This window comes from Tauraco erythrolophus, chromosome 6 (genome assembly GCF_009769465.1).
Source record: "Tauraco erythrolophus isolate bTauEry1 chromosome 6, bTauEry1.pri, whole genome shotgun sequence".
In the NCBI taxonomy this organism is placed as follows: domain Eukaryota; kingdom Metazoa; phylum Chordata; class Aves; order Musophagiformes; family Musophagidae; genus Tauraco; species Tauraco erythrolophus.
In genome coordinates this window covers 27,395,902-27,466,070 of record NC_141470.1, presented here as the reverse complement: position 1 = coordinate 27,466,070, position 70,169 = coordinate 27,395,902, and the positions used below count along the sequence as shown (strand labels likewise).

Genomic DNA, 70,169 nt, shown 5'->3' with positions numbered 1-70,169 from the left:
TCCTGCATTTGCTAGGAACTGCTTTAACAACAGGCTGCAGCTCAGTGCAGTGGAAAAAAAAACAAACACAGATGTCTCTGCCCTGAACATCTTCCCTACTTTAAATGGCACGGTAAGAATGGATTCAGAAATAGTTTAGTCTGGAGCATTCATTCAGATGAGGTTGCTAACCCTGCTCCACAAGCACTGCGGCTGTGTGGAACAGAGCTATGTTTACATTCTCATCCAGCAGACCTGTGCAGTCTTTTTTTTCTGCCACCCCCCTACAAAAAGAGAGCTGAACTGCTGAGTCAGTAAAACGGCAGCAGGGTGGACTCATGCATCTCATTGTCCAACTTGTAATTAACTCTGTGGCCATGGAGCAGTGAAGCAGTCTTGAAGACACTACACAAAATCCTATCTCTTGTTCAGGAGAGAAAAACTTGCACTCAGGAGCCCATCAGGGAGAGAATGAATATTAGTTTCACACTCAAATCAGAAATTAAATCCTTTTCCCACCTTTCTTGACAAATCCCCTTATAGTTGAGAATTCAAGCCCTTGCTTCTCCTATCTGTTCCCATAGGAACATAAGAGCCACAACCGTTTCCAACCTCATCTCCTTTTCCAATAGCAGAAATACCTAATGAAGTCTCGGTAGCCTTGCTCCTCTGCAGCAGGAATATTGCATAATTCAAGAAAAATAAAGATAACCCTGTTCTCATCTCTTCTACTCCTGCACCCTACAAAAGGGAGCAGCAGCTACACAGCCCCGAGGGCCACCAAGTCTTGGATAATGACATCTTCCTCCCTTTTCCTCTGCTTTAATTGGCATCCGTCACTTTCTCTTCAAAAATCTAAAGTTTAAACAAAAACTCCATTATGAAATGCAAACTCCTGGAAAACACTCGCACAGAGGCAGCAATCAGGTGCATGGCAGTTGAGCAAACACCAGCATATTCATCTAAAGTACAAGGAAACAAATGGTCACATTAGCTGGAAACAGGATCTCCCACTTCTCTAGGCTTGGACAACCAGGAGTTCCAGTATCCCACCCTTCGGCCCTGCAACTTCTCCGCAATGAGAGGCTTGCAACTCCAGATGCAAAGGTAGAAGACCAATCTGCAGTTCATACTGTCAACACAAAAGCTTCAATCCCAGACACACTGGAATTATGAAAGTAGTCCAGAACAGAACAGGAAAAGGGATTCACTCACACTCCCCACCCAAAAGACTTCCTCAAATATTACCATAAATGAATCATATTACTAAAACGGTGCCTGCTGGAAGAACTGAAAGTTTAACTTACTCTTTCTTCAGGAGCATTCAGCCCCCGTGGTCTGGACCAGAGGCTCAAGAGCTGTATTTTCACATGCTAGTCAAGAGGGAGTGTTTTGGCATAACACCAGGTAACTTACAGTCCAATGGTTTGCAAAACAAATCTATGTTAACATTGAGATTTTCATGTCATAAATCAGCTAATTTAAAGTGAAAAGGTTCCTGATTGCTTTAACCACACCCTTTCACGCTTTTGCACTCGAAAGGATTTTGTTTCACAGCCACAATATACAGAGCAGTGACAAAAAATGCAAAAGATTCGCAGCTACGGCAACAGGAACCAGTGCGATTTCTTCCCTTTCAGTTTAACTGTGTTATTTTCCAAAAAGCGTGCCTCCTTGTCTAGCGCTGCGATCATACGAATAAAAGGCCTTATTCTTATGAACACATTTAAGTGGGAAGCAAGACTAGAGCTTTGTCTCTTACTGTCCTCTGTTCAATAAAAAGACTTGGAAGTAGTATAATGGATGGATTTTTATTGTTTATAACAAATTAAAAGAATTACCTAGAAAAGAAAGATGAGCAGAGCAACTGGAAAACCAGTCTTCCATGGAATAAATACAACAGCAGCTGGGGACATAAAGGACATTGACTTGTCCGTTACACAACATTGCAATGCTTTAAGAGAATAATTAACTCAGGTAGCTCAGGACAGTCCAGGATACTTAGTGTTGCAGACGTTCATATTCCCTTGGGCAACTCCATCCTCTTCCTCAGCCTACCCAGGCAACTTACCTCAGAGGAGCTAACAAAAGCACTCTGCACATCCAGTAGTAGCTGTAACGTAATTTTAAAAAGTAATCTAACACTTCATATTAGCATGCATGCTCAGAGAATAAACATGGTGAATTTCCTTCCACACTCTCAACTCAAGAAATATTTTTGAGGCTTTGAAGTCATTATCAGCAGCCTTAGATCTACTGCTTCACCTCCTCAGCTTCTACAGCATAACTTCAAAATGCAGAACAGGAGCAAGCCTCTATCCAGCTTTCAGTTAATTCTGTGCCAAAAATTCTAGTCTCACAAAGGCTCGTTTCCTTTTCTTGTCCCTGATGCTGAAGACTTCCTTCATCAATTTGTTCCTCTGCTAATGCCTACTGTCTTGAAACATCCATTTAACCTCACTCAGCCACTCCCAGCTCCTCCATCAACAAAGCCAGATATACACAACAGTGCAGAAGAACAAGGATGTGACAATCTGTCGGACACGACACAGCCGAACACCTCTGCTCTTACTGCTCCCAGCAGAAGAAAAAAATAAAATTTAAAAAACCCCACAATGTTTCTAGGGTGATATCATCCCCTCGAAGACCTGGTCAGGGTAACTCATCCCAAATAGGTGTTGCATGTCCCAAAGAATAAAGGTCAGATACAGTATACCTTAGCATTCCTGACCAGAGGCTTTCAAGCCGTTCCAAGGAACGAACACATGGGGAGCCAGTAGAACAAGGGACACAAAATACAGGTTCCTTACACTAAAGGGCATGGGTAGAGTTGTTCATTTCCTCAATGCATGTTTAACCACTCAGAAGCACATGGGCCTGCACATGCACAAACAATGTCCTGCCAACTCACACACTAGACTGTGGAGAAAATGCCACAGTATGCATATTCACATCTTTTCTCCCCACATACCTGCTACCTACATCAAAGTGAATTTTCAGGCTTTCTGTCCATCCCTCCCCTGAACAAGCTTACACACACGTCACCCTTCACCGGGGCAAATTAAACATACTTGATACTTCTGGGCTTGTGTGCAAGCTCATACACCACATACTCCAAATTTATAAACTCTGTAAATCTTACCAGCAGGCTCCCATGAGGCACTTCAGATGCCTGCACCACACTTACTCAGCCACTCGCTCACAGAAGAACGAGCATTTTCTGCAGCATCCTACGTGGTTCCCACCTCCAAAACCGCCTGTACTAATTCCTCTCCACCCTCATCCAAGAGAAAGACAAAGCCTCAGAGGACTGACAAATTCACTTTCCCACCAGCAGAGAACTGGGGTCCTATAAAACAAGGCAAACTAATAGTTACATGCAATCAAAGTTCATCTCAGACTCTTCCAAGCGATTGACATTTGGAAGCACCGAGGACAACAGTGCATTTGTGGATGTCCCTGTTTCCTATTGAGTTAAATTCAATTATGGCCCCTGAGGTACTCAAAAGGGCTTTCTCTCAGATCTGGAAGAAAGCATGTTCCTTTAGGAAAAAAAAAAAAAAAAAAAAAAAAATCAATGAGTAGAAAAGTCTGTTTTTCAAAAGCAAAGTATTGAACCAGGAATAGGAATGAAATTTAGAGGGGAAAGCGCTTCTGGAGAAAGAAGCCCACGGCTTCCTACAGAATGAAGTTTTAACACCACAATTATGCAAAGGTATTTTGCCCTGTGCTCTCTCAAGTCACTGAAGTTCGAGGAAAGCTCTATTCTTTCCAGTTTTAGAACATGCACATAACATCTCAGGAAAGGCATCTTTTGCATCCTCTGCACTTCATTATTCATGTGCCAAATAGTTTTAGCCCCATATTAACCTCGGAAGGAAGACTTGAAAAGAAACAGCAGCCTCTTTCTCTGCTAGAAAATAAATGAAAATGACAAAGGTGAGGGGAAGAGCAATCCCATAGCACAAGAGAATCTCTCAAAGAAATCTGTCATTATTCTCCATTCTATTCAGGGAAGAAAAAGGGCATCCACTACAACAGGAACTTAAGAGAGAAGTCACAAATTTCTGCTTCTTCATTTTATTTTAAGGATGTAACTTATCCACTGTTTGACAAGCAAATGGGAACTTTTTTTTACTTCCCCTGACAGGGGATCATGGGCACATGTTTCCCCTCCAAGCAAAAATACAGAGGTTCATCTCTGAATACTCCCATTTAGCGAAGCAGTTGTCACTAGCAGACGCTTTGGATACCATGGAGATGGTGACAAACAACTGAATCAGACAGAACACAGCCACAAAAAGGGTACTGTAGTTTAAAAGGTTAAATCTGGCTGAGAGGTAATGTAGTCACACAGGACCTTTGAAATGGAAGGACATATTGTCTTTGGAGGGGATGTCTGGGAAAAAGAGACGGACCACTGGGCTAGAAAAACTCTGCCATTTCCAGAGGGTGTGAGGCTGAAGTTCTTGAAGACTGGCTGGTGCACTTTTAGAAGAGGTCTTGTTCTGAGTTCAACAGCAGACAAGCAACAAAGTGGTCCACTTACTGTTCCAGAACCACTTAGTGATGGAGAGATGCACCGAGTTACCTTTACATGACTTCTCACATGTAAATTTTCAAACACCAAAATCTGTGTCGTGTTTCAAAAAGCAAAGAATATACATTTTGGGCATTAACAAAGACAAGCATAAAGGGAAGTTGTTAGACAGCATTAGGTTGAATTTCGATGAACACCACTTTTAAGGGGTCCTGACACAACCAAGAAATACAGTACGCAAGACAACACAAGAAGGTAGGATTCGCTTTATTCAAGACAGTCACAGGCTGGCTGAGATGCTGCAAACTCACAAGAAGTATCTGATGTGCTTTAATTTTATGGGAGGTGAAATCGTTAATTTTCCATGAGAGAAAACAGCACAATTTTGCAAGATCATTTGGCAGATCACATGGGGAAAAGACAAACCTCCAGAAGCTCAGACTTTTGAGCTGGAATCTATATTCCAAAAATACATCAAGGCTGTATCTATGGCTGTAAACACTAGCAAGCACATTACACAGATCTGTGCCGAAAAAACAAGCCATGACATAATACTAAATTTAATTCTTCTTTCTAAAAGATGCAGAGCTGTGTAAATGCCAACTTCTAACAGACATGAAGTAGCATAACAGATCTGAATGGAAACCTTCCAGGGTAGAAATGCACTGGAGCTTTTTTTTTTCCCACACCAGCCTCACCATTTCTATTGTACTTACTGCACTGAAACTGTAATAGCAAGGTCCTAAATTCCTCTGTTTCTTCCTATTACCCAGTTCAATTTTCTTTAAGGTGGCCTAAGGCATTCACCATTTTATTTGCACATTTGTTGTTCTTCAGAAAAGAATAAGAACTCAGCCTAGAAGCCTGCCTGGGTGTAAACTGAGGATCAATCAGGTCTGTGATGATAATCATACCTCTAGACCAACAAATTACAAAGATGAAACAGATGTTACAGAGGAAGAAAGACATGGCAAATGCTTAGAGCACCTATTCATTTAAGGTAGTCTTCTCATATTTATCAATTAGCTAATTACCCCCTGTAACCATAAACACTGTTTAAAATTATCTTACCGTGTCTTCACAAGAGGGGAATCTCAAACAGTTTCAGTATCAGCAAGTCCCTGCTCTCATTCAGCAAAGAGTTATGGGCTCTTCATAGAATGGCATAGGCTGGAAGGGACCTCAGAGATCATCTAATCCAACCTCCTTGTCATGGGCAGGGACGCCTCTCCACTAGATCAGGCTACTCAAGGCTCTGTCCAACTTGGCCTTGAACACCTCCAGGGAGGGGGCATCCGCAACTTCTCTGGGCAATTTATTCCAAAGTCTTATCACCCTCGTACTGAAGAATTTCTTCCTAAAATCTAATCTAAATCTGTTCTCTTCAATAATACGACACTCATTGTTTAGATACTCCAAGCAAATCTTCCCATCTCACATATCACAGAGCATCAAACTGTATGAAATAAGCTATTCCACCAGCAACAGTGGGAGAACAAACTCCTGGAAAGGATCATCAATGCTTACTCACCCCTAAAGATGCCAATGCCCAGACAGAAACCAGCATGCTGAGGAAGAGGGACTGGCATAGACACCTTTCAGGACCATGCCTGACAGCTTTCTCAGCTCATACCCCCTCAGGGCACAAGGACATTCTCAGTCTGAGGAAGACTCAGAGGAAAATGGAAGTGCCTGCAGCAGCACAGTCTTATATCTCCAGGAAGGAGCTCACAAAATTTCTTATGAAACAGCACGTGTATAGAAAATGAACGTAAGACATGCTAGGCACAAACTCCACCCCAACAGACTTAGCTGGGATCTTCACAATAACCCTACCAGCAGTGCTCGGCAGGTACGTGCTAGGAGAGGGCTCTTCAACACCAGATTACTGCCGATGCAGCAATACAGATCTGTGCATAAGGTTATGGAAATGAGATCAGTTTAAACAACTCAGAGACAATTTATCATATTATTAGCTTACTAGGAGTTAGTTGCACTGGGGTTTTTTTATCATTGCTTGCTGAATAGCAGCTTTGCCTGATGAAACGGCAAGAACACAAGGAAAACTACAGTTTTTAAGACTCTAGATTGCATCTTGTATCCCGTTTTAAGGGAGAAATTCTTATTAAGGTCAAAGACATCACTGAAGAAGCCACTTGTAGTTTTAATGCCACACAAAGGGAACATGCAAGAACCAAAAGCAGGCTGGCTACTGACTTAAGAGCTTGAACAGAACTAAAAGTCATGAACTCTCAGACAATTCCATAGACATTTCTAGTCAGCCTGAAGGGGACCAGAAGGCCAAGCCTACTCCAAAAGGGACAGAAACTCCAATGGAAGGGGAATAAGGAGAACTTCCACGGGTCTGCAAGAGTCTGAAGGAGCATGAGTCCAGGTAAAGCAGCATTCATGTAAAAGCAAACGGACTGGAAGCTTGGGGGTTAAGGTCCATGACAAAACTCCTTGTTAGTCAAGCAGTCTCTGCTTGCCATGCAGATTTTCTACTCTTGTTGCAAGGAAGAGAAAAAATAATCAGCAACCTTTTTTATTTAATCTTTTAGCTTGACATCTTTTCAAACAAATCCAGTGTATGAGGTAAGGGACCCGCACTGCTTTCACTGGAAGAAGGAATAAAAGGATAAAAAGGAGGAAGGAAAAGAACAGAAAAGAAGAAACCATAGAATCATAGAATGGTTAGGGTTGGAAGGGACCTCAGAGATCATCTAGTTCCAACCCCCCTGCCATGGGCAGGGAAACTCTCCACTACACCACGTTGCCCAAAGCCTCATCCAACCTGGCCTTGAACATTTCCAGGGACGGGGCATCTACGACTTCCCTGGGCAACCTGTTCCAGTGCCTCACCACCCTCAGAGTGAAAAATTTCTTCCTTATATCCTTATATCTAAATCTACCCTCTTTCAGTTTAAATCCATTGCCCCTTGTCCTATCACTACACGCCCTTGGTAAAAAATCTCTCTCCAGCTTTCCTGTAGGCCTCCTTTAAGTACTGGAAGGCTGCTACAAGATCACCCTGGAGCCTTCTCTTCTCCAGGCTGAACAGCCCCAACTCTCTCAGCCTGTCTTCATAGCAGAGGTGTTCCAGCCCTCTGATCATCTTCGTGGCCCTCCTCTGGACCCGCTTCAGTAGCTCCATGTCCTTCTTGTGTTGGGGACTCCAGAGCTGAACACAGTATTCCAGGTGGCGTCTCACACGAGCTGAGTAGAGGGGGAGAATCACCTCCCTCGACCTGCTGGCCACGCTCCTTTTGAAGCGGCCCAGGATACGGTTGCCTTTCTGGGCTGCCAGTGCACACTGCCCTCTCATGTTGAGTTTCTCATCCACCAGCACTCCCAAGTCCTTCTCCTCAGGGCTGCTCTCAATCCATTCTCCACCCAGCCTGTACTTGCGCTTGGGATTGCCCCAACCCACATGCAGGACCTTGCACTTGGCCTTGTTGAACTTCATGAGGTTCTCACAGGCCCACCTCTCCAGCCTGTCAAGGTCCCTCTGGATGGCATCCCTTCCCTCCAGCGTGTCCACAACACCACACAACTTGGTGTCATCTGCAAACTTGCTGAGGGTGCACTCGATCCCACTGTCCATGTCACCAACAAAGATGTTAAATAGCCCTGGCCCCAGTACTGACCCCTGAGGATTGCACCTCATCAGGTCCCATGGACTTGTCCACCTTCAGGTTCTTTAGATAGTCTCGAACCTGACTGAAGATAGAGGGTACATTTTTTCTAAAGCTCAGAGGAATTCTACCTTTTATTCTAAATCATCAACAAGGTACTGCAGTGTTATGCTTTGCATTTAAACTCAATTTTTGCATGTATTTTATAGGAGGATATTCCACTTTACTATACATTGCTTCTAAAATATAAACCCATAAACTTTCACATGCATCATTATCATTCGTTAAAGCTTCTAATGATGCTTCAAATAGTTAATTAAATGGTCTACAGCATTTTAGCTTTTTAAAAAAAAAAAAAAAACACAGATCTGTTATGGGTACATTGCTACATACACTTAGTCTTATAATGAACTTAGGATTAAGATGCCAGGTACCATGACAAACTCATGCACCCAAACAAGCAAGCAGAGTAAGGGTGCTTAGCATCCTGCACTACAGAATTACACATGTAGAGCAATTGCTGCTGAAGAAGACAAAAAACTATATTGTATCGTTGCAAAGCAGAGAGATCTAGTAAGCAGGATGCACAAAGGGAACAAATTCTAGAGTATTTCTGGGCCCTGTTAGTAGACTATCAACTCCCAGCTCTACCTGTGCTCTTAAAATACATAGCAATTTGATTTTAGTTTTTCAGTGGATGAACTTTACCACTTCTTACCAAAATCAGAAAAATAATATCAGCTTCTTGTCTTAAAAGTTCAAAGCTGGACAGATAACTGCACCTGGCAAATTTTCAAGATTTTTCTTCTGATTTCTCTTTAGAAATACACAAAACGGAGTTCTAACTAGAAGCATCACAACAATTCTAACCACTGTGAAACACATGCCATGTATGTTTGTTCTGGCAGACACACACTTAAATTGACAGTATCATGTATGTGCAGCACAGAATAAAGAAAATATCGGTGCAAACTAGCTTCAAGTTAAAAGCCTGTTTTACTCAAAGAATCTATTCCAGCAAGAATAAACATCCCAAAGCTATCCACAATCCCCAAAGAGTCCATTTGTCACACTCCTGATAGCACAAAGGGCACTTTCATGAACTCCTTTCCCCCAGCTCTTTAAAAATTCCAGCCCTGCAGCTCTCTAAAAGCAGATGAAAATAGTTCAACTCTTCCAAGCATCTGAATTGCTGTCTCTTTAAATGCAACTTCCTCAAAATGCGATGCTGAATCCAGCTCAGGATGTACGTATTCATCTGCTGGATCATTGTCAGAATCAGAGATTGCTAGATTTAACCAAGTATTATTTACTGCTACCTAGGTGGTAAGCTGAAAAGGGGAGTATGCAGTTTTCTCAGGAAAAGCAGGGTGCAGGCAGACTCCTCAAAGTAAAAGCTGCTTGTTCTAGGATAGATATAAAACTTTGCTACCCAAGGAAGTCTCAAACATCCTTCCTGTGTCTGAAGACAGAACAGAACCACTGCTGGCATAATGCAAGAAAGTTTAATAAATTGTAAACAGGCTATAAATGACTCAAAGCCACACAGGCTGTTATCTGCCCAAAGCTCAGCAACATACCAAGCACACTGGGGTTTACACTCGCAAGTGTTAGCACTCCTGTATTTCCTACAGGTCTCCAGCTTGCTGGTCCTTGCCTGGAAGAGATCCACAAAAACAGTAAGATTGCCATTTATGTTGCTTTAAGTAGAGTTTTCTAAGTCACAAAGGCTTGGAAGAAGTGTATAAATCTTGTTTGCAAATCTGTACAATTTCCTTGCAACTCAGAAACCAAAGTGACCTAGTTTTGATATGCTAACTCAAAATTAACTCACTTCTAAGATGAGGCTGCATAGGAAACACCCCTCCACCCGTTTTTACACTTGGTACTCCAAAACACCATTAAACATCTGTACCTTCAGCACCCTAGGATTAAAGGTCGCATCACAAACAGACACAACCTGAACTTCACATGGATTACATGGCAATCCACAGCTGGTGCACTCAGATCCCACAGGGAATGCCAAACTGTATTACAGAGGGAAGCAAAGACAGGTGGGACTGATAAAAACATGCAAGACAACTGAGGCTATCAAAGGGCAGCTGGAGGGCTTGCAAGTTTATGTCTCCGGATTCTGGTTCGATGTATGGCAGTATTTAAGGGATACACAAAAAATCTCTTCCGTCTTCAAACTGAGGCAGACACAGCAAAAGGAATGTGACACTTATATTCCCACCCAAAGTCCAAAAGCACATCCATGCGCTCACATACAAAGCACTCTTTTTTTGTCGTAACTATTTGTTCACAGGAATTTTGACAAAGTTTCATAAAAAGTAAAAACTCTGCCAAAATTTAGTACAACGCAAACACACTGAGTAGCTGCTGAAGATGAGTCTTCTCGACACTTTTAAACAGTCTGATATCTACACTCATTGGATGCAGATTCACTGGAGCAGCATGTTTCTCAGTTTTAACCACTTAGATCATATTGTTGCACAACTGTTCCTTCCTAGCACTGTAGAAGAGGAACGGGTGGACACAGCACAGTTTGCCTTTCTCATTGCCCATTTCCCAGCAATGATTGAACTATCAGGGACTTACAGCAATCCCTGTTTCAGTGACTTCTGATTTATTTGGTGTGGGGTTTTTTTTGCAGATAGCAGTCAAAAGGATCTAGCCTAGTGCCTTAAGTTAAAATGGAATCCTTATCAAATTTGGTTTTTACAAGTCAGCGCTATAGAAATCAGTACCAGCAATACCTATGTAGCTCATATCCTCAAGTCTCATTCTGACTCTTTAGCACGTTATAGAACAATTTTTGTAAAACAGCAGAGATGATAACTCCCAAATCTCTTCTTTTATTTAAATATGGATTTAAAGGAGAACATTTGTCCTACTCCTTTCTAAAGAGATCTGGTTACAGAAGTTGCAGGCTATATGCATCACTTACCACATAGCAGGTGCTGTTCAAGTTTCTTGCCCCCATTAGCCACTACTGGCCTGCCTGTCCACTACAAACCGACACCCCTTCACTGCAGCAATCTAATCTGCAGCCTTAAGAACCCAATGTAACTTTTATGACACAGAAGGCTAACACCTAGGATAACGAATAACTTCACTCAGATAATGTTTTCTACTTCGAAAGCTTTCCGCCAGTGCCCAATAGATATTCTCTCCTCCTCAAACACAAGCTAACCTGCTTAACAGTGTGGGCACTTCCCCACTACGTACACATTTCACCAAAGCCAATGTCATAAAATCGAGATATTAAAGACCGTCTTTACAAAAGCCACTTCCTACAATTTCATTATCTCCCAACCACGACTATTTTGAAAACACTCAGTCTGACCACAGAAGCTTAGACACTTCTCCCTGTTCAACCAGAAAACGTCGGTCAGTGGGATGTAGCAACTCATCACCAGGTAACACAAGGTTTTATCCTGGCAGACGAGTAATCTCCTTCTCACCTTGGCAGAGGTTATACTTTCCCTCAAAACCACTTCTTTTAACACAGTGGCTAATCCATCAAACAGATTTGCTGCTTTCAGCACACAAAATTTACAAACACTCCAGCATCCCAGGAGCTGTATATATTATCTTTGGCAACCACTATGCTATTTCCCACCTGGAGCTGGCGGCTCTAACTACCATTCTGCATATCAGGATGTGCAGACTCAGCAATCACCATTTCTATATTCCAAGTGGCAACCGAAGCCTGTACCAGACGCACAGGCAGGTACTAATTCCCAGAATGGGCACAGCATGATTCTGGCTGAGCAGTCTGGCAACTTCCCAGCTATAAGATCTCAGAATGATGTATCCTTCACTTTTACAAGCATGCAGGTCTCTGTGACCCTAACCGGGGATTTCCATGGTCAGGGCTCATCACCCACTGCGGCAGATCCATGTTGCTAAAGTACCTTTAGTGCCAGCTAACTGTTTCAGGTAACAGTCCCTGCAAAGAAGTAATAAAGGCTGAGAGAAAGAATCCATGTGTCACACCCACCCTCCACACACCACCAGCTTTTCCCTGTACAATCAGACAGCATCTATCCAGTCTCCCACACTGGGCTGGTGTTGACAGCCAAGGCCAGCTTGAACTGGGGTCTTGGGTCCTAATTCCGACCCTGCCATCAGCCTGATGAGCTTCCTCACATCTGTCTGGGGGAAGGGACTGCCTCGTTCTGTAGGGTGCAAGCCACACTGTGAGGGGCCCTTTCAGCTGGAAGGGAAAGACGCGGCTCCTGCAGGAGACAGCCACCCGCGCCGGCCCTGCTTAGCCGGCCCGGCGTCTCCCCGCAGCCCGGGAGGCAAACGCTCCCTCCGGGCACAGCTCTGCCAACCCCGCCCGCACCCGCCAGCCGCCTCCCGAGCGGGACAGTGCAGAACAAAGCACCGCCGGGGCGGGGGACGGCACCGGGAGCACCCCCAGCCCGCACCAACGCCCGCTTCATCCCTCAGCGCCCCGCCAAGACCCCTCACCTGCCGCAGCGGCCTCCTCCTCCCCTCACGGCCGCGGGGACCTGCCCTCTCGCCGCAGGGAAGGGCCCGCCCGTGTGGGGGGCACTGCCAGCCCGCCGCCGGAGCCGCCCCAGGGCGCGGGGGTCGCCACCGCCCTCCCGCCTCCCCTCACCTCTCTGCCGCCGCCGCCAGCCACCCAGGCCCAGGGCCGCCGCCGCCACCTCCATGCCGGGGGCCTCGCGGCCCCCCGATTCTCTAACACCGCCTCCGCCCGTGCAGGGGCCGTCCCCGCCCGTGCCGGGCCGCCCACTGCGTCAGCTTCGTAAGGGCCGCTACGCACCCAGCGGCCACCATGGCGACGGCTGGACCGGGGGGGAGCGCGCTAAGTACGGGAGGCGGCGGCGCCCCCTGGCGGGCCCGAGGCGGCGGCGCGGGCCGGCCGGCAGTTCCCGCCGCGGGCTGAGGGGCGCGGCCCCGCCGGCAGGTAAGGCGGGGCCGCCCGCGTCCCCACCTCGGGGGCACCCCGACCGGCCAGGGCCCCCTCACGACCATCCTCCGCCTTCCCTGCTCGGAGCCGGGACCACAGCTTCCAGAGGGAGCCCAGTCCCTCCCACTGCCAGCCCCCAGCCAGGGATACATCCCCAGCCCGGCAGCTGGAATCCCCTTCCTAATCCCGCTCCAGGCATCGAAGCGGCTTTATTCCCCCAGCACATCCACTGCTCTCAGGACAGCCCTGGAGCCTCTTTTCAGAGGGAAGCCAGGCATAGCTCGCTCTCTGAACATCCCTTCCCTGAGAAGGGCCCCCCAGCACAAAATGGAAGCCACCCTGCTTCGTGGACCATCCGCCACCCCAGGCCAGGACCCCACTTCTGCTGCAGCCTGCCAGGGCAGCTACCGACGGCATGCATGCTTGGTGACACCTCTTTCAATCCCCAGCATGGACAGCGACGGTTTGCTGTCGCTGGGCTTAAAATTTAATCACTTTTTATTAAAAAGGCTTCAAACTCTTAACGTGACTGAAATGGAAATAAGGTTTTGTTGCTTGTAACCACTCACAGCTCCGCGGGGCCCAGACGGCCAGTGTTCTCAGGCAATCCGAGTGCGATTGCCTCCTGCTCACGCATGCGCTTGCCAGCAAAATCCTCGTAAGGATGGACTCACCAGAACAGCCTTCCCCTGGTTATGACATTTGGGTGGGAGGAAGGACAGTGGTGGCCCAGGTCAGACACAGCAGTGACCTTGATGTAGCAAGTATTGAAGTATCAGCCAAGGGCGTAATTTAGAGAATCTTATTGCAAAAGACTAGAAAATTAGGGGAAAAAAAAAGTCTCCTGCGGGTAGGAACACATGTCCCAGAAAACAGTTAAGCTCATCCAAGCAGGTGATAGCAGCATATACCTGTCTGTCCATTCCTCCTTAAAGCAAGTAGAACAGCCTTCAAATGGTCTGCTCAGTGATATCACGGTACATGGAAAATAAAATAGCCTGACAGTGCTATAGGTGGTAGAAAAACATTCAGCAAAAGCTTTGAAGCTCTGGTATTCATTTATACTGAGGTCTTTGTATACTGCTCAGGCATAAAAATCACACTCACGCTCATTTTAAGTGCTTTTATCTTGCCAGACAGGTGTAAAGTGGCCCTGGTTTAGATGAAAAGCTGGTGCCAAATATAGTATTTAGACAAATCATTATATCCCACATGTGGCACTTCCAAGGGCTTCCTTCAGCACAAACCGTTCTCAGCAGAGTGGTGCTAACGTGGTGGGCAGACACTCCTGGAAGCACCGACACCTAGAGCAGACAGAAGCAAGAATCTCAGGAAAACTGTGTCCGTTTTATTAATGAAAATACAAATCAGTGGCTGTTCAAGACTTTCAATTCGAGTGGTGGTATATAGTACATACCAGCCCAGATCCTGCTAATTAACGTACACAAGTCATCACAGGCAATTAGTCTCGTACAGCTCAGGCTTTCTGCTTGCGAGCAGCTTCAGCTGTCTGTAACTCAGCTCCACAAAAGAACTGCTGGTTAGCAAGGGCCAGACTGTATTTATAGCCCAGCTCCAGCAACAGAGTACATCACAGCCATCGGCAGTTCTTTCATTCCAGACTTCTATATGGCAGTGACACAATTTACAAGCAAATTTGGACTTTGTTTTGTGTAAGCCTGTTTCCTTAACACTCCCTCGAGTGTTAAGAGAAGGACTTAACACCCCTAAGAAATCCCCCGTCTCTGCCCTCATGTGAAGGGCATTGCCCTCTATCACTGCATGCGAGGGTGGGTGGCAGAGCACTCAGGGTAATAACTACTTGCCAGGAAAAAAAAAAGCTGCTTGATTAAGACATTAATGGGAGTGCATCACAAGAGAGATGCGATGTTTGCTAAGCCCCAGAGAACCATTTTAGCCCTGCTGAACCTGGTCTCTACCTACATCCTGTGTAGCAAGAACATTAGCTTACAAGTTTCCCAACCTGGGGGAAATGAAAGAGTTCGAGTGCCCAGAGCAACAGTGCAGAGATGTACATGCATCAGTGACAAGTCCTACATCTTAGGAGGGATGCAGGAAAGGAGAGTTACAGCATCTGCGATAACTACACATATATCAGCTGGCTTATCACAGCAGATAGCTCAGATACATGCCTATTAGGGGGCACTTACACAGCCTGCTTTATTGCCTCTCCATCAGGACATCACCTCCACTGACACACTGCCATCAGTTTCACAATAAAACCTTCAGCAGCAACACTGGCTTTATAAATTGTCAGCCCTCACCATCCCAACTCACCCTTGGACTATTCTGCACTGTTTGTGCAGCCAAGCTCAGCTGAAGAATAACCCAGGAACACAAGGACAGGGGACGTAGTGTTGTCCTGTAAGCTGAAGCATGTTGTACCTCAGCCACACAGACAGGTACAGCACAGAGCTGGTCTGTCACCATGACCTTGGAGTCACTGATATCAGCTCTCCAGGACAAGTAAAAAGCCCAGATCGCTGTTGGCAGTCTTGCCAGAGCTCCAGAGATCTCTGTAAAGTGCCAGCAGCGCACATGAAGGACGTGATCAACAAAGAACCCATCCAGCTCTGCTCATCTTGGTGTCCTGAAGCAAGCCAGTGGGATTCCGGGGTCAATGATCACATTTCCCCTAATCCTAAAAGGAAAACAAACCCCTCTCCGGGATATTTAGAAAAGTAACAAGGCTCTGAAATGTACAAACCCAGGAGCCAGCTACCAAAAATAGCTGTGTACATGGGAAGATTATTATTATTATTATTCAGTTTGTTTTAGTTACCACCACCCCCAAGCACAGCACATCCAGTCTCTCTGCTCTTAAATTCTGCTCCTGCTTGCCTCCCAGTCAGAGCCAGACAGTTTGTTACTCCTGTGGTAACAAGCCTCTCTCCTCCTCAATTCCAACCCTGTCAGTTCCCCTGAACAGTTCCATGAGGATTACAGTAAAATCATAGAAAAAAACAATATTAACAAGCCTACATGAGATCTTCTGAGAGTGCAGCAGTCTCCTTGACACAGTGGTTCAAACATCCAGGCTACCCCAGCCACCTTCTGTCTCCTGTCCAAGACCTGCAGAACACCAAACCCCAGGGTGAACTCCATCACCCCTGCAGCAGCTTCAGGCATTGTGCCACATACATCTCTATTTTCTTGCAGGCTAAAACCACCTTGAGATCGCTTTTTGCATTAGCACAAACTCTTACCACCAAATGATTATCCCACAGCTTCTTCCATCGCGTGCATCAGGAAATAGAGCCATCTCTCTGCTGCTGTGACACCTTCTTTACAGAAGAAGGTACAGGATGCCTGAGCAGTGGGCAGAGAGAAACCAGCCTCCAACCTTTTCAGAGGACCCTCTGGATCATGGTCACTATTTCACATGGCCAAATTCGAAGAGGCAACTGCAACAAGTGCTTTGACAAGATGTTTCTGCAATTCTCAAAGGGAAGGTCACTGGGGATAGACCATCACCAAAAGATGAGCAATGACATTAACCCAATATTCCCCTCAGAGGCAAACACCCCACTACCTCACACACCATCTCTCACTCTCTCAGGAATATCAGTCAACCATATTTCCACAGAAAAGTACCACCAAATTAGAGGAACACCACTCTGAGTTTCTTTCAGGTGATGCCAATGCCAGATACAACCAGAGTTTGGAAAGTGCTTTTAAAAACCAAAGCCAGAGAGATCCCTGTCCCCCATTTCCATTGCATCAAGCATGAAGTACCTGTGTTTGCTTTCAGCACCCACAGTAGTTGTGCCTCCCCAGTCTGCCTGTCAGCTCTCGTTCACTACCCAGCATGATTCCTGCCTGCAGTTAGCCAGAGCCATCAGCCTCCATCACCTCCTACCAAAACGTTTCTAAACTAGTTGCCTTCAGGCTGATCCTGCTTGGCTTCAAAGCTCCCCACGCATCAGCTACGCAGGTCCTTCATTATTCACCATCAGATCTCCCCAGAAACCCGCACTGCCTTGACGCCCACAGAAGCAGCTGTAATCCCAACACACAAAGCCACCACCTCCCAGACTGGCCCTCTGTCCTCTCTTGTTCCCTGCACTGGAACCGTAAAGCTCTCAAGGCAGGGACTAGCAAGTGCTAATGCCCCCCGCAGCAGGACCAGCTGCTGCAGCACTGCAGCTAAACAGCAGCACTCAAGTCTTAACTAAAAATCAGTGTCCTAATGAAGGTGCTTCTCCTGTGCCCAGCACATTTGCAAAAATCGCTCCCAAGCTGGGTCAGGACCTTCTGTGGTTCCTCTAGGCACCAGGACATGCCTTGGAGGGGCACCACGCTGCTGTGCCAAGCACGATCACTCCCCAGCTCCTGTCTTCCCACACCGTGTTCAGGACTCTGCACCAGCCTCCCCTCCTGTTTAATTGACAGCTCATTTGTATTTTACAAGCATATTTACACATTTACAGCTAAGCTAGCCAGCAGCAGTGCCAATGGAAAGGCCCAGGGAGTTGCACAAGTGAAAGCACAGATACTATGGTTCAAATACTTCAGGGATACTGCTGTCAGGGCACCCCAGGAGAGGAGCTTGGCTCCCACTGGGGACAGACACAAACTCCTCCTCAATGCCAGCTGGGTGCCTTGCTCTCATTCATGCCTTTTGAAAGGCAAGAGGCTGGTCTGACACAGAGCAGCCCAAGTGGTTGGATTCACTCCTGTCCCACTCTGTGTGCCTGAACCTCTAAAAAAAGTTAATTCCTACTGTAAGTACAGCTCATTTCGGAGATGAGCCAGTCTAACCCAGGGACAGATGCTCTAGAGACAAGCTGAAAACACAAGTTTGGACTCTCAGACGGACACATCGGGATTTGCAGGCTGTTCTGGGAGCTGAAATGCCACTCAAAGACAGGGCAGGGACTCTTTACTCACAGGGGTGGCAAACCTCTGCCTTGCACGTGAAGAGATAGACCAATACTGAGGTATGGGGCAGCACCCAGTTCCCGTTGCAGACAAGCAGGGCAGAGCACTGCTGGCACCTTCCCAGCCAGCTCAGCAGCTCCTTCTCTTGGGCACAGCTCTTTCCTTCCGCACCAGCCCAGCTGCAAGGTTTTCAAGCTCTGGTTCAGCAGGTGAGACCATCTTTCCAGTCACAAAGCTGCTTTCTCACGCACTGCTTTGCAGGATCCTTCCCTTCTGCAAGGCATCTCCTAACACAGGGAGCCAGGGTACTACATGCCTTTACAATGCTGTAGGTTCACTTTTGGCATGTAGTAAATACCTACATGTGCATACCTATTTATTTTACTGGCCTTGACAGAAAGCCTAGAAACGATTTCTCTCCCAGGCTGCGTTTGGTAATTCAGCACAGCCCTTGCTGCTAATGATTCCAAGCACAAACTCATCCTCCAGCTGCTTTTCTAAATTTGTGCCAGATCTAACTATGGAAGCCAAGCCTCAAAGACTTGCTATAAATCCCGCCAGTGCTTCCCCCCCTCCAAAGGACATTATCCAGCATTACCCAAGCTGTGACTCTTCAGCCCAGAAATTTCTCACTGGTAAATAGCCATCACTACTGAAGAGGAACATTAAATAACATTTTCACTGGAGTTCTCTCACTGCTGCTGAGGCTGCTTAGCAAAGCTCAGGGCCTTTTCCTGCCCAGCAGCTGCAGGTGGCCTCTCCATCAAAGATGAGCGGGTGAGTGGTTAAAGCAGAGCTCTGGGCTAGTACATTTGCCATCATCCTCCAGCACCAGAGGACGAACCCCTCATTCTCAGCAAGCCATGCATTGCCCTCTGCTGAAGTTTGCTTTTTCACCTTGGGTTGTGAAATCTTGTGGTTTTGCAGAAAGGGAAAAAAAAAGTGTAGAAATGAACCCTGAAGGCTCAGAGGGGAGGAAAATACAAACCCACAAGCTCCTTGTTCTGGGGACCTGACTCATGATGTTGTGCTTGCAGTGCTGGCAGCCCAGCGCAGGCCCCGGCTTCATCACAGCACTGCCTAATTCAGGTGCCATAACATGCTATTTTCTTTACCTGCTCGACTCCCCCCCCCCCCCCCCCCCCCCCCCAACCGAATTCCTACCTGCTTTCTTATTTCTCCTCACCGCCCACCTTTCAAATGCCCTTGGCTCCATCCTCCTTGCTAAAACCTCATTTGGAAGGAGAGCTCTAGCCCAGAAATGAATCAGGATTTTTAACAGGATCTTTAGGGATGTGGGATGCATTCACCCCCACAAGCAGGAGAGCTGGCCTTTTCCCAGGGCTCCAGGGGACTCAGTCAGGTGGCATTAACACTGCTTCCCTGCAGAGGAATGCTGACCAAGATATCGAACCATGAGAATTTACCCCACAGGCTGACCAAGACTGAGCTGCTTACCGATCGCCAGTAGCTTGCTAACCTCCTGTGACAGGAATCACTGCAGCAGGATAGGAAAGTTTATGGTTCAGCTGTGTTGTGCCTGTCAGTGCTAGAGAGAAGCAGTCATAAAAGCACCGAGTCTGCCTCTTCCCCACCAAGCAGCACCTGCAGCCTTCCCAGGCTCTCTAGGAAGTAAGAGGGGCCATGAATATTGCTGTCAGATGCAGGCACTGCACAGAGGATGCAGATGCTGCAGAGAGGATGCCACCCCTCCCTGTTTGCCATGTCTCTGGACATCAGTCAGATGCACTGAAAAAGCAGCAGCTGGAGCCAGGGCACTTGGATAATTTCATTAGGCCAAATGCCTTCCCTTCTCTGTTTGCTCAGGAACCTGCGCTCACTTCTGGCAGTGATTCTTAGCAGGGCTGAGGCAGTTGTACTGAACCAGAAAGTTTCACATTAAAGATTTCCCTCTGGCTCTGCCCCTGGCTCCTTTCCCACTCCTCGCACCAGGCTGCAGAGCCATCCCTCAGTTCTCTAGCACCTCAAAGACCTTTCTAACCCACTTGGCTTTAGCCCAGCTCTGAACTGCCAGAGGGCTAGTCTCTGCTCTTGCCTGGAAACTGAGCTTCCCATCAAGATCCCCATCCTTCCCACAGCACTGGTCAGAGCACAGCTCCTCCACAAAGCAGCACACAGAGGTGTTGGGATCACAGCCCATCAGGCAGATGGGAAGGTGCCTAGGAGAAATGCAGACATTGCTATGAAAACAAATATCCTGGAATAATTGTCTCACAGAGAAGTTTCCAGTTGTCCCTTGCAGAAAGCAGCTCCCTTTTGTACAAGCCCATGAAACACAGCAGAGCATCATATCCTCCCTCCCTCAAATACAGGTTGTTCAGTACTTACAGCAGCAACTGAGATGTCACCACTGTGCATTGAGTCCCCAAGAGGGTCTTGGTCTTACAAAGGGCAGTCTCTCTCTGGCAGAGTCCTGCTGTGCCACAGTGAGTGATGCATGGTGGTTTTTGGTTTTACGGTGCACCAACACCCTTATCCTTGCCCAACCGAGGTCTTGCATCCAGGTGGTCTCTAAGAGCTGCCCTCACCACCCAGAACCCATTTCTGATGGGAGAAGAGCACCAAAACCCAGGCTGATCCTTCCTTGTGCACCTTTGTGTCAAACTACAGCACAAGCAAAGAGAGAAACTGTAAGCAGCAAGGGTGAAGCAGCAGGGCTGTTAAGCAGACGTGCTGCATCTCCAGGAATGCTGGATTCCTCTGCAGGCTCATGCCTCGGAGCAGAGGCAATGCTAGGAAGCGTGAGTCTGAACAGGCAATGCTGGAAATGCAACTGCTCAGAAATGTTGGCCATGCCCAGAGCAGAGATGAGTGTGCAAGTGTTGAGAGATGGGGTGCTGGGACCATCCTGAGCCCCAGCTGTGCGCATTCCCCTCGGCTGCTGTAATTTAAGCTGTTTTGTTCTGTAAGCCACTAGTTCAGTACCCACATCATCAGCCAAAAGAGCAACTATCAAATTATCACATGCCACAGCTCCAGATCTAAACTGCCAAAGTCTCTTCCTCAAGAATGACTATTTAATCTTTACACTGCAGCAGGCAGGTCGGAGCCCAGATGCGCTGCAGATATAAATAGTACCAATTCCTCCTCCCCACACAGCCCCAAAACCACGAGGCAGGTTGAGGAGGCAGCACATGGATCAGGATGAGGGCAAAAAAGAAAGAACTGGAAAAGATCAGGCTGGAAAGAAATAGCCAGCAGGCAGGTGCAGAAACCAGCGCCCGCCCAGAACGTGAGCAAACACAGAGCCTGTCAAAACACAGACGCAGACGGGTCCCCTGCGTGGGAGGGCATCATGTTCCTAGGTAAGGAGTCTGTGCAGTGACAAGCAAGAGGGATGATCCAGAAAGCCGAAGGCAGGCGAAAAGGGAAACGAGAGAGGGTCTGACAGTCAGGATATGCCTCAGATACTTAATGAAGGAGAAAAGGACGAATGGTTGCTAAGGGAAATGGGACAGATGGCTGGTACAGAGAACTTGCTGACTCTTGGAGACTTAAAACTCTTCTTTGGGGAGGCAGGGGGAGAGGAGAGCAGGCAAATACACAGGAACAAAAGCAAGAAGATGACCACTTCCCCCTTTCCCTCCACCTATGAGTGTCAGTGTAGATCATCTCATAATGAAAAAGGTCACATAAGCAGCAGGAGACAAGATGCACTTGCACTTCAGCTCATCGAGATCTCTCCCCCCCGCCAGCCCTTCATCCTGCTCCTCTCCACCAGTGGCCACAAACACCAGCACCATCTCCACAGTCTCAGGCTGGGTATGCCACAGGCAAGTCACAGCATGGCCACACAACAGCAGGCCCTGGGACATCAACCGGGCAGAGTCACAGCTCCAAGAGAGGGAAAAACCAAGGGGATGCTGGCTCTGGAGATCAGGCTGTCTGTAAAATACCACAGCTCCTGGACATGCTGTCTCTGAGATACGTTTACACCTCTCCCTGACGTTTAGAACCATCTGAGCCTTTTGGCTTCTGATGCTGTCATCCCTGTGCCAGGTCTTTTCTGGCTCTAAAAGTCTCCAACTTGATTTCCCTGCAAAGACAGCTCTCCCAACAGGTCTCAAACCACAGTGGCAGGGCAAGGGAAAGCAGGGAGAGGGCGGGAGTTTCTGCTACCATATTATTTGCTGGAGGTAGGAGGGGTGCCAAGAGTCTGTCAAATCCTGACAGCCATAAACAAGTCTCTGAAGAGCTGAAAAGAAAGAAAGAAAAAAAAAAACCTTGGCAGCAAAGGCAGCAGAGCTCCCAAACTGAGACACACACCACTGTGTAATGCCAAACACAGCAGCTCTGTGCAGGGATTTAAGGGGTGCGAGGTCTAACAGCCAGAGCTGTGAGTTTGGGAAACCTCTATTGCCCTCGGGCTGGACCAGGCTGCCTCCCATCATCACCTCTCCAGCAGCTCTCACACCCACAGGGACAGTGAAGCAAAGAAGGGCTTTGGGGGCAGCGACTGTGACTCCTCTGTCCAAACTACTGCCACAGGCACTTCTTGAACTTGAAGTCGCCCCAGAAGGTCCACAAGGAGCTGCAGATCTCAACAGTTCAGTAAGCGAGTGCCCACATGGGACCCTTATCAGACACTCGTTCCCAGCAAGCCCATGTCCATGCACAAGCCCACATGCCGCCCTCAGGGGAGTCCCAAGCGGCAGGGACAAGATCAGCTGCTTCACAGAGTCGCTCCTGTGCTGCCAAGCAGAGAAGGAAGAATTTGCTCCAGCTGCCTCAGCACCACACAGCTCCAACCATGGAGCACCTCTGCATCCTCACCACGTGGACCTGTGGCCGCACCAGGAGGCATGCAGGCATGCCTGCACTATGGAAATCGTCCTCGGATATTTCGAGGCAGCTCAGGAAAGGGAAGATGCACCACTGGCAGGACAGAACACGCCACAGAGAGAGTGATCTCTCTGGATTTGCTGCGAGATAACTCCATGCCACGATGGCTTAGTAGGGGCTAGTAGCAGGGAGGGAGAAAGATAAAGGTAGGTGTGAGTGCCAGCTCAGAGCTGCTCGCCCAGGCCGTTCAGCTGGCTGTGTAGGCAGCTACATCTTGGAGCTACATTCAAAGAAGCTGCACATATCAGCAGCTACTATATTGCGTGCCAAACTGCCACGGCTGCTGTTGAGATAAACCCACACAAACAAACAGATGCTTAGACAAGCCAAGAAGATATATTATATCAGCATCACTCATGTGCCACGGGCTGTCCTGAGGCTGGCCGCTCTCCAGCTTGTTGTCTCCTGGTGGTCTTGTCATGGAGGAGAAGCCATCAGCACATCTTGCCCCCATACATCAGAGCAACAGGGGGGTTGCCAGGAGCACACACAGCCCCCACTCCTTGCCAGCCCCTTTTGTGCCTGTGTGACAGCAGCTCAAATTCAAGTTCAGGCATGCAGCAGAGAGCAGGAACGCCCAGATTTTGGTGGTACAGGTTGGAGAGGAGCATCTGCAACCAGGCCAGGGGGATTACAGATCTCCTTCAGCCCTGGAGCCAGGGCAACATGTCCCACATACCCAACCTTGCCCCTTTGCCACCTCATCAGTGTGACTTGCATGAGACGTGCTGACTGCAGTGAGGCCAGATTGATTTACATCACCCAGGCACTGGCCACTTCCAAGCAGGACACAAAGTTTACAGTGACCAAAACAGCCTGCTAGTTCATGGGACACACTGTCACTGAAGGCCATAGCTGTGCTTGACCCTCCACGTTGGCAGTCAAAACCACCCTCACCCTGGGACACTGACACAGCACATCTCACTGGCAGAAAACAGCCTTAAAAGCAGGTGAGTGTTGCAGAGGACCCTGGGAGAGCCCATGCATAGGTGGCTGGTTATTCAGGCACATCTGAAGCTCACTCAAGCACTGAAAGGCACAAATATTTTTTTCTGAATCTTCTCTCCTCACCCTACAACCACCAAGACCATGAACAAAAGTAAATGCAGAGACTGAAAATAAAAAAGGATGCTGTCCCAAACCTTTTCCTTTCCTCTGCCCATGCATTCCCAGAGCCCCACCCTGCATCCAGAGGGACTTCAATGTCCTCTGTCCCCTCTGCCTCAGGCTCAGCCCTACCAGCTGCCTGAGTGCTAACAGGGGCACACCTTCCCTTTCCGCACAGGGCACCACAGTGGGCAGTGAACCCCTCCCCCTCTTTCAGGGCAGAGGGACAGGCACTTGTGCTCTGTCCACTTCTGGCAGCCACAGGGCCGAGGATGCAGAGGCACAATGACTGCCAGCTGCCTGGATATCAGCACAGCAGCTCCAACTGTGACGGGGCTGTCCTGGCAAATGAGCTTGGCAAGACATTAAGGGCCTGATTTTCAAAATCAGGCTGATGTAATTACTCATCCTAAAAGCACCAGCCTCAGCTGCTTGCAGTGACACCAATTACACACCCAGCACCACGCAGTCACTGCCTGCTGTTGCTGACCAGTCACCGGAATACACCGGTACTACCGGCACAGAGCACAGCACAGGCACCTCTGGCCTCCAGCAGTACAGCCTGGTGCTAATGCTTCCCGAGGTCCTTTCAGCAGAGGCTTAATGGCACCAGCCTGGGGCAGGAAGTGACACTGCATGGAGCTGAGAGGGCTCCTGCTGTCACTGCTGCTGGGGTGTGGACACACTCCAGACCTGAGCCCCGCCAAAGTCTGCGTCCCGGAGCAGTCATGCAGCTGCCAAGGATCACGCCACCTACACAGACCTGTGTGCAAAGCAGAGTCTCTCCTTGAAACATGTTTTTTTTTTTTTCACTTGGTCACCAGCCTGGTTATCAGTGACACTGACTCATCCTCAGGAGTGCTCTTGCTGCCGGTTACACTCCAGATCGTATCAGCCAGCGTTATCTCCTTGCCTCCTCCCTACCGTACCCTCCCAGCCCATGGATGAGCATCACTGGCTCTGCCAGCCCACTGCTTCTCCTAGCCAGAGGCTGGCTGGGGCACCAGCTGTGTGTCCTCCCAGAGTCAAGGAAACATCCCTCTGATGGGATGCTGTCCATCCATGCTGATGGGAGGGACACAACTTGTGCATTAAAGTAACATTACAGCAGGGCTCAAGTCAACCCAACGGCCACAGTTTGGGGTTCAGCCACAAAAAGCAGCACCAAATGAAGAGCAAGAAAAGGTTTTATGGCCACACAGCTGGGTTTAACACTCAACAGCTGGGTTGGGAGCAGCTCAACCAGAAAGGGCACAGGGCTGTGCTCACGCCAAGGGCTGGGACCCCCAGGCAGAGCAAGTCACAGCCAGGCAGTGCTAAAGGGGAAAAAGTTATCTGGGAGAAAAACCCTGGTCCACCCACAGAGCCACGTGCTCCAGGCAGGCCTCAGGAGGTTACTCACCTTCCTCCAATACACCACATGCTGCAGAGCCCAACATTGCAACCATCCCTGCAAACGCAACAAAGCACCTCAAACCAGTCTGCCCTCTTCCTAAAGAAGTCCTGCCCACCCTGCCTGTGCTTTTAGCAGGGCAGCCCCACCCCAGCACTCATCTGCTCCAGGTGGGAGGCTGTGCTGGTGAAGGCAGCTGGGGCTCAGCCCTCCCTCCAGCGCACAGCTGCGAGTAGGAAAAGCTTCCTACCAAGGGCAGGGAAGCCCTAAGCCAAGGGTGATTTGGGGATGTGAGAGCCCATGCTCAGCTCACACACATGTGAGCCTTCCCACTGCCCTCCATCCGTTTATCCATCCTGACAATGCTGTGCCTTGCCTCCTCTCACCCTGCCACTCCAACGTTAGCTCCCCACCTCTCAGTTTGCTCTGATCTCATTGGGATAATGGGCCCGTCTGTCTTTCCCTCCCACTCAGGGGTTTCCAAATCCCCTCCTCCTCAGGGCAGAGGCTGATTTACATGCCCCAGCCCAATGTAGGTGCAACGCAGAGACAGAGGCAGCTAATGAGGGAGCTCATTTAGCTGCTCGTATCGGTGACCTAGATATGCTGGCGCATTCTGCTCCCCTGCCTTGGCGCCTCTGTAATCCAGGGGGCACAAGTGGGATCTCTGGGAGGAAAGGGAGAGGATCAGCCCCTCTCCATCCTAGGGTTGTACCCTGCAGGGTTCACCATCCGTTCCCCATCCATCTGCCCGGGGGGCTGGTTCTTCTCCCTATGGTGCTCCCTCCCTGAGCCTACAGCAAAGGGGCTGCCGTGGGGTGGTAGCCCCACACTGGGGAAGGTCTAGCCAGGCTCTGCTCCTGCCAACATCCTTTCTTCCCTCTGGGAAATGATCCCAGGGGAAAGAAGGGCCAGGGCTGCTGGCAGCCACGCTGTCTCACCACCTAGCCCTGCTCTGGGAGAGGGACAAGGCCATCAGGGACCAGCCTGACGTCTCTGCGAGGAACACAGGCTTGGGGCAGCAAGGAGTGAGGGAAAGGGTGGCTGCGGTGGAATATTCCAGCACAGCCAGCTTCACCTCCTCGTCTTTGCCTGCTGCTTTTTAAAGCCTGTTTCCCTTGGGACCACGCAGCTAATTTAGCCAGAGGTCGGTCTCCCTGGGTCAGGGCTGAGGAAGGATGCAAATGGGACAGCGTGCTATAAAAAGCGACTTGCAGCTGCCTTTTTTTTTGCAGCCAGGTATTGATTTTTCCTTGTGTATCTATAACTAGAGGGTACGGGGTGGGGGGGCAGCTCTGCTTGTGTGGGAACCAGCCTCCCCTTCCCACGCGAGCCAGGAAGCTGAGCCGGGTGCGATCCCGTCAGAAGCACGTCCCACTCGCATGGGCCAGGAAGGATAACAAGTGGACGTGTAACCCCACCACGGAGTCCCAGCACCCGAAACGACCCCGATCCTGCCCTACTCCTCTCCTCTCACAATGACACTGCCAGGCCCTGCTCCCTCCATGGGGGACTGGCAGCGAGGGATTCCTGCAGCTGATGCTGGGAATAGGCACTTCAGGGGCATTCCTCATGGAAAAGCAAGAACCTGCTGGAATGGGGATGCAATGCATTTGGCACTGCCCCTCTGGGCATTCCCATGGTGCAGGGAATGGGGCACAGCACTCTGGAAATGCAACTGCTCGCTGCCCTGAGGGTCCTGGTTGTTCCCATTCCTCCTCTCTCCCTCTTGTTTTAAATATCTTTGCCAGCAAAGGGGAAAAAAAAAGAAATTGCTGCTCACAGCAGAAGTGATTTTCCACTTGCAACGCTCCTGCCTCGCTCCCCACACCCGTACCCAGCCAGGGACCGGGGCCTGAAATCCTAATTTGTGCATTAACTTAATGCCTTCCTGGAAGCCGATAGAAACCCGAGTACAGTGCTGCACCGGGACCTTCTGGGGTGGCTGGTGGCTCTGTGCAGAGAGTGGCCTGCTCTGGAGGGGTCCCCATGGGAAATGAGCCAGGATGTGGCCGTGGTCCTACCCTGGGTGGCCGCAGGACCAACCCCAGCCCATCTCGGAGTGCCCATCACCCCGCCTTTCCCGGGCCAGTGGCTGTGACCCCGCGGGGCAGGAGGGATGCGCCGTGCCACGGCCCCACGGCCTCACTGCCACCGCCGCCTCGCAGCTCGGACCAGCTCGTGGCCCGGGGCTCTCCCGGTGGCCGCTGCCGGTGCCCAGTAGTTCTCCACGGGAGCCACGAGGAGGAGCTTTCAGACTGCAAGGCCGCCCGGTGCTCCCGGTGCATCCCGGTGCTCCAGGAGCATCCCAGTGCTCCGTCTGTTACCAGAGCTCCCGGTGCTCCCGGTGCATCCCGGTGCTCCCTCTGTTCTCAGGGCTCCTGGTGCTCCCTGGAGCAACCTCGTGCTCCCAGGGATCCCGATGCTCCCAGCACATCCCAGGTCTTCTGTTCCTCCCAGTACATTCTGGGATTCTTTCTGGGGTTCCTCCCACTCCCATCGCATCCCGCTGCTCCTGGTTCCCCTTGGCCCTTCACACCCATCACTAGGGATGCTGGAAGGCATCCAGGCTGCAGCACCCCGGGGCTGGCTGGAGCTGAGCTTGGTCCCCAGCCCTGCTCTCGCCCCTCATTTCCCATCCCATGGAATGTTATCCACAGCAGCCCTCCACTGTCCTTGCTGCAACTCCACACAGCTGCTGAAACTGTTGGAGGAGAACAAGACACCCCATCCCAGGTTTGAGTGGGCCACAGGCCCCCTGTGACCCCCCTACTGCCCCACGGCTGGAGGCCCCCTCCCCATGGCACCCCACGCATGGAGGCTCATCCACCCGTCCCCTCCAGGGCCAACAGTGGGGAGCACGACGGCAGCCCCTAGACCAGTGGCTGGGGGTGTCTGATTCCTCCCTGACACCATCAATAAAACCCTTCTAAATCCGTCACCCAGCGTTGTGGGGTGGGAGGATTTGCGTCAGTGGGTGACACTCAGCCATGGGGGGGAACTCCATCGAGGGTAGCAGCACCAGTTGAGTCACGCAGGGAGAAGCTCCCTGGGGTGGAACAGAGCCCATGGCAGTCCCTGAGGGGTGAGAGACCCACCAGGCCAGCCCGGAACATGCTGAGAGGATGAGGATGGAAGGCTCCCATCTCTGGCAAGGGACCTGCCAGGCTGGGACCGTGTGCTGCTGGCTGGGTGAGTCACCAGCCCCTCCTGCTTCTATGGCAGAGTGGGGACCCTTCCTGCAGCCTCCCAGGCTGGTGAGCACCCCCAGAGCCCAGCAGGGATGAGCTTGGCCCCAGTGCTCCTCTCTGCACCACCCAGCAGGAATAACCTGCCCCAGGATGTGTTTCTGCTGGCCAGGAGGGAGCAGGGGCTCATCCGCACTTGGAACTCAAAAACATCAGTAACAGATGGAGATGCCCCGCTTGGATGCTCCTCAGAGAGGCCCTTTAGCCATTCCATCACATCCTATCCCATCCTATCCCATCCTATCCCATCCTATCCCATCCCATCTTATCCCATTCCCTCCCATCCCTTTCCCTCTCATCCCTCCCATCTCATCCTATCCCATTCTCTCCCATCTCTTCCCATCCTATCCCACCCCATCTTGCCCCATTCCCACCCATTCCATCCCATCTCTTCCCATCCTACTCTATTCCCTCCCATCCCTTCCCATCCTATTCCTTCCCATCCTATTCCTTTCCATCCCTTTCCGTCCCATCCCATTCCGTCCCATCCCATCCCATCCCATCCCACCTCATATCTCATTCCATTCCATCTACCACCCCATATCCCATCCCATCCCTCACCCAATCCCACACCCCGCTTCATGCCAGGAGGGTTGTCTTCCAGCTGGGTGGAGAAACTAGCTCCAAGGCCAGCCCTGCCCAAGGCGAGAGAATTCCCCTCCGTTGAGGATGAGCTGCCACTAATGAAGGTAAGACCCAGCAGAGCCCAATTAAGCTCTGGCGCTGCCCCAGTTCATGCACATCCAAGCCTGGAGTGCCTTCCGAGCACAGAGCTGAGAGCCCAGAAATCAGGACCTGGCAAACTCTTGCATCGCTCTGATCCATCCCGCGCCCTCCTCCAGCTCCTGCTCCTGCTTCCCGATACAGCCCCTAATTGCAACGGTCGCAGATCCTTCGCTGCCACCCTCCCAGCCACGTGCTGCCGCTTCCCACCACGGGGACGGCCCCGGAGCCCGGGGGATGCCAGGACCCCCCTGCTCCTTCCCAGCTCTTGGAAGGGACCTGGCAAGAGCAGCAGGTGCTGCTCAAGCTCTGCGAATCCACATTTAGGTGATTAAATGGCCCGTTCTCAAAATATGCTCGAGGTTCGCACATCCAGGCGAAGACAGCAGGTGCTCGGCAGCGCTGGCAGGCGGTTGCTGCCTTTTAAAGCCTCTTTGGGAATGCAGGCAGCCTGGTGCGCCATGGAACATGTCCCGCACCATCCGCACAGGGATAATGGGCTCGGTCAGCTGTGCAAGAGTGGGTTCATCCGCTTGGTGCTCCCCATAGCGTTGGGAATTGCTTTTCTGTGCTGCGCTGGAGCATCGGGGCTGCTCACCGGCGGCCCATCTGGTGCTCTCCGTGCCGGCCGAGCTGCGGGGTGAGGGAATGCATGGTGTACACCGGAGGGGCCCGGTGCCGGACATCTGCTGCCAGCCTCGGGCATCACAGAGGCAGGAGGGAACTGGTGTCAGGCAGTGGTGTGTGAAACTGGAAGCTGCAGGCTGCTGGCAGCGTGCGGGGCATTAACAGCCTCAACATCTGCCATCAAGCGGCTTGTCCACTAGCATGGCACTGGAGCTGCTGCGAGCCCTCCCTGCCCGACAAGTTGTGTTCTTGGGATGGCTGGTGTGTTTGGGCGAGGGCTGAGTGCTGGGGAGTGGGTACGGAGCTGAATCAGTCTGTCTCAGGGAGCCTTCTGCAGCGTCCCCCTCCCTGGCTGCAGGACACAAATCCTTCCCCTCCACAAAATCGGGTGCCAGCGGCTCTAGTGATGGTGTTGAGGGGAAATCAGATGGGATGGGGGCTGCTGTCACACTCTCTAGTGCTGTCCCCCATGCAGAGAGGACAGGGTGAAGCCTCTGTTCCCCGAGGAACGGCCAAGGATGGAGAGCACTCGTCAAGGGGGTGGCAGGGAGCAGGAGAACTCAGTGGGCTGTGGGATCGATGGCATGATCCTGTCTGGGGTCTGTTGCAGGCAGGACAGAGTGCATCTGTGGTGGGCCAGCTCTGCGGGACAGACGAATGGCTGCTCGGGGTCGCACACGGGGTGAGTGCAGCTGCCAGCTGGTGCAGGGGTTCCGGCAGCACCCTGGGGCATGAAGACCCCCCGGCTAACCCTTCCACTGGTTCCTTCCAGTGCCTGCCTGGAGCCCATCCCCATGGCCCCAGTGCCCAGCCAGCGGCACAACCAGGGACGTAAGATTATTAACACACCCTGAAGTGTCCCCTTCCCGGTGATTGCTCCAAGCGTGGCCATTACCATTTAGTAACTGCTAATCCCCTCACTACCAGTTACCTCTGCATACTGGCTGCTCAGCTGCGGCACAAAGCCATGGCCCCCTCCTCCTCTCTGCCCCAGGGGCTGCTGGCAGAGAGCAGTGCCAAGCCTGGCATGGTGATGGTTGCCTCCGCCAGCACCTTCACCGTTGGTGAAGCCATCAGCTCCTCTCCTCAAGCACAGCCATCCCCTCTGTCCCCTCCAAACTCCAGACTGCCTTTAGCCTCCTCCGTCTCCTCTTGCTCCCCACAGCTGGTTCGGATGCCTCCGGCAAATCTCAGTGCTACCAAATCCCCCCGGGGCTGCTGACGGAGGGCTCCCGCTGGCAACTGCCGCTGGCTGACACATGCGGTGGCATCTTCAGCTGCTTGGAAAGGGCCAGCTCCTTAATGCGAGCACCGTGGCCCCGGAGCGACCACTGGGCTGGACGACGCAGAGCTGCTGTGCCCCGTGCTCCCCTGTCCCCTGCGGCGCTGATTACATTTAAGGAGGCTATTAGAGGGGTTTGGCACAACCTGTTCTTAATAAGCCCGCGTTGCTCACTGGCTATTAGAAACCTTTCTCCTAAGCACTTGCATTAGTGAGTACGCTCCTCCGCAGACGGCTATTTTTTGCCAGGGCGGGATGTCAAGCTGATTTTCCACCTTTGCTCTTCCAGTAGCTGGAACAAGAGTCCCTCCCATTCATCCTTTCTGTTCCCCCCTTCTCCCTTCCCCAGGGGCCCTGACTTTTTGGATTCATCATGGGCAGGTGCCGAAGGATTTTCCTGCCAGCTCTGCTCCAGCCCTCACAGGGACACTGGCTGGCCTGGACTTTGCTCTGACACCTGCAGCAAAACAGAGATGTTTGTTTGGTTTACAAGCGGATGTGGCAGCACTCGGCCACACATTGTCACCCCTGCCCTGTGCTGGCGCCTTCCGCACTCCTCCAGCTCTGGTTTGCCATGAATTTCCCATGCTGTGACCCTGCTTCCTGGCTTTCCCTGAGTCCTTTTCTCAGCATGATGGAGCACCCGAGCTAGCACCCTGGGCTCAGCCCTTCGGGCTCTGCCAGCGGCACATACTCCATCCCCGCTGAGCTGATGGGCTGTTGCAGGGTATTACTCAGGTTTTGGTAACACTGGCCGGGAGGTTTGGTGCCCAAGCCCTTGTGAGCAGTGCCTGAGGGGTGGGTACAAATCGCAGATGCAGACTTGGGCATGGCGAGGTCACAGGGAAAGGCAGCAGCAGTGTGGAGCCCCCACCTCGGTGCTGCCAGGATGTCTCTTCTCTCCCTCTCAGACCTGCTGGGGATCTGCAGTGTTCTGCGGGGTCCTGGTCACCCTCTGCTTCAGGGACAGGCTGGTCCCTGCTCCTGGGTGCCTGTCCCCTGGGAGGAAGGGGCTCCGCTAGGCACCGGTGCTGAGCCAGACAGCACGACTCTCGGGATGCCCAGCACTCCTTTGATGCTACACGGGGACTGCAAAGCCAAGCCTGTCCCTCCCCTGGGAATCTGGTCTTTCTGGACGGGGTCTTCTCTGGAGCTTTCTCTTCTCAAGGTGGCTTCTGACCATCCTGCCGCTGCCTTGTGAAGAGGTTTCTTTGATGCCAAGGGTTCATTGGCACTGATGGAACATCTCATAAGGCTTCAGAGAGAGGGATCACCCCAAAGCATGGCTGGGGGAGGCAGTGAGTCCGAGACGGTCGTGCAGGGATGCCCAGACGTGGGAGAGAGCTGGGGAGCTGCTGCAAGACGGGGCGATGAGCGTAACAGGAATTTCTCTCTCTACCCTTGTATATCTCTCTCTGATTTTCAGGCAGATCTTTCATTTTATATCTCTATCAGATTTTTCCGGCAGAGCGGCCGGTCCCACGCGACCTCGCTCCTGCCCTTGCAGCCATGCGGCAGCTGAGAGAGGAATAAAAATTGCGCATCTCCCCCAGCCATCCCTACCGGCTCCGATCCATCAGCGACTGCAGTCGCAGCAATGATTTATTCCTAATTGTACAGTTACTCGGCAGAATCTGCCTGCCTTTTCTACCCACCAAAAAAACCCCAGCGATGTACTTTAGGAGCTCCTGATGAGACTAATAGCATGCCTAATAGAGGTCACCGTTCATTATGGAGCCATGTACCGCAAATTATATGAACATCAGGATGCAGAGAGCTATTGTTTCGGACGGAGCATGAGCTCTCAGGCCCACGTTGGCGCAACAGGAGCACTTTGGGGTGGACAGGAAGGGCAGTGGTTGTGGAGCAGCGTGGCTCTGCCCCAGCCAGCCAGCCCAAGGGCAGCATCTTCTTCCAGCACTGCCTTTCCCAGCCATCGACCACCAACTCCTTCCCCTGCTCATGAAATAAAGATGGTCCCACGGTCGGCCCTGAAGGGCTCTGAAAGCAGTGAGAGTTCAACAGGCTTTGGGTGGGGGCCAAAGGGAAGAGCAGGGTCCGATGCTGCTACAAACCGCTCCCAGGCTGGGTCCTTAGCCCAGTGTGGCTTGTCGCAGCAATGCTGGGCGAGCAGAGTGGGGCCACCGCAGACACCCCTGTGGGGCTCCCAGTGTTCCGCTGCCACTGTTCCCATCTACCCAGGAGACAGCGTCCCGGGCGGTGGGAGCACACATTGCTCTCAAACCCTTTGCAGGGGACCCAGCTGGTGCCAGCTCTCCCAGTCAAGACCTGAAGGTGCAGTGACCATCCCTGAGGACTCCGAGAGCCACCGGCGCCCAGACACGACCGCGGTGCCCAGTGCTGCCAGCCAGCCGGGCAGCGGGGACCTGCTGAGTCAGGGCAGCGGGGCTGGAGCGAGCGCTTCTCCATCGATCGAAACCTGACTCCAAACCCAGGGCCGAGAAGATGAAAAATCTCCTCTGGCAATGGCTGCTGGGCCACCACCGCATCGCTCCCCATTCCCAGGCCCTGGGTGAATGCTGGTGTCAGGCAGAGTTTTACAGCAGTCCCCACTCGCAGGTGCAGGGCTGAGCAGCGACAGGTGACCACACGTCCTTCGTTTCGGGCTGAGTGCTCCAGCAATCATCTATCCCTTTATTTAATGGCATCTCAAAGGGGAGAAGACACTGCCCGACGTGAGCAGGGTGCAGGGAGAAGGAAGGGGAAAAGGTCTGGCTGCAGAGAAGGACACCAGCACAGTCTGGCTTTTGGCTCCATGCTGCCACGAAAAAGAAGTGTGGACTCAAGGCAGCTGCCCCAAGCCGCCCACCTCGTCTGCGGGGTTTTGGAGGGCAGGACCCTCGCAGCCTTGGCCGAAACCTGCCGCAGAGGTTCCTGGGGCACCGCTATATCTATAGGGTGTCCCTTCATCCCATGGCTGCGGGGGGCTGGGGACCAGTGAGGAGGAACCCAGCCCCATGTTGTGGCCTCGGCAGCTGTCTCACCTGCTGAGCAGCTGCTCCTGGCAATGCCGCAGGCAAAGTCCGAGTCGCGACCTTCAGCCTCCACCTGTCGCATTTCCCTGCTTTCCTTGGTGCTTTACAGCCGCTCTGGAGATGCTGGCAGGCCGAGAGCTCCCTGTGCCAGCAGCAGCCAGGCTTGCCATCCCCACAGCACCAAGCACCATCCTGGCTTCCCACATCACTGTACCGGGTCTCCCGGCACACCCCATGGAGGCATACGTGCCAACATGGTATGGGGGGGAGCTTCACCTTTCAATCCCACCTGAGCCCCCCGCCGATGCCGGGGAAGGCAGCCACCTCCAGGAGAGTCGTTTTAGCCAAAATTGCCCCCAAAGAGACAAGAAGCATCAGGGAGCTGGGAAGTCGCGGTATACAAATATCTTGAATGGGACCGTGTGGCAGCGAGGAGTGGGGATGGGGTGGCAGGAGGAGAGGGGAGATGCAACATCCCCCAGGGTGCACATGAAACCCCCTCACTGAGAAGGGGCTGGTAGTGGGCAGAGCCAAGGGATGCTCAGGATGAGGCCAGGGAGGTGGGTGGGGTTTTAGGATCCCTCCACATACAACTGCTCCTCTCTCTTGCTCATCCTCCCTTGCACCCCGTCTACCTGCCTGGGGCATTAACTGGGGGTACAGTCTGGAGTGGGAGGTCTCACTGGGGGCTGGAGAGTGGCTCAGGGCTGGCAAGGGTGACCCAGGGCTGCAGGGAACGGTGCCATGACTGCCCCAGCTTGTGTGTCTCCAGCTGTGCCATCATTTCCAGCATTCACATTAATTATAATTCATGTTTCTGATTGTGCTTCTTTTGTTCTTTTAGTAATGTTTGGGAGAGGAACAGTAACAAATTCCTCCAACGGAGAGCACAGCTCTGGGGCTGGATGGGCAGTATGCTGGCAGCTGGCACGCTCCACACCAGAGCCTCCCAGCTCACCGTTCAGAGCCCTGATGGTTTCAGTCTATACTTGAGGACCCTGAAATTACCAACACACCTTCTGGTAGAGCCACTGCACCTTGGGCACCAAAGTGTCACCACTGCTGGCGCTGGCCTGCACCCAGGGACGAGCTGTCTCTTTGCACTGGCGTGGCGTGGCGTGGCGTGATGTGGCTTGGCTTGGCACGGCGCAGCATGGAAGCCTCATGTCTGGCAATCCCAAAGGGCTGGGCTGGCAGCCACAAGCCACGCAAAACAAACAGGTGGTCTGTGCCCACAGCAAACAGCACTGGCCACCACGGAAATCTCCCCCGGAGCCCCCGGGGCAAATGTGGCGCCGAGCAGCTGCGCCGCAGAAGCGGCACGTGACAGATGCTCTCTCAGTAATTAAAATATACACCAGGGCGTTCAGTCAACAATGGGTAAATTAGTCACACGCCAGCCTCCAGCAAGAAGCTCGTCCACTCGAAGTAAAGCAGGTCTGCGGGGGCATCAGCTTTCCGGTGGCCCTCGTGGGTGGGTTTCCAGCCAACCTGCCCGCATTTCAGGTGCTTTACTCATACACAGGCTGGCGAGCTCATCAATCAGTGTCATTTATTTCCCAGAATAACTCATTGAAGGGACGAGCATCCTCCCAGAGCAAATCTCTGCCACTCACCTTCCCGTGCACGGGCAGCCCAGGCCTCGCCGTGACCACGGTGCTCTGCCGGCTGCCACGCTGGCACGCTGACAGCCTCGCAGGGGAGCTGCTCCCAGAGCTCGGCAACCGCTGATCCCGCTCGGCCGCCTGACCGGTTCTGCCCCTGTGGTGTTTGCACAGAAAGGCAAACACGGCACCGCATCGCCGGGCTCCACTTCCGCCCTGGCCCAGTAAAGAAGGGAAAAGGAGCGATGGGAGAGCCCCATTGCTGCTGTCGGTTCATTAACATTTTTATTAGCTGTAACAAGTGCCGGGTCACAGCCTGCTCTTGTTAAAGTTGAGAAATAGTTTGCTTTGTAACCCCCTGTAATTACTCCCGTTAGGCTCTGAAAATTTCATCATTTTAGAGAAAATTTCCCCAGGCTTGGCCTCAGCCCAAAGATTAATTTGTATAAAAGGCTCGAGCGAGGGGAAAAAAAAAATAAAAAAGGTTCTCCCCGTTCAGTGGGAAGGGAGAATAAGAAATACCCATTTTCTCCCCATCGACAAAATAAAAGAGAAAGAGAGAAGAAAGGAGCATAATGACTCTTTTCTGAACAGCGTGAAAGCCAAAGCAGCTGGGAACTGAAAACTGCAATTTAGCAGTGGAACCCGCCTTTGCCAAGGAGCCCTGTGCCGGCACCTCCCAGAGAAATTTGGGTTGAGTTGGTGGAACTCTGGTCATACTGGAGCCATGGCTTGGGGCCAGGGGAGCTCCCTGGGGAACAGGCAGGAGCGTGGCAGCCCCAGGGGACACCCGCAGTCCCCATGATGCTGCCCCGGTACAGCCCAGCATCGTGCCAAAGACACCAGAGCATCTCCCTGCCCTGGCCACAGGGTCACGCTGGGCTGAGCTTGAAGTTCCCAGGGGTTTGGGATGGCAGGGGTCTGGTTGCCCAGGGATTTGAGGTGCCCAGGGATTTGAGGTTCCCAGGGGTTTGGGACGGCAGGGGCTCAAGTTGCACAGGGGTTTGGGGGTGCAGGGGTTTGGGGGTGTAGGGGCTTGGGGGTGTAGGGGTTCGCAGGGTCATGCACGGTCATCTGCTGGGAGAACGGTTGGAGAGGTCAGGGCTGGGGGCAGCTCGTATCTCCACCACGGGGAGGCAGGGAGCAATAGGGGTGACTGCAGGGCGAGTGTGAATTGAAGTTCATCTCCCTGCATGGCCACCACCCCAACCTTGGGTGAGCTGTGGTTTTGACCAACTTTCCCCCTCCACAGTGGCCTGACAGGCAGGGAAAAGCATCTCCAGGTGCTGCTCAGCACCCAGTTGAGTGCTGGCCCCGCGGCAGGAGCCCGGCCAGCAGCGGAGACTCACGTGTGGTGCTCAGCAAGGTGTGGGGCCTGGCTCTGCCATGAGTCAGCAGCTTTTTACACCCACTTGGCCCTGGTGGAAGTGACGGCGGGTGGCGGTGGAGCGCAGCTGCGTGGGTGCGGGAGGTTACGGTGCTGCCGGGATGTCTGTGCGTGCGGGGACGGGGATTTTAAAGCTTGCTGAAGAGTGTGTGGGAAGCGAGCGGAGAAAAGCAGAGTGAAAGCAAGGGTTTGTGCCAAGGGTTTAATGAGAAGGTTCCCACAAAGCGGGAAAAAAAAAAAATTAAAAAAATCAAAATAAAGCTCCATGTCCCCATGAGGAGGCTCCACCAGCCCTGGAGCAGAGAGAGGCAGAGGGCTGCTCCCTCCTGCCCAGCTCGCCCATGGCCCCGGCAGGCCGGCAGCAGGCTGGCACCCGGCCCCCTCGCTGGAAGAGCTTTGCCTGGGTGTATGAGCAGAAGTTCGCCTGGCACGCGGCTCCCCAGCGAGCCGCACCAGCTGCCACCCGCACTCGGGCACCGGTTCTCCTGGCACCCACTCCAAGACATGTTGTCGCTGGCCCAGCTCCGAGAGGCTGGGAGAAGCCCCCCGGCCCCCGGGTGAGCGCCGCAGTGGGCAGCGCGCCAGGACGGGCAACGAAGAGCCCACGGTGCGAATCAGGAGCATGAGACCATGTGCCTTATCACCCTCGCAGCCTGCCCGAGTGGCGGCACCCCGCTGAGAGGGAAGCCCCCGGCGCTGGGGTCTTGCTTGCCCCCAGCTCAGCCCCATTTCTAAATCCATCCGTGCCAGTTCAGGGTTTCCTCCACAGTTCTTTTTTGTTAAATGTTATTATAAGGAGATATTTCCTGCTTCCTTCCCTGCTTGGAACCCATCCCGAGGGCAAGGAAAGTCGAGTTTTAGCCCCAAGAGGTTCTGAACCACCGTGGCGGTGATTTTCTGGCTTTTCCACCTGATCCTCTCCATCCTGCAAGGCCAGGTCGAGCTCAGCCCCTCGAGGTTCCCATAAGCCATGGACCATCCAGGCGAGTGCCCCAGCCTCATCGCCCTGTGTTGGGGTGGGTCTCTGACGCCCTCACCCTAGCAGAAGGGGGAAGTGGGCACCGTCCCCAGTCCTGGGAGCAAAGTCCCCAGCCACCATCACCCTTCCCTGCCCCACTGCCTCCCTCCAGTGGCACGTCTTGCACCACGTCGTGGGGTCTCCTCCTCGGCCCTGCTCCCTCCCACCCTGGGGACCCCCAGGCCAGCACCCAGGGGACACAGATGGAGGCAGAGGTTCCTGGCAGGCCCCGCTGTTTGCACACTCCCGGCATGCAGGAGCCACCCCGCAGAGCAGCCCTCCCGTTTGTTTGCTCTTCGTCTGCATCTCTGTAGCAAATGTTCAAGAGGCAATAAAAGCCGGGGCAGAAATTGCCTCTGCGTGCCGCGGACAGTGGGCGGGGGGGAGATAACAGGAGCGAGCTCACAGTTCACACCCGCTCCAGGATTCCGCGCCGGGTTTGCCGCCGCCCGCAGGGGCCGCCGCGCCCGCAGTGCCCCGGCAGCGGCCGCCGCGCCCCGGCACCGAGAAAACCCGGCCTGGATTCCCCCGGGAGAGGGCAACGGGGAACCGGCGGGGGTGGGTTGGGGCGTGTGTGTCGGCGGGGGGAGTGTGGCGGTGTGACCCGGGGGTGCTGCCCCCCGCGTGTGTGCGGGCCGTGGGCTGTGCGTGGGCTTCCCCGGCAATGCCGCCGCGGGGGTGTGTGTGTGCACGCACACGCGTGTGCACCCCTCCGTGCCACCCATGTGCGCGTGCAAGCCCCCGTGGCCCCGCGTGTGCGCGCACAGCACCCCGCCGCTCTTGCCGCCGTATGTGTGCGCGGTCGGCCCGCCCGCCCGTCCATCGGTCCGTCCGTCCTTCTCCCTACCCCCCCCCGCCTTTTCGCGCGGGTGCGGTGCGTGGGCGCGTGCCTGCCGTCCCCCGCGTGTGCCGCCGTGCGCGCGTGCGGTCCCCATCTGTGTTAGCGGGTGCGCGTGCGGCACCGCCTGTGCGCGTGTGCGGGACTGCGGGTGTGTCCCCGCGTGCGGCACCCCGCGCGCGTGTCTGCCCCCGTCCGCCCCCCGCTCCCCACCCCCCGCCGTGGCCGTGCCGGGGGTCGGGCGTGTCCCCGCCTGTGGCCGTACCGGGCCCCCCCCCCTCCACCTCCGTGCGCAGCGCCGCCGCCCCCCTCTCTCCCCTCCCTCTCCTCCCCTCCCCTCCCCGGCGGCTGCAGTTTCCTCTCCCGCCAGCAGCGAGCAGCAAGTGGATGCGCGATCGGGGCGCACACGCGCGCACACACACACACACACACACACACACACACACACCCCGGCACACACCCGCACACACCGGCACACACCCGCACACGCGCGCACCCCGCCGGCAGGCAGGCAGGCAGCGGGCGGGCAGCACGGGCTCCGCGGGGCTACCGGCCCCCGCCGCCGCATGCGGGCCCCCGCCGCCCCGCCGCCGCCGCCCGCGGCCCCCGCGCCCGCCTCGCCGCCGCCCGCCGCCGTCTGATGAGCGGCGGCCCCGCCAAGCCCGGCAGCCGCCGCCCCGCCGCCCCGCCGCGCCCCGCCGCCTGCCACCATGTACCTGCACCCGGAGGCTGCCAGCGCAGGTGAGCCCGCCGTGCGCAGCGCCGAGCACCGGGGAACCGGGGAGGGAAGACGCACACCGGGGCTCGCCGCCCGCTGGCCCCTGCCTGGCTCCGCCGGCGGGACCGCTCTGTGCCAGCCCCCCCGCTACCACCCCCGGGGCCGCTGCCCGGCTCCCCGCGTCGCCTCCCTGGCTGCGGCTCTGCCGGAGTGGCCGGTCGGGAGTTACCGGTAGTTTGGGGAGAAAGTCACCGCCGCCGCTTTCAAATGAGTCACCGCCCTGCAGAGCTGCTGGAGCCCCGGCAGCCCCGGACCCCCGCCCGGGGACACCCCAGCCCTCGGGGCCAGCACCCCCTCCCCGAGGGAGCACCCGGACCGTGGCAAGCCCCAGTCTCCAGGCGAGCCCCCAGCCCCCCGGCGAGCTCCCAGCCCCCGTGGTGAGCCCCCAGCCCCGCTGGGTGCCAGCACCCAGACAAGCATCCAGTGGGCAGTGCATCACCCCTCTTCTCATCGCTCCCCCTCCATCCTTCTGAGAGTCTCCCAGCCCCGGTCCCCAGCACTGTCCCGCTGTGTCTCCGCCTGCTGCGGTGGGTGACTGGGGAAGGGGCTTTCTGCGGTGCGGTTTTGCTGAGCTCATGCTCTGAAGGCATCGGTCAGCCCCATACCAAGGAATCTGGAACGCTGCTGGGGAGGTTTTGGGGGTGCAGCTGCCTGATGAGAGCTGCCTGAGCTGCCGATGGCCGGTGTGGAGGAGAAGGGATGCTGCCGGTGCAACACAGCTCACCAGGGGCCTGATGGCCCTCGCTCGTGGTGTCCCGGGGCCCGGGGAACAGTCGCCAGCGGGCAGAAGGACAGCGTGTCCTGTGATGGCATGGGGACGTGTTGGCGGGGACATGGGAGAGCTCGGACGTGGGGACAGCGGGTGCTGCCGGTGCATGTCACTGAGGCGAGCTGCAGGCGCTCGGCGGAGCCAGGCCTGCGGGAGCCAGCAGGTTGGAGCAACGCTGGGGACTGTGACACACTGTCACCCACGGCAGGTGACAGCATCAGTGCTGCCCAGGAGTTGGCAGCTCTGGACAAGCTGCCCTCGAGGGGACGTTTCCTCCGGCCCAAATGCTGAGTGCTCCCTCCTGCTTCAGTCTGGGAGGAGCTCGATCCCGTGCCACCCCATCCCTGCGACCCCGTGGTGATGCCCCGCAGGCAGGGGAGCATGGCATGGCACTGCCAACCGCTTGGCCCAAGGTCGCCCAGCAGGTTGGTCACAGAATGGGGTCGCTGGCCCGTACCCGCCAGCAGCAGCATGGCAGGGCTGCCCTTCTCTGTCAGTGCCCAAGGTTTGCACCCACGTTATTTCCCCTCCAAACTTCATGTTTGCCCCCCTTGCGCCATGAGACATCCCGGCGGGCTGCAGGGTTAAAAAGCAGAGCGTGAGCTGCTGGGGTTCTGGGGGGCAGACCTCGCTCTCCCCCCCTCCCCAAACCCCATGGTCCCTGGCCGCTGGATCTCCTGTCACGTGGGAGTTTTCCCATGTCACCGGCCGCGGCTGTGCTGTGGTGTCCGGTGCCATGGTGGGCCAGAGGCACGTACATCCATGCCGGCAGATCTTGACTGGTGCTGGGACACCGTTTGCTTAATTCATCGTTTCCCCCTGCCCCTGCTTTTCCTCCTGTGCTGCTGCTCAGCCACGGTGCCATGCAGGTGCTGGGTCTGTCCTTCACTGATGGAGGCTGGGAGGATGCTGGCGGCTCATACCCCCGCAAGGTTTGGCAAGAGCCAGGCATTTGCCACGGCACGTCCCTGGGGAAGCAAGCAATGTCCCTTTCCCCACAACCCCCCACCTGGCTTCTTCAGCGTCGGCCTCATCCCGTGCTCCATGTCACCGTGCAGGGGATGGTGGCTGTGGACCCCGGCACCAGCTGCATTTCATGGAGGGGAGAAGATACTGTATGGGGAAATTCGGGAAACTTTGCTGCCATCTGCGCCGTGCTTTGCAGCCAAGGGCAAGGGGGCTTGCGGGGGGTCAAGGTGGAGCTCAGAGGCGATGCTGGGGATGGGAGGTCTGGTTCTGGGGTGGGAGATGCCCAAGGGAGCCTGGCCTCGGCTGGCAAGAGGTGTTTGGAATTGGGACTGAGCAGAGGCACTTCCCAAAGCAGCTCCCCCCAGCTGAGCGGCTTTGGTGGGGGGCCATGAGGGCCATGCTCCTGGCGGGGCTGTCGCCTGCCCGACTCGCAGCCCGTGACGTGTCGGGAGAGCCACGGCTGAGTGCAAAGCAGAGATTGGGTTTGAAGACAAAGGTGCCCTCAGTGCCAAAGGGATGATGTCCCCCATGCCACCCACACTGGCTCCGGGGGCACCAGGCAGCTCCCTCCTCCCTGCTGTGACACGAGACCCCCCCCCTCCATCCCCATCCCCACTGCCAGCACCAGCTGTCCCCTCTCCGGGGAGACGTTTGCACCCCAACTGCTTCATCTTCTCAGTGCATCAAGCAGCTCCTGGAGGACCCTGGTCCCCCTCACCTCACGTCCCTGTCCTCCCAGGCTCCATTCCTGCTGGCCGGCTGGAACGTGCCGAGCGGACGCGCGCGGCGGCGGCTCCAATGGAGATGGTGAATCAATAACCAGGCAGCTGCCTGTTTTCCCCCAGCGCCGTCTCGGGGCGGGCGATGGAGAGGTCTGCGATGGAGAGGTCTGCACGCTGGCGCAACAAGCGCCGGGGGACATGGGGAGCAGGTCCCCAAGGTTGGGACAACAGCCAAGAGCTGGATTTGAAATGGGCTGAAAAGCCCCGAGGAGCGAAGCAGGGGGCGGGGGGTGCGCGGGGAGCGGCTGGGGAGGATGAGGGGGAAGCATGACAGCCAGCGAAGGCAGACAAAGAGTGGAGGGCTGGCAGCGTGCGAGCTGGCCAGCCTCACCGGCATCTGGGCACCTGCTGCAGCCACACGTCCCGCACAGCACTAGCATGGCACTGGCGGCACCGATCCCCCCTCTCTGGCACCTCCATCCCACTTGGGGTTGGGGTTCACCTCGCTGCCAGCCCCCAGCCCCGCTGCTGCGCTGGGCACAGGCTCGAGACCAAGGGATGCTCCCGCCTGCACCTTGTCCTCACTCTGTCTCTTCATCCCCTAGTGCTCATGTCCCCTCCATGGTAACTCTGTTGTGTCCCTCGTGGCAGTGGGGTGTCTGCAGTGGGGGTCTCTCTTGCCCGCTCTCTCCTGGGGGGGTCCTGCCTATGCCCGGGATGGGAGACCCACACACCGACCCTGGGCACGGCTGGGGGGCCAGCGAGGACAAGGCTGGGAGCTGCAGCCCGGAGGAGGGGTCTGACTGGGAGGTCTGCCTGATCCCCCCCCCCCCGCCCCCATCCACGCCAAGGAGCAGGAGAGGAGCTGGAGGCGGCTTTCCATCGCCTGATCTCGCGGCTTTTCAGCCTGCCGGGGAAGGGCGGGGGAGCGGGGAACGAAGACAGATGCAGATAATATCGCTGCCACCCCCCGGCCCCCGGGGGCTCGGCTACAATATCTATTAGAGATGGATTCAGCAGGGGAAGGGCTTTTGAAGAGCCACCGGCGCGCAGGGACTCTCGGCAAAGGCAGCAAGAAAGTGTGGAGCAGGGGCCTAGTGGGGGGGCCGGGCTCCCCAGGCTGCGATTTGGGAGTCGGGGGTGGGCTCGGGGGGGCGGCGAGTTGGGTCGCGCCAAGCGACGGGTCATGTATCTCTGCAGGTGCCAGCCCAGTTGCGGTACAGGGGTGCTGCGTGCCCAGTTGCGAGGTCGGGGTGTCCTGCGAGCACCCCCATCTCCTCCTGCCGTCCCCGGGCAGCTGCACTGGCAGCCCTGCTGCAGGAGGGAGAGGGTCACCTTGGGGGGAGTTAATGAGGTTTGAAAGGGAAGCAGCCAATTGAGCTGACGGAGCCGGAGCCGGGGCGGCGGCAGAGGGACAGTACAGCCCAGCAGCCCTTCTCCCTGCCCTGCTGGGTTGGGGACATTGTGGGGACAGCCCTGAGGCTGCACTTTGAGGGGTCCGGGTGCCCCTGAAATGAGGTGTGAGGGTCTCTTCCTCTCTGGCTAGGTCTGCAGGACACTGGTGGCTTGGAGGGGGAGATGGGTGACTGTCCCTGGTTCCCCATGGGCAGCTGTCCGCATTCCCCCAAGGTCTCGGTGTGTGTCACTGGAGGATGCACCCAAGGACCAGGGTCTGCAGGAGGATTTCCACCAGCCCCACGTCCCCCAGGCAGCTGCCCACACCTCCGTGTCCCCAGCCCTCCATCTGGGACCTTCCTTGGCCCTTTATTCCCCTCCTCTGTCTCCTCTCTCCTCCCTTCCAAGCTGCGTTTCTCCATCTTCCCATGTGCTCTCCTCCAGCCCTCCCTATTCCTCCCCTGGCACTGCCAGCCCCCTGGTTTTGGGCTGCTGTGACCAATGCTGAGCATCCCCCAGCAATGAGCTCTCTGCGGGGCTCCTGTCCCCGTGGTGGCCTTCCTGGCCACAAAGCTCAGCATCAGTGTGGGTCCCGGATGGTGGTGGCTGGGGGGACATTGCCCAGGATGGGTCAGGGAGCTGGGGTTGCAAGTGGGGGGCTAGCAGGGCTCCGTGTGGAACCTACTCGCTCGTGTTCCCTGGGAGCTCTGGCTTTCTGCCTCCCTCTCTCCCGCTGTCATCCAAAGTGCCCAGGAATGATGGAGGGCCCTGGGGTGAGAGGCTAAGTGGTAGCAGCGGCATGTCGGAGAGCTGGCAGTGCCGCTCGGCATGAGAGCCCAGCCAGCTCCTCTGTGCCTGCGGCTGCTGCCATAAGAGGCTTCTGTGCCCGGGTGAGATGGGGCTGGGGCTGCCGCCGGCATGGGGGTCGATGCCAGCAAGCTGCGGGGGACAGGCGCAGTCAGGATGGTGGGACTCGTGTTTTGGGGCAGAGATGTTCTGGAGCAGGGGCTGAGCAGAATCCAGCCCTGCCAGGAGTGTTGGGAGATGGGTTTGAGATGGGGAGGGCGATGGATGGAAACCCCCGGGGGGTACCTGGGCTTTGGGGGCAGAAAGTCCTCGGGGGGGTCCGGGCACTCCTCAGGAGGAGAGATGCAGTGGGGACCACGAGGCAGAGAAACCACACGCCTCTCCGGAAATCCTCAGCCAAAAATAGCCCAGCACCGGGGAAGGAGCGCCTTCACTTGCCAAATTCTCCCTCCGCTGCGAGTTCCTGCTTGTGGCGGCGCGGGAGGGGATATGGGCAGCAGCCCTGGCCAGCGCGGGGCTCGCCTGAGGGTGCCGTGGGGTCTACACTGCTGCGGGGCTGGTGGCGGCTGCGTGCATGTGTCACCCGGGGCCTTGCAGCTTCACCGAGCGGCACGTGAACATGTTGGTCACGCATCCTGCATGCCGGCTGTGCACCGGAGCAAGGCAGAGGAGTGCAGGCAGGGGGGATGCTGGCAGGAGGCGCTGCCTGGCTGGGGTTTGGCAAGGTGCTGGGTGCCCTGACCGGGCTGATTCGGGGGCAGGTGGCGAGGGCAGCCACGGGGTGCTGGGAGCTCTGGTCCACCTCTCCCTGTGGAATCATGGGCTGAGCCCGTGCCGGTGGCTACGGCCCATGGCAAGAGGATGAACCCTGCCACACTGGTGCACTGACTGCTGCAGTGCTCACCGGCATCGGGGAGGGCTGCACAGGTGATGCACAGCGCTGGTGCCATACCCAAACCGGGAGCAGGGGCTTGCTCTGTGAAGGCGGTATGAAACGAAACCCGGGTACACGAGGGACTCAACGGCTTTAACGGCAAAATGCCCATCCCATCCGCCACTACACGGTTTCTGGCTCTGCCCCTTACCATGGTGCCAGGGCCTGAGGGACACGTCCATGCATGGCAGCAGGTTGGGACAGGGGATGTCCGGCTGCACCCAGGCACCGTGAAGGAGCTATGCGGTGTTTCAGAGGTGGGGACAGTGCCTGTGGGCACCGCCATCCTTGGCCTGGGGTCTGCGATAGTCCGGAGGCAAAGCCCCCAGAGCAGGCAGCTCCACGTGGGGGAGGCAGAGATGGACAGATTGACAGCTCCGGGGGATGGACAGATGGCTGGATGGAGAAGCAGATGTGTACGAGGGATGGATGGATGGATGGATGGATGGATGGATGGATGGATGGATGGATGGAGAGATTGATGGATGTGTTAGAGAGGAGGGTGCACGGATAGACAAACAGATGCACAGATGGAGAACAGATGCCTGTTCCCTTCCCTCTCGCCCCAGGCACTCCTGGGGTGCTGAGCTGCAGTGCCATGCTGGTCCTCTCCCCCGAGGCTCCTCCGATGGTGGGACACTGGCCAGGTCCCCACTGTGGCAGCGGGACAGCCGTGGGGCTCCTGACATCCCAACCAGCTCAGCCCTCCAGCTTGCCAGCTCTGCGGCTGCCAGCTCTGCCTCATGGCACACCGAGTCCAGCTCAAAGCAGCCCCAAAACACCCGGTGGGTTGTTTCCAGGGATGGCAGCAAGGCCTCGTCCCTCCTCGGAGGTTTTGCATCCTGACAACCTCTTCAATGCCCGGCCCTTCTCCGTCCACCTGCGCTGTGGATTTCTCCCGCCCGCTCTGCGCACGGGGCAGCCCTGCCGTGGTCCTGCCCGGCTCCCACCCGGAATCCTGCCCAGGAGTGAAAGCTGCAAATTCGCAGCTTTTCAGCTGCAACCTAAAAATAAGAGGTTTGGGAAATATCTAGCAAATGAGTGGGAGGATGAGAAGAGGAGGAATTAACGGCCTGGCACCAGGCAAACAGCAGTTGGGGAGCCCCGGCGTGGCAACGTGGCCGCCTCGCTCCCCGCTCCGTGGTCCTCCGCCACGGCACCGGCGTCCCGTGCCGCAAGGGGGTACTCTGATGCCATGCAGGGCAGGATCAGGCCCCTGCCTGTGGTGGCTCTGCAGCATTGCCCTATCCCCTCCCCAGCACCGTCATCCACCTTCGAGCTCAGCATCACGTCCCACCCCGGCTCCGCAGCTTGCAGCGACGGCTCACAGCAAAATGCGACGGTGGGAACGCGCCACTTGCTTGGCACCTTTTCCTGCTCCCCCCTCTCTGAGCACGCACACGTTTCCACTGCCGGTTTGGTGAGGCAGCAAGCGGCGGCACGCTGGCATGCCGGGTGCCTGCTCGACGGCAGCGGCGGCAGGCGGCTTGGCACGGCGAGCAGTTTCTCTGCGTGGAGCTGCGGCGTGTTGGCTGCCAGGAGAGGCTTTGATCGCCACTTCCAGAGAGCGCAGCGGGTGGCTGGGACTGGGGGGGGTCCGCACAGCTTTGATTTCTCCCCCGGGGGTACTTTGCATAGATGGGCTTCACTGCTGGGCCAGGTGGGTGGGAGGATGCTCAAGGCTGGAATACCAACCAGCTGCAAAGGGAGACGCCTTGCCCACCCCAAGCTGGACATTTTGGGTTCTGCATCCAAAAATAAGGCCTTGAGAGCCCAGCCGGGGCTGTCCTTGCTGGGGCACCTGCGGAAAGGTCGGCACCAGCCCCTGGTGCTGGTCAGCTCATGCCCACCACTCTCCCAAAGCCCTTGGCCACTTGCTGCTCCATGGAAGAGATTTCCAGCCTCTCTGTCCTGTGCAGCAGCCTTTGATTTGAGAGAGCGGCCAGAAACTGAGACCCTTGCCCAGGTGCCCCTCATGGGTGCTTTGCCCTCTCGGCACTGCTGCGGGGCTGGGGTCTTTGGTGCACGACCATGGTGGGTTATTGGGGATGATGGAGGAGCTGTCGGTTGAGTCGGAGTGCCGGGATGGGCACAGGGAGACAGGGCATCCCTGCCACATGGGGATCAGAGGAAAAAGGGGTGAAGTCGCCCTTGGGCACGAGGGTCTCACTGTGCTGAACTTGAGCGATGTCCATCCCGGAGAGATGAGTGTCCGCAGGGCCACCGAGATGCACAAAACCGCTGATAGGCAAAGCCACAGAGACGCACGAAGCCACCGAGGTGCACAGGGCCACCGAAGCACACAAAGCCACCGAGGTGAGGACCAAGGCCAGGCAGGAAGTGGGAGCAGGCTAGGCCACCGCAGGGTGTCCCCAAGCTGGGCCACCTGCACAGGGCTGCCTGGCTCTGCCACGGCACCTGTGCCCACCGCCACCCTGGCATGGAGATGCCTCCACTGCTGGCGCTCAGCCACTTGTCGAATCCATTGGCATCGGCAGTTCTCTCCATGAGCGCCTTGCCTCCGCTGCACCGATCTCACCAGATCTCTGGCTTACACGCTGCTTAGAGAAGAATAATCCCACTTGGATTTCTGCGCCTCTCGCTCGTGCTGGGGTCGGGCTTTTGGAGTGTTCCCTTTGCAGCCACAAAGGCCGGAGCTCACTCGTGCTCCAGAGGCAGCTAATCCCGCGCTTGCAGGAGCAGTGGCTTAGGGGAGATGGGTACGCGGTGGCACGCTGCCGTCGCTGCCACTGGCCCTCTCTCCCAAGCACCTGGGGGGCCGTGGGCACGGGTGGCTCCTAAGGGTGCCAGGGGAGCGGGTGCCCATCTTGGCCAAGCACACGGGTGCTCCATGCCAAGATGCATGCTTGCAGTGGGGGGGTCTGCCATGGAGACCCTCTCCCAGCGTGCAGGGACCCTCTCCTCCGGGCACAGGGACCCCCTCCCCCGAGTGCAGGCAGCTGCTGCTCATGCAAACCCTGCACTGAAGAGCTGTGGGTGCTAATGAGGCAGGTAATCCCCTCATCAATAACCGCCTGTAAAAGCGGAATTACATCCCATCGAGCGGCATTGAATACTGACGGAATAGCTGTGGGGCCGTGCCGCCCCCTTCCCCAGCCACGGCAACCGTCCCTTTGCTTCACCGGCAGGTGCGAGGGGATGGGGACGTCCAAGCCTTGGTGCCCCCATGGCCCTTCAAACCCTTGATATCATCCAAGGGTGAATGCAGAGGTCTCCAGCTCATGGCGCAGCCCCTTGCTGCGAGGCAGGACCAGTGAAGGGCAGGTGTGATTTGGGGGGGGGGGGGGGCACACAGATGCAGGGACCCAGGGCAGGGGTGCAGACCCGCCACAATGCATGGGGCTGAGATCCCATCGCTGCCACCTCGCACATTCCCAGCTATATCTGCACTGGCGGAGCAAAGAGTTTTACGGCGAGCAGTGGGAAGGAGAGGGCAGAGGCAGCGGTAAACAAGTGTTGCATTCATCAGCCGCTCTTAGGGCTGCGGCCCCATGCACGCCGTGGCCGCGCAGCTTCCCGTAGCCCCTCCAGCATCTCAGTGCCCCCGTGCCCAGGGCCGCCTGCCCCAAATGCTGCTGGCATGGGACCTCCTGAAGTGCCATGGGGCAGGGACCCAGGGCTGGGGACAAGCCAGGAGATCCTGCTGCACTCTGCTTTTCTAATTAACCAGTGTTAATTGCCTGGAAAACAAATCATTTAAATCACACTGAGGGTGGCAGCAGCCTGGGGGCCAGCATCTTTCCCCCAGCCCTGGGGACGTGGCCAGTGTGGGCGGGCGGAGAGACCCGTGTCCCTGCCGAGGAGGGCTGCACCTGCCTGTGCACAGGGACCCACGTGGCTGAGCCTAGAGGGCACTGGGGGCCAGTAGCTGTGCCAGCACTAAGCCCTCGCCATCGCAGCGTGGAGCCCCCCGGGGTGGACAGGTGCCCGCCAGTGTAACCATCAGGCTCCCTGGGTGATGCCAGGTTCATGGCTGCGGTGGCAGCTTGGCACAGGCAGTTTGGCCAGGGGCAGGTACGTGGGAACCAGTGATGCACTGACGTCCCTCCCTGAGCCCTTTGGTGGCAACGTCCGGACACCGCGCTGAGTTTCTCCTTCCTCAGTTCCTGCTGTGCGATTTCCCTCTCGCCAGATTACATGGAGGATGAACTTGACCCCGCAAGGACCAAAGCATCTCCTGAAGCTCCGGGCTGAGCTGGAGTGGTTATGGTGGGGGTCATTCTCTCTGCAGCCGTTACCGTGCCTCTTGCACTGCAGCCCAGCATGTCACGGTGTCCCCAAACAGGCATCAGGGCTGCGGGGAGCACTGGGAGGGGGGATCAAGGCAGTGTTTGGGCGAGCAGAGGAGGGCTCACCCTGGTTCCTAGCCACACCAGCCCACCCTTTTAGCCCACGTGCCGAACTTGAAACAGTCGGGGTCCCGCACCACTGGGAGCTGGACATCCCGCAGAGGGTCCCCGCCGGTGTGGCTGCTTTACGTCTCCCCGGCAGCTTATTGAGCTGGGGTTTATAAATGTTTGAAACGAAGGGCTGGTCCCAAATTCCCTCCTAGGCAACAGTTGCTAAGCAAGTTTTATACACAGGCTCCTCGTGATCAGGGAGCGATGGAGGGGCCCCCCTCGCCAGGTTTGGATGGAAGGAGCACATGTGCCAGCTGGCTGTGCCGCTGGCGGAGGGCTGGCCCTGGCCCAGGAGCCGGGACTCCCCAGCCTTGTCCCCCAAAACCCCAAAGGGTGACTTCACCACCCTCCTGCCCCCTCTGTCCTGCCCGGTGAAGGCTCAGTGCTGGCCGTGCAGCTGCTTAAGGGGCTTTCATAAATTTCCCCTTTATTGCCACCATCTCCTTGGCTTCTCTGTTTTATTCCGCCAGAGGCCATGGGGCTGCGGCCACTTTGGCACCCGTCTGCACACCAGGGCGGGAGCAGGGTGCTGGCGGCACCGAGGACCCTGCCGTGTGCTGGGGGGATGCCTGAGCCCCCGATCCGGCCACGGGGGCCAATCTGACTCATCCCAGCCTCTGAGCCGCTGGCGAATTTCATTACAATAACAAGGTCTGCGGGCGAATTAATTATTAACGATTATTGTTTAATATTTATACTGCAGCACAGCTGCCGGCGGGCTGCTCTGGCCTCGCCACTTCCCACTGCCGGCTATGGCTCGAACCATGGCCTGTCCCCATCTCGGGGAGTGGAACTGGCCACAGGGGTGCGGACAGAGGGTACTGCCAGGGGACAGGGCTGAGCTGGGCTGGGGGTCCCACCGGACCCCCCGTAAGCCACATTGGGTCTGTATCCACCCTCCCACGGTGCCAGGGCTGTGACACTTGCTGGCAGCATGGCCATGAGCTTGGCGGCTGTACTGGTGCTGCTGGATGCCAAGGACACCCAGTGCCCAGGCAGGGGCTGTGGAATGGGGCAGGCAGGTCCCTCAGGGACTGGCAAGAAGGTTTTCCCGCCCACAGGGGCGGTTGGATGCAGGACAGGAGCAGGGTGGGTGGGAGATGCCTGCCTGGCCCTGTAACCATCTCCAGCACCCACGGAGGGTGATGCTGGAGGAGCAGAGGGTCCACCCCCACTTTTGGGGTCGCCAAGGTTGTCCCCATGGCCAGACTGGGGAGGAGCAGAGGATCCCACTGCCCAACCCCCTCCCCAGCAGCTCCTGCACTTGCCAAGCACCTGCACTGCCATTTGGGGTGAATCCACGTGGATTTGGCTGACCCAGAGAGGGAACCCCTATGGTGGGGGTCGTTGCGACCTGCGAAGGGTTGGCGTGGTGGCAGGGCACTGGTGGAAAGGGTACGGATCCAGCAAGGAAATGGGGGACAGCTTGTCTGGAGGGGATGGGGAAGAGGAAGGGGATGGGATGAGGAAGAGGAAGGGATGGGGAAGGGGAAGGGGAAGGGGAAGGGGAAGGGGAAGGGGAAGGGGAAGGGGAAGGGGAAGGGGAAGGGGAAGGGGAGAGGGATGGGGAAGGGATGGGATGAGGAAGGGGAAGGGAATGGGATGGAGAAGGGGAAGAGGAAGAGGTGAGGACAAGGAAGGAAAAGAGGAAGAGGATGGAGAAGGTGAAAGGATGGAGATTGGGAAGGGATGGGGACTGGGAAGGCAAAGGGGAAGAAGAGAGGAAAGGGAAGGGGATGGGCAAGGGGAAGGACTGGCCTTTAGGAAGGCGAAGGAGAAAGGGAAGCAATACGAAACAGGAGCTGCCGTGCCAAGACGGCATGATGGGAGCTGCAGGAGGCACATGGCAACGCTGCAACCTTTGCCGGACATGCCAGCACTCCCGGGGTGCCAGCAGAGATTAAAGCCTTTGCTCTGCTGCAGCCTGAGCTCCCAGGGAGCGCTGGGGGCCAGGGCATCCCACAGGGGAACTGGAGCCAGCAGAATTGCTGTTGTCGGCAGCGGGGGGGCCACCGTGCCGGGATATTCCGTACGGTGGGTTTGGAGCCCGTTAACGGGAGCCCGTTCCCCAGGTTTGCTCTCCCCGTTCTTGCCCAGCTCTCCAGGGTGCAGGTGCTGCGGTCATGGCCATGCAGGGGACATCCCTGGGGCACGGGACTTGACCCCCCACCTCGCTCCCATCCCCTTGCTGAGCCAGGACTCTGCTCTGCTCCCCCACAGGGACTCCATCCCGCGACGTCCTCCTCGTCTCAGCCATCATCACCGTCAGCCTTAGCGTCACCATCGTCCTTTGCGGGATCTGCCAGTGGTGCCAGCGCAAACTGGTAAGTGGCCGGGGTGGGGAGCGGGCACGGGGATGCCCCTCCTTCTTTCCTGGGGTGCTGGGCTGCGCTGGGATCGGGGGTGCCAGCCACCCTCTGACCCTGGGTGATGGCTGGGGTGGGGGTCCTGCTGGGTGGGGGGCAATGCCCGCCGCCGGGGCACGGAGGCTGCCGGCAGGCAGAGGCAGTTGCCGTAAGTGGTCTGCGGCAGGTGCCGGCTGCGGCTTTTATTTTGCTCTTTAGGAGATGTGATAATTAAATGTTTGGGCAAAACTGTTTGTGCGGCATAAAGGGAAGTTTCCAAATACGTATATCTATATATTTGCGATGAGCGGTAACGATCTGGCCCCTGTCCTACTGGGCTCGCTCCTGCCTGGAAGAGCCCCGCGGGAAGGCGGCCAGCCCGTCCCCAGCAGCGCCGGGTGCTGTGAGCCAGCCCAGCCACCTGCTGTGCCCCCCGCCCCAGCACCCCCAGGGTACCTGGTGTCCCTCCCCAATCCCTACTGCAGCAGGATGGCCTTTGGCTTAGGACAACGCTCCCTCCTGCCCTGCGTCCTTCCTCCTCCTCCTCTTCCCAGAGCAGCCCAGCACCAGGATCTGGCTGCATGCTCGTCATCAGATCCAAATCTGGGTCAAACGCTGCAATGACGGCAACTCTTCCTGCACCGGAGATGCCCACCCCGGCAATGCCAGTGACTTCCCCTCAGCCGAGCCATGGGAAGGGGAGATGGTGGAGTCTGGTGGGAACGAGGCAGCGTGGAGGCGGCGGGGAGGGAAGCTGGGTGGGATGGGGCTTCCAAGCCCCCAACTGGTGCCACCCATGGAAGGGCAGGCTGGAGAGGGGGGTGGCAGAGGGATAAGCACCAGGGAGGAGAAGGGCCAGTTGTGGTGAAGGGTGGAGCTGGCAAAGGAACTATCAAGAATAAATTGGCCGGGAAGGCATTCAGCGTTCAGGCTGGGAATGGAAAGACGTGTCCCGGCTGGCCCTCGACAGCGGATGGAGCTGGAACAGCTGCGTGGGAACCATGGCCAGACCCACTGAGCTGCTGCCAGACTGGCCACGGTCTGTGCCTGGGGGTCAGCTAGTGCCAGGGAAGCATGGGCCAGCAGCCACTGGTGCCATGTCCCCATGAGCCCTGTGCCAAGGCTGGCTGGGGACAACACTGAGACAGGACTCAGGGCTGAATCCCTCGAGCATGTGGGCATCTAAGGAGTCTGGGCATCCCTGCAGCTCCCAGCAGGATTAGCCCATGGGCATCTAAAAGAGATTGGGCATTTCTGTGTCTCCTGGCAGGAGTAGCCCATTGGCAACCAAGGAGATGCAGCATCCCTGCAGATTGCGGCAGAATTAGCCCGTGGGCATCTAAGGAGTTTGGGCATTTCTGTGCCTCCTGGCAGGATTAGTCCATGGGCAATCAAGGAGATCCAACATCCCTACAGATCCCAGCAGTAGTCCGTGGGCAACCAAAGAGATCAGGCATCCCTGGAGATCCATGCAGGATTAGCCCAGGGGCATCCAAGGACATCCAGCATCCCTGCAGATCATGGCAGGACAAGCCCATGGCTCTCCAAGGCCAGCTGTATTGAGGGTGCAGGGAGTCCTTTGCCACAGCACTGCCAAGGAGACAGCTCTGTGCATAGGTGATGGAGGAGCCGGGCAGAAGGAGAAGGGAGAAACACTCCATTCGTGGGCAGGCTGCATGCAGGGCTGGCTGCTGTGGGACAGATGCTCTCAGGTCCAGGGCCACCGTGGTGGGAGGGCTGGTCCCCAACCCCAGCCTGCTCCAGCACCTGCTCCTGTCCCGCCTCAGCCTCCCCACACCTGCGCCGAGCAGCCTCTGCTCCTGATTGTTCATTAATTGGCATTAATTGCGCTCTTGTCCGCCCTGGATCAGAGCAACGCGCTGAACCTGCCGTTGGAAATCACAGCAAAGTGCCCTGATTACAAGTCCCAGTTAGGAGCGAGCGCCCGCTTTGCTATCACACAGCAGCGCTTCCCTTTCGCTGGGAAAGGTGAACTCAATTAATTGAGGTTCAATTAATCCTAAAATTACCCTCTCCTCCTCGGGTGAGGCTGTGGAAGGGTACTGCTGCTCTGTCCTTGGGGTGACGCAGGGCATGAGCCCCCCTCTGCCCTCCAGCCCCCAGGGCATGAGCCCCCCTCTGCCCTCCAGCCCCATGGGCACAGTGCCCAGGAGCCAGGACGGCCGGGCCAGTGTCTCCACGATGCCTTTTCTGGCTTGTAAGGACCAAGGGATGAAGCATCCAGAGTTTTGCTGCTCAGCTCAGTGGGATGGAACCCAGTGATGGGGCAGCTGTAAGGGAAAAGGGCAAAATCCACATGGAACCCTCCAGCTGCTGGAGGTGCAGCCCCAGTATCTCCCATCCCCATCTTGTGCCACCATGCTCTGCGGCTGCGGGGGTGGTGGGGATCTCCTCGCTGCCCCCTGACCCACGCTTTCCTCTCCACAGGGTAAGCGTTACAAGACTTCCCTGGAGACGGTGGGAACTCCAGACTCCAGCCGAGGCCGCAGCGAAAAGAAAACCATCAAGTAGGTGCCAGGGTTGGGGGGGGAAGAGGGGCAGGGGGCTGCAGTGCTGGGACACGTCCTCCTCACGCATCCGGCACAGCCACAGCTCGCTCAGCACCCTGCCCTCTGCCACACGTGTGGGGACATGTGCCGGATTGGTGCCGTCCCTGCTGGCAGCGGGGTCCCTCCTTGGGGACAGAGGTGGCCGTCCCTCTGCTCCCATCTGGGAGGGTCCGTGCCCAGCCCAGCCCTGGCAGAGCGACTTTGGCAGTGTCTGTGTGCCTGGCGCAGTGAGGGCTGACGGGGACACCGAGCGATGGGTAGTCCCCACCGTCGTGCCAAAGTGTTGCCAATCCCCACTCCTCCTGCAGCTGCTCGCAGGATGAGACAGTCCTCCTGCTCGAGGTGGAGGTGTCCCCACTTCCCCCAGCCCCAGCAGGAAAGGGGCTCCCAGAGACCAGGACCCTCGGATCCCCCTCCTCGCTCACCCACCGAGCTGCAGGCATGACCGGATGGAGCCATGGGGACCTCAGCACGGGTGTCCCCAGGGGTGCCCCGGGTCTGGGCATGGGGAGCCCGAGCCCTGCGCCGCTGATGGAACCCTGTTAGTAGGGTGCAGATGTCCGGGGCTGCCTCGGGCACCCCTCTGCCTCAGCACAGCCACACTGGGGCTGGCTGTGCCCAGTGGGGACCGGAGCAGGAGGCACATCCCATCCCGACGGCATGGCACATGCAGCTTTCACTCCCCAGCTCCGGCAGCGTCTGTGCAGCTGGGCTCAACCTGGAGCTGCAGGTGATGAGGAACACGAGGGCTGGGCACTGGCGGCTTGCAGCAGAGTGCTGCGGGCAGCTCACTGGAGCCAGGAGATCCAGGCTCCGTGCTGGCAGCGGGCTGGTTCAGCAGGAGGGGGCTCAAAGGAGTCTCCGAACCGCAATGGCGTAACAGTTAACCAAGCAGCGTGCGCTTCCAGGACTCAGCTGCTGAGGAGGCGAGGACACACAGACACGCGTGCCCAGGATGCACGGACACGTGCTCAGGATGCACAGACACACATGCCCAGGACGCATGGACACGCATGCTGGGGACGCCGCGTTGGCACCGCGCTCACTGCCACCTCTCTAACCCCGCACCGTCCTTCTCTCCTTCCCAGCCAGCAGAGCCGTCTGCTCCTGTTTCTCCACAGCTCTGCCCCGCTCCGTCCATCCATCCGTCTGTCCACGTGCATGTGTGTGCGTATGGGTGTGTGTGTGGGTGTCTGAGGGGTGGGCGGCTGCATGCCTCGTCTCTCTCCGCAGGATCCCAGCACTCCGGGCGCGGAGGGGATGCGTTGGCTCCTCTCTCACAGGAATTCAGCTTCTCTCTCTTGTATTTCCCTTTTCTTTCTCCCCCGGTCTCCGGCCGCTGTAGCGATCTAGACAGAGACTTTTGGAATAACAATGACAACACAGTGCAGCAGAAATGGAGCTCCTACCCTCCCAAGGAGTTTATACTAAACATTTCACCTTATGCACCGTACGGTGATCCGCGGCTTTCCCTCAAGTGAGTCTCTCCTTACCAGGTTTGCTCTGTGTAGTGAGTATATGGGCAGCACCCACTTGCCTTCCTCCTCCTCCTCCTCCTCCTCTTCCTCCTTCTCCTCCTGGGCTCCCCACACACCACCCCATGGGCAGCCCCATGGAGACGAGCAACCCCTCCTCCCCACTCCCCAGGGGCGGCTGGGTCCCCCCCACCGCCATTGCGGTGGCGCAGGATGGGGTTGCACGTTGGGGGCATCCCCTCGGCGCGGCGACAGGTTCCCGCTGGGGCTGGGCTGCCGGCGAGCGGGACCCCCTCGCCCACACCCCTGCCCTCCTCGATTTTGGATGGTTTTGCCGAGGCCCCCGTGCCCCCCACCCCGGCCAGGACCCCTTTTCTTTGGCAGTGCTGATGTCTCTCTTTCTCTCTCTGTCTGTCTGTCCGTCTCTTGTCTGTCTGTCTCCCTCTGGCTCTCGCTCCCTCCCCTCATACCCCCCACCCCTATCAAACGGCTACCCCCCCACCCCGCAACCCCACGTCCGTCTGTCTGTCCGTCCGGCTGCCTCCGTGTCTGTCTGGGGGGGTCTGGCCGCCGGCCCGGCCCAGTGGCTCTCTGTTATCAGGGGCCAAGCTGACGGCGTCGGCCGCCGCGGGGTTGGCGGGGGAACGTGACAGCCGCCCCGGGGAGAAGCAGCGGCTCGGCGAGGACGGCATGAGGAGCAGCATCTCTGCCCACAGCGAGCCCGGCGCAGGGAAGGTGGCGCGAGGCCGCTGGCACACAGTGCAGAGCCACTTGGCCGCAGGGAAGCTCAGCCTGTCCAAGTGAGTGAGCACGCACGGTCCGGCACGGCATCCCAGCACAGATCCCCACCCCGCCACCGCCGGCGTGCCCGGGCGCCCGCTCCCCTCCACGGGCCGCGCTCGGATGGGGGCCACCAAGAGACTCCCCTGGCCCGCCGCACCAAGGGAGACGAGGAGCTGCCCAGGCCCCCAGCAGCATTTCAGCAGCGTTTCGGCTCAGGGGGAGTGAGCAGGGGGCTGCGGCACTCGAGTTCCCATCAGGCAGGAGAAGCATGTTTGGGTGCTGTCACCAACACGTTCCCGGTGCCACAGGTGGCTTTGCCGGTGGGAAGCAGCTCAGCATTCCCGGTGAGGCTCCCCAGGACATGGGGCACCATCTTGGTGCTGCCCCAAAGGCAGGAGCTGCTCTCCCATGTCCCTGTCCCTGGGATGTGGCCGTTGGGGCAGTGTGTGGCATTGCCAGCCCCTTCCCTCCATGACGCTCCCCTGACCCACGGCACAGCTGCAAGATCCGGCACTGGCGCCTCACTTGTGGCTCCACCTCCCACTGCCAAGGATTGAGGAAAGTCATCGGTTTATTGGATTTAGGGGAAAAACAGAGCTTTGGCATGTTCTGCAGGGCTCATGGCCCAGGCAGGCTGGGTGAGGGTCTTGGCAAGACCCTCTACTGCCGATAGTGACCATAACTCTGCCAGGGGAGATGGCGGTGATTTATCTGGCTGTGGGTTCCGTCCGATGTTTGTGATCTCAGCTCCGATTCCCTGTGCTGGGGTCCAGCAGCTTCCATTTGCGCGGTTGCTGGCGAGTCCCGGGAGCCACCCTGGCACCCTCGGAATGCTCAGTGGTGACAGCAAAGGCGCTTCCCAGGGCTGGCATGCCTGTCCCTGCTGCTTCTCCCAGCCTTGGTGGCAGGGAGAAAACCTTTCTGAAAGAGAAAGGCTGGTCCTGCCGCCTTGGGCAAATCCCAAACACCTCCTGGAGCCCCAGAGATCAGTGCCCCCGTTCGGAGCCACGGCCGCCCGTTTGGTGTGATGCTGGTGTGCTCCGGCTCAGCTGCTGGGAGGTGAGAGGGAGAGGCGAGGAAGAGGGGGAGCCTTCAGCCCTGTATCCAGTCTCGGCAGCAAAGCGAAACCCACTGGGAGCCCGCACTCCTCTGGTGTGATGCGCGAAGGCCAGCTAGAAAGAGGAGTGCCGTGCCATGCCATGCCGTGCCGTGCCGCACCGTGCCGTGCCAGTTGGGGCATTGCCAATGTGGAGATGGGTTCTGTCGTCCTGGCTGTGAGCTCTGGAGCCCGCATGGGCCGGGAGCCGGACAGACGGCCGCCGGCTGGACGAGTGCCTCAGCATGCTGGGCCGGCACAGGCAGCAAGGGCAGAGTTAAGGGGATGAGGAAGCCGCTGGCGAAGCGTCCTGCCTTACCGCATCTCTTTTGTGCAGAGCCTTCGGGTTTGGGGGTGTTTGCAGGGGGGACATACTGGGGTCCAGCTGCTGCACCCCCTCCCCTTGTAGTGGGGCGGGCGGGCGGGCGGGCGCGGTGCCGCCTGGTGCGGTGCTGGCAGGAGCTCGCACCTCCAGCTGGCGCCGGGCCGAGAGGAGCCAGATATAGTTTCCTGTGACTGAGAGGTTGTAAATTGAACTAATTTAGGATTCGATGGGGAAGCGAAAGGAGGTCGGTGGCAGGCGCGGGATGGCAGGAGGGGGTGTGGTGCAGCGCCCCAGCAGTGCCCCATGTGCCTTCAGCCTCGACTGTGGGGCCAGATCCGTCCCAGCTCTCCACTCCTCTCAACTTCCTTCCCTCCTCTCTCTCTTTTTCTCATCTTTCGCTCTTTCTTCACCTCTTTTAAAATTTTTTTTAATGCTATTTATCCTCCCACCACCCCTCCATCCCCCGCTGCTGGCAATGCACGACAGCACAGCTTCGCCACACAATTTCAGCCGGCACCCCGCCTGGGGCAGGGACTGGGGTAAGGTTGGTGGCTGCTGCTGAAGGTGACTCCCTGGTGCATCGAGGACCCCCAAGGGCTTTTGCCAGGCTGGCCAGACCCCCTGGTCTCACGGCCACGAGCTTTGCAGGCTGCCCTGGGCATCAGTGCCATGTGTGGGGCTCCCGCCTGGCTTCATCGGCCGTGCCACGCATGTGCTGCCACCCCAGCGTAGGGCCAGCTGCATGGCCAGCGATGGGCACTGCCGCTTCCCCGCCGGCCTCTCACCTGCTCTTCCCTCTCTGCCAGCCAGATGAAGCCCGTCTGCCTGGGGCTGGGCTTCTCCATGCTCCCTGGGGCTGTGTCCCCGTTGCCTCCCATCCTGTGGTCAGGGCACTGGGAGCATGGCCAGACCACCACCCCAGCGTGGTCCCTCTCCACTTGGCCCTGGGGATGCCCAGCTTGCTGGCATGCCATGGCCATGGGGCACTTGGCCCCTCCATCACTACAGGAGCCCCCAGCTGGTGCGATCCCTGGAGACAGGAGATGCTGAGCCCCGGCAGCATGGGTGCTGGCAGCTGGGTGCTGGGCTGGGAGAGATGGGGACGGGGACGGGGACAGGGACAGGGACAGGGACAGGGACAGGGACAGGGACAGGGACAGGGACAGGGCGGGCTGGCTGTCAGCACGTGAGCAGGTGCCGCGGGATTCGCCTTCATGCAGCAGCAGCCTAATTAGCTCACAGACGAGGTCGGCCGGCGTGCCGGGAAGGCGCCGGCTGCGCGGCAGCAGCGGGAACGGGAGGGCACCCAGCGGGACAGCTGCCGCGGTGCTGTGGCAGAGCCCTCCGGGTGAGATGGCAGCAGCGCGAGAGCCCCGTGCCGCTGGTGAGGCAGAGCCACGGGCAAGAGGCAGAGGAACCGGTGGCTGCATCCGCTGTCCCGCGCCGGAGCGCTCTCTGCGCTGGGGCATCTTCTCTCTAACTCTCTTCTTTTCCTTCCTCCAATTTTGCCCCTTCACCTTCTTCTCCTTTCTCTCCTCTCCTCTGCCCTTCCTCTCCCTAAGTTTCGAGGACTCCACCTTGTCCACAGCCACTACCCTTGAGTATATCCCCACCTCAGCAGGCGACCCCAAATGCCAGAGGCCCCGCACGCTCATGCGCCAGCAAAGTCTGCAGCAGCCCCTCAGCCAGCACCAACGCGCCAACCACAGCCAGCCCACCACCAGCCAGAGCCTGGGCCACCTCCAGGCCCACAGCGGCTCCTCGGCCGGCGCCAGCAACCCCCGGGGCTCCCGAGGTGGCCAGGCGCGCCAGGGCATCGCTGCCGGCTCAAAGCATCGGACGGCTGGCGGCCGGAGCCGCTCCAATCCTGGCAGCTGGGACCACGTGGTGGGGCAAATCCGCAACCGCGGCTTGGACATGAAGTCCTTCCTGTAAGTGTATGCTCTCTGCTGCGCTCTCTGTTGCTCTCTCCATTGCTCCATTGCTGTCCTTTGCTCTCTCTGTCGCGCTGTCCTCGGTTTTCTCCATTGCTCTCTCCTCTCCTCTGCTCTCTCCTTTGCTCCATTGCACTCTCCAGCGCTCTCCCCTCTCTCCATTGCTCTCTCTGCTCTCTCCTCCACACTCTCCTTTGCGCTATCTGCTCTCTCCATTACTCTCTCCATTACGCTCTCCTTTGCTCCGTTGCTCTCTCCAATGCTTTGTCCTCTGTGCTCTCCTCTCTCTTCTCTCCTTTGCTCTCTTGTCTGCTCTCTCCATTATGCACCCCTTTACTCTCTCCCCTCCTTTCTCCATTGCTCTTCTCTCTCCATCGATCTCTCCATTTCTCTCTCAATTGCTGTCTCCATCACTCTCTCCATCACCTCTCCTCTTCTCTCTCTGCTTCTCTCCACTTCTCTCCCTTCTCTTCATTCCATTGCTCTCTCCTCGTCTCTCTCCTTTGCTCTCTCTCTCTCCTGCCTCTGCTGTCCCATCTGCACTCTCCATCGATTTCTCAGTTTCTTTCTCCTTCACTCTCTCCTTTCTGCATTGCTCTCCTCTGCTTTCTCTGTCACTGTTTCCATCACTCTCTCCATCACTCTCCACTTCACTCTCCTCTGCTCTCTCTGTTACTCTCTTCTCTCCTCTGTGCTCTCTCCTTTGCTGCATTGCTCTCCCCTTTGTTTTATCCTCTGCGCTCTCTTCTTCTCCTCTCTCCCCTCTCTCTCTCCATTACTCTCTCCTCTCTCCTCTGCTCTCTCCTTCATTCTCTCCTCTTGTCTTTCCTCTGCTCTCTCCTCTGCACTCTCCTTTGCTCCATTGCTCTCCTCTCTGCTCTCCCCTTTGTTCTCTCTATTCCTCTCCTCTCCTCTCTCCTCTGCCCTCTCCTCTCCTCTCCTCTCCTCTCCTCTCCTCTCCTCTCCTCTCCTCTCCTCTCCTCTCCTCTCCTCTCCTCTCCTCTCCTCTTTCCATCACTCTCTTCATCGCTCTCTCCATTTCTCTCTCTTCTGCTCTTCCCTGTGGTCTCTCCATCGCTTACCCCATCACAGCCACTCAGCCAGCACCACCGTGGGGAAATGCTGCCCATGGCCAACAGGAAGAACCAGATCCCCTCCAACCCTACCACGGGGGTCAGGGGCAGCTCCCCCAGTCCAGGGGCTCAGGGAAGGGTCTCACGCACTCCCCCCAACTCAATTTGCCCCATGGTTTTGCTGCAGATCACCTGCCACGTCACCGGCTGCCATGGGTGCCCGTGTCCCCTGCGGTCCATGGGATGTTCCAGCCCATGGGATGGCCACCAGCGTGGTCCCCAAGGAGTGACATTGCCCCAAGGAGGTGGGGTGGGGGGGCAGCTGTGACAGTGGTGGCCCTCATGCAGGGGTGTCTGTCTGTTCAGCCCCCATATCACTGCCTGTCAGGCTGCCTTCCGCCCCGGCTCAGAGCTGCCAGAGCCCTGTGATCTTTAATCTGGCTTAACCCCATCTCCTCTATCAGCGCCGGCTTGCAAACCTCAAACGCCGAGGACTAATCTGAGTCCCGCGCTGCTGCCATATCTCGGCACATGACATTGTCACTCCCTGCAGAGCCGGTGCCTCCTGCCGCCACCTCCGTCCTCCCTGGGTCCTCCTGGTCCCCCAGGCAGAGGCACCCCCAGCTCCGGCACCAGCCATGTCCCCCCTCCTCCGCCCAGCGCCATGCCTGTTCTGCCCTCTCCCAGTGAGAGGTTCATCGCCGGCTCCACGTGCTGGCTTCCCGATGTTGAGACGCGGCTCATTAGCCATCCTGAGGGTCACGTTCCTCCATGTTTACCCAGCGCCGGCGCTGGTTCCATCCATAACTGGCAAGGGGGGAGCAGCCGCAGAGCTGAGCCATGTCGAGCCGGTGCACCATTTCCCCGCGGAGGAGCCGCTGCTATTTACCACCACCGCTTTCCGACACCATTAACTTCGCTTTTGCTCTTTATTTTGTTTACCCTCCCACCTGCCGCCCCAGCGCCGTGGCATGAACATGGTTATGGGCCCCAGGGGAGGCTGCGCCAGCGGCACCGCAGAGGGGCAAAGAGCCTCAGCCATGGCACCACCATCTCCTCCTCCAGGGAAGGATGCTGGGACCTTACTCCCTTTGTGCCGTCCCTCGTCCCCAACCCCTCTGGGCGCCTTCTTCCCTCCTTGGCAGGACCTCAGCATCCCGGACAGGTGGAGGCAAGGGTTGGCGGTGGTACCCACGTGTGCCAGCTTCACCAGAGCTGGCACCTTTCTCCCCGCAGCCCTTTGTGCCCATCCCAGTCATGGTCTCCCGCGCAGGGGCCAGCGGGCAGAGCCGGGGTCCCCTCGCCGTCGGGGTGACAGCGAGGTGCCACGGCTCCTGCCGATTCCCTGCCTGATGCTGTGTTCTCCTCTCTCTCTTTCTCTCTCTCCCGCTGCCTGCGGGGCCGCCTGGGCAGGGAAGGCCGGATGGTGGTGTTATCCCTGGTTTTGGGACTCTCAGAGCAAGATGACTTTGCCAATATCCCTGACCTGCAACCCGCTGGGACGCAGCCGAACCAGCCGAACGCTCAGGGGGACAAGAGGTATGGAGCGAGGACGAGAGCAGTCCCGCAGGAGGAGGAGGAGGAGGAGGAGGAGGCTGGCCTCGTGAAGCGCGAAGGTTGGAGCGGCACGGGGTGGCCCAGCAGGCACAGCGACGTCTGCAGCTCTCCTCCACCAACACCCGCGGCCCTGCCTTCGGAGCAATGGCACTGACAGGACCCCCATCCCTTCCTCCTCCCTCCCCACCTTCCCCCTCCTGCTGTCCCCGGCCACCAGCTCCCCGCCCTGGCTGCATGTTGGGGTACACACCCTCGGAGCAGGGAGGAGAATGGGGTACAAGGAGTTGGGGGACCCCACGATGATGCCGAGCCACGTCCCGTCCTGACGCGTGTCTTGTGCTGGTGGGGCTGTTTGCAGCCCGGTGATGGGTGGGCAGCTCCCCTGGGGACGTGGAGACATCCCTGCGGTGGCATGTGCTGGGCCTTTTGCTCAAGCCCCAAAGCTGACGGGGGGGTAGAGCGAGCGCCAGAGGCTGGGGGGATGTGTTAGCCCCCCTTTCTCCTCCCAGCGAGCTGCGCAGCGGCACGGCACAGCCCCTCGCCTCCAGCTGCTCCCAGCCTTCCCAGGGTGCCGAAGGGTTGACGCTGCGTCCAATATCGGCACCGGAGCCCAGCCACGGCCACCAGCAAGGGCTGGCAGGAGCAGAGGGGCCTGTGCCACCAGGAGTGGGGTGTTAATCCCCTCCGGAGTGGGGAGGAGGTGTGAAGCCGGCGGGCACTGCCTCCCCACGTGCTCGGCGTGTTAATGAACTGGCACCGTTCTCGCCTGCTGGCTATTTTTACCCCGCTCGGCTTGGTTTCGCTCCATCTTTTAGCACTTCCCTCCCCGGCATCGCGCTGTGCAGCCGGTCCCTGCTGGGAGCACCGACCACTGTGCCGTACCATGTGGGGTGATGGGACGGGGGACGCTAGGTGCCAGGCATGGCGGGTGGGTGGCTGTGCCGCAGGAAGACCCTGCTCCCTGCTTCCCCCAGCTCGCTGGTCCGAAAGACCCATCCCAGCACATGCATGGCTTCCCCACCTCCATCTCCCCCGCTGCTCTCTGTCCCCCTGGGTCCCACCGGCGGAAGGGACGAGCTCTGGCACCCTCCGCTCTCACCTGCTCACCCGTTGCTGCCACCCACCCGCTCTTCGGCCTCGAAACGTCTCCATCCCTGTTTCTCAGCTTCTTCCTTCCAGCCTGTCCCTGGCAACTCCAGCCTGGCACCTTGGCGTGTCTCCTGTCCTGGTGACTAACCGCTCTCTGTCCATTCATCTGCCCCACTCCTCTCTCCCCGTTCCCTCCCAGCAGGTCAGCAGTGGACGACTCTGTTTCTCCTCTCTCTTGCTCTTTCCCCCTCTCTCTCTCCCGCTCTCTGCGACCTTCGCCAGCACGCGCCACCGCCCTGGCACCCACAGCTCCACTGGCGCATCCTTGCCCAGCGATCCCCACCGCCGGCTCCTCCGCCTTCATTTTCACTCTGATTTTTAACCTGATTTTGCCTCCCCAGCTACCTCGTGCTCTCCAGTCCTCCCCGGTTGCTGTCCCGCTGGGGCGGGCAAGTCGCATGGGTGTGGGTGTGCGAGAGGGCAGCCACCCTGTGCCGCTGCGTGTGACTCCACCCCTGTCACTCCCAGGTCCCCCTCCTGCGTCTCCATCGGCGTGTGTCCGCGTGTGCTTGGTGTGTCGGTGGGTGTCTCGTGGCATGCGTTGTGGCTTTGCCCGCCGAGGCTGTGCCGCGCTGCCCGCTGCGGGGTGTGTGTATGTGCGTGTTCCAGCAGCGCCACGCCTGTTGGTCCGTCTGTTGGTTTGTCACCATGGCTCGGCTCAGGTGGGAGCCGCGGCAGGTGGAAGCGTGGGGTGCATCATGGGGTACCTGTCTGTGTGCACATCCCCTCCCTCTCAGATCTCTCTGCACCACAGGAGCCACCCAGGGCTGCCCTGTCCCTGCTGCCATGTGCCTGTGTCCCCTCTTGTCCCCATGCATCGTGGCAGCGTGGCCCTGGTGTGTGCCCGACCACCTCCATCTCTGCTCTGTCTGTGTGCCCACCGCAGCTCCCGGCTGCCCACCCTCCCACTGAGCCAATCCCTCCCCGGCACCGTGCCTGCCATCCCACAGCTAGCCGGGAGCCACCGGCAGGGCCCTCATCGAGACCCAGCTCCTGGCTGCGGAGCACTGCGGAGGGCTCGATGGCAGAAAGGATGGGGGGTGTTTAGCAGGAAGGGGCTGTGCGCGGGTGAGACGCAGCCAGAGCCATGGGTGCTGGTGGGGACCGAGTAGCCGTGAGGCCGGACAGCTGCTCCCGGCATCGCTGCGGGCTCTGTGGCCATCAGGGTTGGGGACGTGGCCAAGGGGACGATAGGCAGCATGGCACTTGCTGCCGTACTCCCAGGCAGCACGCTGTGGGTCCCAGGGCACCAGCTGGCACCCAGCCCTGGCAGCCAGTGGATGGCACTGGCCAGGGCCCCTCTGTGCGGGGAGGCTGGTGGTCTGCAGCAGGTGGGACGCAGCCACCAGTGCACAGCCCCGGGCGTCCCTGCAGCCCGGCTCTGCCTGCATCCCGACTGGCACAGCCCCGGTGCAGTTTCCGCCGGGTGAGGGGGTCCCGGGGAGCCCCTTCACTGTCTCGCCTTCGGCTCTCGGCCCCTCTCCTATAAGGCGTTGCTTCTCTTTCCCCAGGTTGCCAGCCAGCGGCAAGGCGGTGAACACGGCACCGGTGCCCGGGCAGCCGCTGCAGGATGAGTCCGACCGCAAGACGGAGCCGCACTCCTCTGTCTCTGACTTGGTCAACTCCCTGACCAGTGAGATGCTCATGGTGGGTGGATGGGGTGCACTGGGGATGGGCTCCCCAAGGTCGGCACCCCACCGTGGCCACTGCCCGGAGGTCTCCTCGTGTTCCCTCAGCTCTTTCCCATGCCCACCTTGTGTCACAAGCGCTCCAGCACGTCCCAGCCCATGCTGCCAAGTCTCCGGCACAGCCGGGCACCGTGGCCAGCACAGCCCCCGGCTCAGCCAAGGCGACGTGGCTGTCCCCACCGGGCCGGTGCAAGGGAGCTGCGCCGGAGACATGAGGGGCGGGCTGTCAGGAGGAATTTGGCTAATTGGCACTCCCGGTCCCTGGGACGCATGGCACGGAGCCAGGAGCCGTCTGAGGCGATGGTGGTGGCAGGGAGCCAGGGAGAGGCTGATGCCCTCTGACAGCTCACAGGGCTGGGGGTCGAGTACTGGTATGAACGGAATTTGGGCACTGAAACTGGGGGGACGGGGACGTGCAGACCCCCTGGTGGTCCCCCACTGGTTCCCTGCCCTGATACGGTGCTCACCACCCTTCTCCTCCCACCGCAGCTCTCGCCAGGCTCCGAGGACGATGAGGGCCACGATGGCGTCACCCGGGAGAACCTGGGCCGCATCCAGTTCAGCGTCGGCTACAACTTCCAGGAGTCCACCCTGACCGTCAAGATCATGAAGGCACAGGAGCTGCCAGCCAAGGACTTCAGCGGCACCAGCGACCCCTTTGTCAAGATCTACCTGCTCCCTGACAAGAAGCACAAGCTGGAGACCAAGGTGAAGCGGAAGAACCTCAACCCGCACTGGAACGAGACCTTCCTCTTCGAAGGTAGGGACTGGGATGGACTGGAGTGGACTGGAGTGGAAGCAGAGCGGTTGTGGGACCCTCCGTCCTCCCTCCTCGGCTGGATCAGCTGAGCTCGAGCTGCCAGCGTGGTGGCCATCGGTGATGGGATGGGTAGGCTGAGCCATCAGTGCTGTGTTGGAGGCGTTTGCTCTGCGTCCCATGAAGGGGACATGGGGGAGGCTCCTTCCCGCACCCAGCAGGCACCCATGAGTAGGTGCACACAGAGGAATTCATCTTCTACCAGCCACCGCATTGGCCCGAAGCCGTGAGAGGTGCCCCATGCTGTTATCTGCTCCCCATCCCCTGCCTGGTGCCAACATCAGCACCGGCAAGGCAGGAGAGCACTGGCACAGCACTGGCACCAGCACTGGGTGCTGCTCAGCATGGCCGCGGCAGCTCCTCGTCTGTCTCTGGCACAGGGTTCCCCTACGAGAAGGTGGTGCAGCGGGTGCTGTACCTCCAGGTCCTGGACTATGACCGCTTCAGCCGTAACGACCCCATTGGAGAGGTGTCCATCCCCCTCAACAAGGTGGACCTCACCCAGATGCAGACCTTCTGGAAGGACCTGAAGCCGTGCAGCGACGGCAGCGTAAGGCCCTGCTCCCCCTCCCACCCCCTTGGGGACAATCCTCGAGGGGAGGCCACCCCCTGTCCCCATGGTGTCCCAACGGGACCACCACCCTCTTGCTACCCCAACAAGGATATTTTCTGCTTTGCGAAAAGGTTCAAGATCCAATGGGGAGGTTCCTCCTTCCAAATCTTTTATCTTTATATTAAGGCACTGAGTAGCCCAAAGCGAGTGTCTCATTTTGGGTCAAAAAGAGCTGTTTCAGGTAGATCTAAAATGAAAGTTTTCTTTTCCTCCTGCCTCCAGCAAGACCAGAAAACGTCCCACTGGGGATGGCCCCATTTCCTCCTGCCCTGATTTTCTGTGGTGCAGCCCCAAAGTCCACTCTTGAGACGGCTCGGGGGGATCTCAGCCCAGCCCCTCACTCCCATGGTGGGACAGAGGGGCTTTAGGTGCCCTGTCAGGACTTGGGCTGGGTGCCGCGGTGAGGGGCGGGTGTTTTTGGGACGCCCACCTAACGTCCTTGGTGGGTCCCACAGGGAAGCCGTGGGGAGCTGCTGCTGTCGCTGTGCTACAACCCTTCTGCCAACTCCATCGTGGTGAACATCATCAAAGCGCGTAACCTCAAAGCCATGGACATCGGCGGCACGTCAGGTATGAGCTCCGGCTCCCACCATGCCGGGCATCGCTGCCTGACACCCCGCCGGGGCTGAGAGCAGCTCCTGTCCCCCACCAGACCCCTATGTGAAGGTGTGGCTGATGTACAAGGACAAGCGGGTGGAGAAAAAGAAGACGGTGGTGATGAAGCGGTGCCTGAACCCCGTCTTCAACGAGTCCTTTGCCTTCGACATCCCCACGGAGCGGCTGCGCGAGACGACCATTGTCATCACCGTCATGGACAAGGACAGGCTGAGCCGCAACGATGTCATCGGCAAGGTGGGTCCCATGGCATTGGTGTGTGGCAGAGGGACCCCAGCAGTGTGTTCTGCTGGGGGACAGCCGAGTCCCTGCCTGATGGTGCCATCGCAAGCTGGAGAGGAAGGTGGAGCGTGGCAGGGACCCCTCATGTTGGCTTCCCCGGCTGTCTCCAGTCCTGGCTGTGGCATGTGACAGCAAAGACTCACCTGGCACAAGCCGGGAGACGATGCAGTGGCCCCCATCCAGCGAGGTGATGTGCCACACCGTCCACTGTGCCATGCTGCGGCACAGCCTGCACTGGGGTGAGCGTCCACCTGCCAAAAATCTATTTATAGCCAGGTAAAAATCAAAGTCCCCAATGGCTCCCATGTGCTGCAGCACCAGATAGAGCTGGAGCTCCCCCACAGAGGGCACTGTCCCCGGCTGCGCGAGAGCAGAAATGGGGCACAGGGCTCAGCCAGGGGTCCCCGGGGTCCGTGTCCGCCACTGAACGGACCCCAGCCCCTGTCCCTGCACCAGGATTACGCACCACTTCCCAATGATGGGAATGGAGGAATTCACCCCGCCTCGATTTGTTTTACGTTAAATCCATCCAGCTCTCCGCTCGTTAGGGTAACCATAACAAACGAGCACAGTAATCCCCAATATTACCGGCAGAGAGTCAATGATCCCTAAAGGAATCAAGGAAACATGTAGATGGGGATAAAACCCGGGAGGAGACGGCCTCAGCGGCTTGGCACCGTGGGCTGCTGGAGCGGGGCAGAGATGCTGGCATCCCCAGCATGGGCACAACCCAGAGGGGACATTGCCAGTGGCACAGGCACAGCTGCACCCATTGCCCAATGCCAGCCTGGATGGACAGACGGATGGATAAACTTGTGGTGCCCATGATGTCGTGGCTTTGCCGCGAGCATTGCCACCTGAGAGTAAAGCGGTGCTGCCAGTGGCGGAGCCCGAGGAGAGGAGCGTGCCCTTCACGCCGTGGCCGCACCGCTGTCACCAGCAGCTTGCTAATCACTTTTGATTGTATAATTAGCAACAAACCCCACTCCGGCACAGTGATCTGCTTAGCTGGTGCGGTGGCACGGGCTCCCCAAGCTGTCAGCTGCGGGGAGGATTGGCATGTGCGGTTTTCCGCGTCACCATGTGGAAAATCGATGGATAAAAATAGCCTGACCCTGCACAGAGCCCGGGGCCGCTGCCTGTGGCTGGTGGCACACACCAGGGCAGCGGGAAGGGAGGAGATCAGGGGTGAAGACAGCAGTGCCGGAGAGCGGGGTGGGGCTGGAGGGGCCGTGGGTCCAAGGGCTGCCATGTCCCAACAGATCTACCTGTCCTGGAAGAGTGGCCCCGGCGAGGTGAAGCACTGGAAGGACATGATCGCCCGGCCCCGGCAAGCGGTGGCACAGTGGCACCAGCTGAAGGCCTGAGTGCCCCAGGACTGCGGGGCCTGGGGGGGTCTCCCTTTCCCAGTCCTCGTCACCCCTCAGCGGGGATCCCGGCGAGGAGTCGAGGGATCAGCAGGACGGCGACCCGGCTCGTGGGGACCCTGTGGTAGGAGGGGGGACAGAGCTCCCCAGCTTCCCCCCACACACCCTTTTCACCTCTCCCCGGCACTGCAGCATAGGGGGCATGCAGCCACCCGGGACCCCTGGCCGAGGAGGGTGCTAGAAGTGATGACCCCCTGTCCCCGTCCCCACCAGCGGGCAGGACTTCTGCAAGTGCTTCCAGCCCTGGTCCCTGAGAGCTCCTCTGCCCCTCCCGGGCCTTAACCCCCATTTCAGGGGGTGTGAGAGGGTGTCCCCCCTCCTCTGGCCTTTTTCAGCTCAATAAAAACTCTCCGAGCCGTCAGCGTCGCCCGAGCAGGGCCGCGGAGCCCCCCGCGCCCTGCCTCATCCCCAACGCCCTCCCCGAGCCCCCCTGGCCATGCTAGGCTGGCATGGGGTGGGGGGCATTTATGGGGGGAAAGGGGCCCCCTTCCCCGGGCCAGGCGCGGGCTCCTGGGATCGGAAGCCATGACACAGT

The 70,169-nt window shown here is 57.3% G+C and overlaps 1 protein-coding gene across 1 annotated transcript; it reads left to right on the top strand.

Annotated features, from left to right (window-relative positions):
- Positions 1–39,800: 39,800 nt before the first annotated feature.
- Positions 39,801–69,574, top strand: SYT7 (synaptotagmin 7). Its single transcript, XM_086612958.1, has 13 exons — positions 39,801–39,831; positions 52,106–52,209; positions 54,679–54,758; positions 56,146–56,277; positions 56,860–57,075; positions 60,042–60,410; positions 62,900–63,025; positions 65,704–65,839; positions 66,370–66,640; positions 67,078–67,247; positions 67,766–67,880; positions 67,963–68,162; positions 69,470–69,574. The coding sequence occupies exons 1-13, from the start codon at positions 39,801–39,803 to the stop codon at positions 69,572–69,574; spliced, it is 2,055 nt and encodes a 684-aa protein (XP_086469084.1).
- The last annotated feature ends 595 nt before the right edge of the window (positions 69,575–70,169 follow it).

Coding starts and splice junctions, on each gene's coding strand:
- SYT7 (XM_086612958.1), top strand. CDS start 39,801: ATGTACCTGCACCCGGAGGCTGCCAGCGCAG. Junction 66,641..67,077: donor CGAGACCTTCCTCTTCGAAG/GTAGGGACTGGG, acceptor TCTCTGGCACAG/GGTTCCCCTACGAGAAGGTG. Junction 68,163..69,469: donor GCAACGATGTCATCGGCAAG/GTGGGTCCCATG, acceptor ATGTCCCAACAG/ATCTACCTGTCCTGGAAGAG.